Source organism: Labeo rohita, chromosome 7, assembly GCF_022985175.1.
Source record: "Labeo rohita strain BAU-BD-2019 chromosome 7, IGBB_LRoh.1.0, whole genome shotgun sequence".
In the NCBI taxonomy this organism is placed as follows: domain Eukaryota; kingdom Metazoa; phylum Chordata; class Actinopteri; order Cypriniformes; family Cyprinidae; genus Labeo; species Labeo rohita.
Window position 1 is genome coordinate 45404134 of NC_066875.1, and position 72089 is coordinate 45476222.

The 72089-nt window shown below is 34.6% G+C and overlaps 3 protein-coding genes across 3 annotated transcripts; all 3 read left to right on the forward strand.

Annotated features, from left to right (window-relative positions):
* The first annotated feature begins 21833 nt into the window (after positions 1–21833).
* On the forward strand, positions 21834–34911 carry shtn2 (shootin 2). Its single transcript, XM_051115094.1, has 17 exons — positions 21834–21957; positions 22306–22403; positions 22782–22842; positions 23042–23136; positions 24425–24608; positions 24695–24792; positions 24980–25061; positions 25148–25242; positions 29119–29253; positions 29575–29722; positions 31434–31620; positions 31725–31783; positions 31946–32046; positions 32309–32338; positions 32621–32674; positions 33408–33561; positions 34553–34911. Exons 1-17 carry the CDS (start codon positions 21921–21923, stop codon positions 34693–34695), a joined length of 1761 nt encoding a protein of 586 aa, XP_050971051.1. The 5' UTR covers positions 21834–21920; the 3' UTR covers positions 34696–34911.
* A 3403-nt stretch (positions 34912–38314) lies between these two features.
* Positions 38315–42617, forward strand: tex261 (testis expressed 261). The gene is made up of 6 exons (XM_051116243.1): positions 38315–38500; positions 39571–39650; positions 39991–40144; positions 40245–40312; positions 40426–40528; positions 41776–42617. The coding sequence occupies exons 1-6, from the start codon at positions 38431–38433 to the stop codon at positions 41889–41891; spliced, it is 591 nt and encodes a 196-aa protein (XP_050972200.1). The 5' UTR covers positions 38315–38430; the 3' UTR covers positions 41892–42617.
* A 25869-nt stretch (positions 42618–68486) lies between these two features.
* Positions 68487–70091, forward strand: LOC127168534 (aerolysin-like protein). Its single transcript, XM_051115477.1, has 2 exons — positions 68487–68533; positions 68821–70091. Exon 2 carries the CDS (start codon positions 68834–68836, stop codon positions 69779–69781), a length of 948 nt encoding a protein of 315 aa, XP_050971434.1. The 5' UTR covers positions 68487–68533; positions 68821–68833; the 3' UTR covers positions 69782–70091.
* The last annotated feature ends 1998 nt before the right edge of the window (positions 70092–72089 follow it).

Genomic DNA, 72089 nt, shown 5'->3' on the forward strand with positions numbered 1-72089 from the left:
GTAAACAAAAAGAAGTCTTTTAAATCAAACACAGAAACTTATTAATGTGATAATGTACAAAATATAACAGAAGTGTGATATACCAGCACATGAAATGAATATACAACTGTCAAAAATCAAGCTTTTTTTGAAGTATTTTTTGAAGTCTATTTGCTTTGCTATGCATATTTACATGGTTAATTGCATTTTTTCATATTAAAATCCTTTTAAACATAAAAAAAAATGGAATGTATATTGTATAGTTACTCTTAATATTACAACTGTTCAATCAAAAATACAAATTCTGTCATTATTTACTCAGCCTCAAAATATTTAGTTAAGTTACTCACTCTTAAACTTTAACCAAAACTTATTTTCATATGATTAATGCACTCATTTCCAACTCTTCTGAAGCCAGATGATACACCACAAAAATCCTGTTAAATTGACCAAACATGACAAATATTTACCGTAAAATACTGTGCTTTCAGGCACATAGATAGTGCACAGTGTTAATAAAATATATAAATAAATAAATAAATACAAAAATAATAAAATACAAATCATATGTGACCCTGGTCCACAAAACCAGTATTAAGTAGCACGGGTATATTTTTAGCAATAGCCAAAAATACATTGTATGGGTCAAAATTATTGATTTTTCTTTTTTATGCCAAAAATCATTAGGATATTAAGTAAAGATCATGTTTTATGAAGATATTTTGTAAATTTCCCACCATAAATATATCAAAACTGAATTTTTAATTAGTAATATGCATTGCTAAGAACTTCATTTGGACAACTTTAAGGGCAATTTTCTCAATATTTCAATTTTTTTTGCACCCTCAGATTCCAGATAAAATAAAACAGTTTTATCTTGGCCATACATCAAGCTTATTTATTCAGCTTTCAGGTGACGTATAAATCTCAATTTCCAAAAAATTTACCCTTATGACTGGTTTTGTGGTCCAGGGTCACATATGTGATGCGTTACCCTCCTGTAAATGTATATATATTATGTAGTGAAAGATACCAAATGCAAATTGTTACAATAAATTCTTACTTTTCACTTCCAAAATTTATTTTTCAGTACAATTTTTACAGTACACAAGTTAACTTACAACAAACAGTTAATAGTTAGCTTTTATTCACGCACATAAGTAATACATTTTACTGCTTTGTAGCAACATAAACTTCCAAACTGAAATCATTCCTGTTGCTTCATTTCTCAAATCTCATTCTCCATTCAGCATATTCAAACCGGCGAGCCTTGTTAATTCACAACAGCATTTTTCAACAGCAAACAGCTTTGAAATGACATGAAGGCGAGTCAATAATGACAGAACTCTCATTTCTTTGGCTGAACTACCCCTTTAAGATAATGGCATAATACCGCTGGACTTTTAAATCCAGAACGTTTCAAAGAAAAATGAAAGAGAACATAAAAACTTTGTATTTATCCGCACTCAATAGTACAGCTTGGCAACAATTCAAACGCCACCTTGACAAAAAAAGAGCCCCATTAAAGCAACTCTGTCCATCAGCAACTGCAATATTTTCCTTTTCAGTGTAAAAGCCGTTTTGGCCTTCACGCCTTTAACCACGCATCGCTGTACCGCCGCCACCCTCCCTTTTCCTGTGCGATTCTTTTCTCTCGCGCTTCCTCCCTCCCGCTCCCTCTGCCCGTCTACGCTCCCTAGACCCTGTTCAGTGACCCTGCAGGAGGTTTCGTCACTAATTAGGGTCGCTAATTGGGGGGCAACGGGGCCGGGGTCCTCTCCACACCTGCACCAGTCATGTGACCCATGGAGAGGTGCGCGGGGTCAGAGGTCACAGGGAGGGGGGCACGGATCAGCTGTGAAGGTTCTGGATTAGCGAGAGGAGGGAGCGCTATAAGGGTTAATTACAGGAAGACCCCGGGGCCCGGCCGGCTCAGCAGAGCCTCCTAGCATGAGCCGATTTTTTCAGCTCAGGAAAGATGAAGGCTGCTTGTTTTGACAGACTTTGCGCAAGTGGCCCGACCCCGCCATGAAAGAATGATAGCGCATTCCTCAGAAAGAGAGGAGGAGGAAGAAGGCATGCAATGAAGGAGAGAATGATCAGACGATCCCTTCAACAAACCCCTAACCCGAAGTATTAAACTTCAGGACATGTCTTGTCCTGCTTCGTTTGTGCTACACGAATGAAATCTGAAATCGTGGGTTTGGATGAGAAAAGGTTTGCTGTTGCATTTCTAAGCAATAAGACTTTGTTCAGAAAGTGGATAATAAAAAGAGCAATAAGGGGCACTAATCTTATTTAACAACTAGAACTAGTGCCTGAAACACCACAGAAACTGTATAGTGATGTGATAAAAATAACTCTGAAACCTTAACAACTGCATTCCATCATCCTATCAACCATTCCAAACAATTTAGAAACTTCATAGTGATTAGAGGTCAACCAATAGTGGACTAAGACTGCACTGGCCGATAACCAAGCAGAGGATTGTGCTAGTTTCTTTTTATGGCTCATTAAGACACAGGAGATGTGTGTATGTGTTTAGTCTGGATTGAGTTGAAAGGTTTGGTCCACTGTGAGATGAGCACCACTCCAAACCTGGAGCCCTTTCACAGACAGCCAGAATGAGAAGCAAACGTTTGGGTTTGAGAAGAGAGAACAGCTGCTCATTCAACAACACAGATATTTCCTGAGAGCCGGAGAGGGAGAATGACGGCATTAAAACGAAGAGCACCTTGGTGAAAGGAAAGGGAGAGTCATTGTTTGTTCAGTAATACTAGAGAAACTAAAGCAGTTTCTGATATTGATGGCTCAGTGGAGACAAAGAATTCGTTTTTGGTGGCCTTTAACAAAGTAGTCCAGACTATAATGAGTCTTCACCTAGGTACAATAAAAGCTTTGTTGAGCTACGTGAAGCAAACACTGCAATGACACTGAAATATATGGGCCATTCTACAGAATTGGTCCAAAGTCAAAGATGGAAACATCTTGAATAAAATGTCTTTTTCTAAAAAAATGTATGTATGCAAATTGTATCATATCTAAGTTAACATTTCTAGTAACTGTGCCGTTAATTCTCATATTGCATTTTCAGAAAGTTTTGGAATATTTGTCCTCTCCTGAAATTTATCACTACCGAAACACAGTAATAATAATTAAATTAGAAGATTTTTGTATTTAGAATCCAATTTTTCTTTGTAAAAGGCAAAAAGTTGATCATACTGATTTCAAAGTTCATTAGTCTGAATATACATTGAACCAAAAACATCATAATCTTTTTCTCATAATCATAATATTTTAGTTGATAATTCAGTATACTTTATTTCTGACAAAACACCCCATGTTTTGGTAGTGACAATAATGCTTTGGTAGCAACGACATCACATTACAGAATTTTAACTCACATACTCAACACACTACTAAAACATACTAAAATGCAAAAAAAGAAAAAAAAAAAAAGTGTACAAAAATTTTGTTTATTTCCCCAAATACGAGGATTATGTATTCTCTTTTGTCACTACCAAAGAAATGATGACATGTTACGGTAGTGACAATTCTATGGGATAACACCCAAAAAACAAATGTCACTACCGAAACTACACCAAATGCTTTGGTCGTGACTGTTTCGGTAGAGAGAATTTTAGATACTTTTGAACCTAGTTAAAAGATGCTAATCCGCAGATGGTTTTTTTGGAAAATACATTTTTTTACACTTTTTAAGCACAAAAGCTTGTGTAGCACAGGCTCTGGGATGCGCGTTCTGTGACGTTACACACAGTTTTTTTTTTTTTTTTTTTAACACATTTACCTCAAAATGATGAGACCTACCTACTCACACCTTGTAGCTATGAGAGAGGGGGACACAGGAATATTTCCTAATCATAAATGTATGGGTTTAGTTAAAATCAGTCTCAGGCAATAGACTGTGACATGAAAAATGCAGGACACATTTTTTATTTATTTATTTTTTTTTTACATAAAGTTTCATAATTTACAGAGAAAATACAAAATAAACATTTTTGTTTGAACTTCACTTTTTAAAACAATCAAAAGGATACTTTAAAAAAACAACAATGGAAAAAGAAATTATTAAACAATTATTTCAATATCATTTTAATAATTTAAAATTTAGGGGTTAGGGTTCGGGACAGCCGTCTCCCATTTGAAAGTATCCAATAAATGATTTTATATATATTAAGTTTATTATTATTTTAAATATTATTATGGGTTTCAATAAATAATATAAGGATCTTAATAAACATCTAAGAAACACTGAATACTTAAAAGCTTTTTAAATGTGTTTTTTGGTTGTGGGACAGCAGTTTGCACCAATTCTGTAGAATGGCCCATATATGTGACATTTTATTGATTTGTAACTGTTTGGTGAACTTTGTCTCAGATGTTTCTTCTAAAACTCTTTAGGACAAATTCACTTAATAAGATGGGAATACGCCAATTTTTGGTATTTTTTTCATATACTATTTAGCCTGGAAAATATATATTTTAGTCTTTAACCTTTCTTATTTCTTATGCCACGTATTATATACGCCTAGGCTGCTTCTCACATTTAGTCCACAATGCTGCAATGATTTGTTAATTTTTAGAATAAAAAAGATTGTGTTCTTGGCTTTCTGCAAACGTTAACCTCAGTGTGCTGAATAAAACGTTGATTGTCACCTTTTCTTTGAGAACAAGTCAATTCCTCACCTAAATCCACCCATTTTTAAGACCCAATGACCCCAATTTTCACATGAAGTCCTACTATAAAAGCCAAGGACGCATATTCTCCATCTGTGCGATCAAGACTCCTCCACAGAGACCATGAATTTGCTTTGTGTCCTCTAACATTTGTTCAAAATCAATTAAACCTTGCATCCCTGTATTATGTCCAGCTTCTTTTGCACAGTGCAGTGTAATGCACTACTGAACCGCGGCCCTCACACAACATTACTTCAAAAGCTGGGCTGTGATTTCATAGTGCAGTCTTCGCTTTACTGTATAATAATCTGTTTTTAAACAGTTCACTGTCATCAATGGTACTATGAACTGATGAATCATTACAAACAGATCAAACAGTTTTCTGTTAAGAGTTGACCACTGAAAGAACATCCTGAAGGCTTTCTGCAACCCATCCAACATCCATTTTAGTTAAATTTTCTAGAATTTGTGCATTAAAGTTAACGTCTGTTTGATCAAGCAGTTTGTTTCTTAAACTTACAGCCTTTTACAGACTGCACGATTTTAGCAATCCTATAAAATCATTGCGGCATGGATCTAATAAACTTGGGTACGACATGCAAGTAGGCTGTACGACGATGACACCTCTTGACTACAGACAGAATTCAGAACTGCAACTTGAAGATAGAACAGATAGAACGATAGAATGATAAATTGATTGATAGAACGATAGATAGTTAGAACGATAGACATAGAACGATGGATAGATAGATAGAATGGTAGAATGACAGATAGGATGACAGCGACAGAATGGTAGAGAGACAGAACAATAGACAGATAGATAGATAGATAGATAGATAGATAGATAGATAGATAGATAGATAGATAGAATGACAAAATGACAGAAAAACAGATAGATAGACAGACAGACAGATAGATAGATAGAACGATAGATAGAACAATATCAATAGATAGATAGATAGATAGATGATATAGAACAATAGAGCGACAGAACGATAGATAGATAGATAGATAGATAGATAGATAGATAGAGCGACAGAACGATAAAATGATAGATAGAATGATAGAACGGTAGAACGATCGATAGATAGATAGATAGATAGATAGATAGATAGATAGAATGACAAAATGACAAAAACAGATAGATAGACAGACAGACAGATAGATAGATAGAACGATAGATAGAACAATATCAATAGATAGATAGATAGATAGATGATATAGAACAATAGAGCGACAGAACGATAGATAGATAGATAGATAGATAGATAGATAGATAGAGCGACAGAACGATAAAATGATAGATAGAATGATAGAACGGTAGAACGATCGATAGATAGGTAGATAGATAGATAGATAGATAGAATGACAAAATGACAAAAACAGATAGATAGACAGACAGACAGACAGACAGATAGATAGATAGATAGATAGATAGATAGATAGAATGACAAAATGACAGAAAAACAGATAGATAGACAGACAGACAGATAGATAGATAGATAGATAGAACGATAGATAGAACAATATCAATAGATAGATCGATAGATAGATGATATAGAACAATATAGCGACAGAACGATCGATAGATAGATAGAATGACAAAATGACAGAAAAACGGACAGATAGACAGACAGACAGACAGACAAATAGATAGACAGACAGATAGATAGACAGATAGATAGATAGATAGATAGACAAATAGGATGATAGAGCGACAGAACGATAGAACGATAGATAGATAGATAGATAGATAGATAGATAGATAGATAGATAGATGATATAGAACAATAGAGCACCCAGAAAGATACCAAGAACATCAACAAAATAGTCCATAAGACATCAGTGGTTCAACTGTAATTTTACAAAGCTACGAGAAGACTTTTTGTGCACAACATCCCCAAACCCCCCCCCTAGTTACTGCCTGCCACCATTATTGAGTAGCACGCTGCATACGTGTGCGTTCCTCTGCTTGTAAACAAGGTGCAGCGCATGCATGTTCTACATCAGCAGCAGCACCTGTCTACGGAGGGTCAGAAAGCTCTCGAATTTCATCAAAAATATCTTCATTTGTGTTACGAAAATAAACAAAGGTCTTGTGGGTTTGGAACGATGTGAGGGCGAGTAATTAATGACAGACTTTTCATTTTTGGGTGAACTATCTCTTTAATTACACGGCTGCTGTCACAGAAACACCTCATATCTTCTCTCTACCTGACCATTGACCCAGAGCTCATTGCCTGTGGCCTCATTAATAGTGAGAGGTCAAGCAGTTGCCCTGGAAAAACGTTCAGGTCACGGCCACCCATCCACACACCCACAACGACACACAGACTCATGCGCGCCACCACTACACTACCGGCTATAGAGCTGCACGGAGGAATGGCTGAATGAAACCGAGGGAATAGACTATGTGTGTGTAAGCGAGAGAGAGAGAGGGGCAGCGGGAAGAGGGGGAGGTTTGGAAGAGCGCTTCTTTTGAACAAACGTGTGAACAAAAGCCTGCTCAAACTGTCGGCCCAGAGGCCTGGGGTGTTTACGGCTTCTGTATCTATAACCAACAAATCAAGGCTTCCCCCCTCTCCGCCGCCCCCTCAGCCGCCTCTCTTTATTGGGAACGACAAATTAGAGCCCCGTCCATCTGGGTGTTAGCACCAATTACGAGAGGAAGCTGTCAGGCCAGATTAGACCCTGTAGAGAAGGCGGGCATATGAACTGCTTTTATTAGAGGAAAAAAAAGAAGGACAAGTAGGGGAAAGTGTTGTGCAAATTTCAATTTTTTAGTGTTAAAATGACTAAAACCAAAAGAGTTTTTGATTTAGCTTGTCTCGAATTAATTCTACCACTTGTTTTTAGACATAATTCCTCATAACTGAATACCAAATACTGCAGCTATGCATAGAAAAAGAAAGCTCAGTGTCAAACTGAGTAAAAAGAACATTCAGAGTGATGCTGTGAAACCATTTTTGATTTCAGTGAACAGTTCTTAACAGAGCCACCTTTTCTTAGTTTGAAGAACATTCTAAAAACTTATTTCCACTATAAAGAACCTTTTGTGGAATAGAAAGGTTCTAAAGATGTTAAAGGTTCTTCACAGAAATATGAAAGCCAATAAAGACACTTTTTTTTAAATGTATGTTGTTGCTTTTGTGGTCGCTTGCCAGCAATTTCCTTTTTCCATCCATCAGCCGCACTGAAGCGCCCATCATTAACTTTTTGCTCCGTCGGAATGTTTAAAGACCCGAGCAGCCCCCTCTCTCTCGCACTAATTTGTCAGGACCAGGTGTGCAGAGGCCGGGCGGAGGGGGCGTGCAGTGAACTAGAGGAAAGATTGCGAGAGTTTTTGGGCTCGAGGGAGGGAGGACAATGAAAGCCACACAATGGAGTCCGAAAATCATGCCAGGGAGCAGTGATGCGCATCCTTAGGCCGAGTTTGGGGGATGGAATGGGCCAGGGCCAAAATTGTTTCATCGTTATTTGAGTGTGTGAATACAACAAATAAAATTAACTTTAGTACATAACTTGCACAACATAATTTGTGCAATTGTGAGTGCTTGTATTTTTCTAAGTGATCGTGCATAGAATTTTTCTGTATGGATCAAATCAATTTCTTTAAATGTAAAAAAACAAGTATGTGATACTTGCATAATGTTTTTTTCCATTTTGCATAGGCATTTCACTCTTATATCAACAGTTTCTTCTGTTTGCTGCATCAGAGTTATTGAAGTTATTAAACACTTTCTTTTACATTAAACTAAATTTAAAGTGAAGTAAAATAAAATATAAGAATAAAAACAATTAATTTTTATCTAATTTAACGATGTACTAAAATAAATAAAAACAAAAAAGAATAAAAACCATGCAAACAAACTAAAAACAGAACATGACTAATACAAAATGTACTAATTTTAAAATATAAACCAACTAAAATTAAATAAAGGCAAAAACAAACTCAAAAATATGAATATATTATCTCATAGACATGCTGTGTTTTTTTTACAGTTAGGAATAAACTGTGATATTTTCTTGATTGCTGTGCAGTCAAAAAATATTTTTCTTTTTTAAAAAAGATTTTATTAGCCATAATGGAGTACAAAATAAATAAAAAAATATTTATTTATTTGAAGATTGTGTTTTTGTATTATTTATAGTTAAATCAAAAACTCATTTGCTTTTGGGATAATTTTAGAATAAATAATATAAATTTTAGTCTTTCTTTTTTATCTAATGAAAGCAAATATTTATTTATTTATTTAAAACATTTATTTGAGATTTTATTCATTCTAGTGCTGTCAAAAAAAAAAAAAAAAAAAAAACTGTATTCATTTATTTGTTTGTTTGTTTGTTTGTTTATTAATTGTTAAAACAAATATTTTGTTCAGCTATTTTTTGGTATAAAACTGACTTAACTGAAAAGTTTCACAACACAAAAGTTTCACTTTTCCCTACTTGTCCTTCCTTTTTTTCTTTAATAAAAGCAGTTAATTTTAATATTTATTTATTTATTTGAAACTGGGAGATTTTATTAGTTATAATACATCACTTTAAACTATTATAGTTTTTAAAACTATTGTAGTTTTTAATCATATTGTGAATCAGTTTTTATTTTTATATTTTCCTATTTTTTTTAATTTTAAAATAAAAAAAATAAGCCTTGCCAACTGGACTAAAAATTTTAAATAGTTTTAAATAGTTTTTGTTTTAGTTTCAGTTTTATACTGAATACTAAAATAACACTGAACACAATCACCTTGTGTCATGCTTAACTTTGCAATTTGCACAAGAATCAACAATCAATTTCTGAACATATGATTCTGCTTAAAAGACAGCAAGAAGCAACTTTCTATTGCTTTATAAGACATGTCGTTATTGATCAAATTCTAAGTAAGGACTACAAAGGCATTGCAATAAGCTCTTTGAAGTGTGTGGAAGTATGTGCATACACTTAAAGCCTTTGAATACCGAAAAAGTATTAATTAAATAGTCACTCAACATCTGAGTGTATTTCAATGCTTATTAGAGTAACACATTTTCAGCTTAGTGATGTGCTCTTCAGACGTGGTATATGAACGGACGCAGTGAGAGGGGGCTGTATGCATACGGTGAGGCGGGTGAAGCACTAATAGGCCCTAATTGAATTGGATGTGCAGTGCAGACAGAGACTGTGGAAGTAATCTGCAGTGCCACAGCAAATAAAGCGCGGCAGGACTAGAGTGTCCGCCTCATGTGACAGACTGTAACGTAGCCTGCGAGAGGGCAACGGCCCCCTTTGTGCAAACCACAAAAAGAGGCAAGAAGACCTGGCAGGCACTAACAGCCGAGAGCCGCCGCCTGGCCGCCTGGCCGCAGGGGGAAGGTGGGCGTCAGCACTCTAGGAGCAGCATGGGAAGCTTCAGGAAGTTGTGGAAGGCTGAGAGAAGAGAAAATGAAGTACTAATAATACGAGCAGTCAAAAACAAATAAGTAAATGCTTTTATTAGAGGGAAAAGGAAGAATAAGTTGGGAAAAGTGTTATGCAAATTGAAATGATTTATTCTTAAAATTATTTTAAAAACATCAGAACCATTTACCATGATTTAGCTGCAAATAAATCAGTCAACTGGTAAATAAATATTTTTTGACTAATAAAGTCTCAGAGTTTCAAATATAAATAAATATGAAGAGTAACTGCTTTATTAGAGGAAAAACAAAGGATAAGCAAGGAAATTTTTTTGGTTTTGTTTTGTTTTATTACTTTGGCATAATCTTAAAAATATACCAAAATATAGTTAAGAAAAAGTAATCAAATTAGCTTTTGATTTAGCAATAAATAAATAAATGTTTATTTAGTTTTTAAATAAATTAATTAAGAAATAGCTTTCATTTGACAAAAAGGACTAGAAGTGTCATGTAAATTTCTATTATTTCTCTTAAAATTACACCAAAAGCTTAATCAAATGATTTTATTCATTTTTGACTGCATTATAACTAATAAAATCTCACAGTTTCAAATATAAAAAAAAATATTACAATAAACAAGTAGGGAAAAGTGTTTCAAAACTTTCAATTAGTTAGTCTTAAAATTATACCAAAAATATAGTTAAAAAAAAGTAGCCAAAAGAGTTTTTGATTTAGCAATCAATCAATCAATCAATGTTTATTTACTTTTTTGACTAATAACATATCAGTTATAAATAAATAATGTATGTTAATTTATTTTTTGACAGTTTTGTGACTAATAAATAACTGACTAAATAAATAAATAAATAATGTATGTTAATTTATTTTTTGACAGTTTTGTGACTAATAAATAACTGACTAAATAAATAAATAAATAGCTTTCATTGAACAAAAAAGGAGTAAAAGTCTCATGCAAATTTCTATTATTTATCTTAAAATGACACCAAAAGCTTATTTAAATGATTTTATTCATTTCTGGCTGCATTATGACTAATAAAAATCTCACAGTCTCAAATCTAAAAAGAATTAACTGCTTTTATTAGAGGAAAAACAAAGGACAAGTAGAGAAAGGTGATGTGAAACTTTTAATTAGTTACTCTGAAAATTATAGCAAAATATAGTTAAAAAAGTAACCAAATGAGTTTTTGATTTAGCAATAAATAAATAAATGTTTTTTTGACAGTGTTATGACTAATAAAATATCGGTTATAAATAAATGAATAAATGTAGGTTTATTTTTTGACTAATAAAATTAGTTATAAATAAATTAATTTCATTAAACAAAAAAGGACTAAGAGTGTAAAATGGCAAACTTCTTATTTTCTATCTATCCATCTTAAAATTACACCAAAAGCTTAATCAAATTATTTTATTCATTTCATTCAAAGAAAGAAAGAAAGAAAGAAAAAGAAAAAGAAAGAAAGAAAGAAAAAGTTTTGACTGCACAGCGATCAAGAAAATATCACAGTTTCAACTTAGTATAGTATAGCATTCAGAACACAAGCATAGACTTCATCCTCTCTTCTAACTGAGCTCTGATTGGTGGATTACACTAGTCACATGATCAGAATTTGGCAGTGGTGACAAAAATGCAGGTGGCACTTGTGGGAGCCAGCAAAAAAAAAAAAAAAAAAAAAAAAACACACAAAAAAGGGGCTCTGTGTGTGGCGTTTCCATATCCTCTCCAAATTCAAGTAACTTGTTCAGCAAGACAACATGCATCTTGTCAAGCTTTACTAAATTGTTTCCGCTCATTTAAAAGACAAACACACTCATGCAAACTACATTAACACTGCTACTCACCTGCATTTAACACATTCTCTTACTAAACAGTAAATATTTTCATTTATTTAGTAAAAAAAATAAAATAAAATACCAAATATACTGTTTTGTTAAACTTCACTTACAGGAGAAGTCCACTTCCAGAACAACAATTTACAAATAATTTCAAATGAATCAGAGGGTCGGGGTAAATGTGAACGTAGAAAGAGCAACACAAACAGTCTTTTCAACCACATTATAATCATTATTTCTGTGTTACAGACATTTAAATAATAGAAGTACTGGGATAAAAGTTTATGGTTTAGGTATAAACACTTATTGTCTACAGTAGCGATCAAAACTAAAGTATGTTAACACTTGTAGGTATTGTGACGCTTATCCTCTTCCGCCAGGAGGTGGCGACAACTGCCCGTTTAAAAAAAAATATGTCATTGAATCATTCATTCGGATTTCAATAGTCAAACAAGTCTTCAATGAATATAGGTTTTTAAAAGACTTAAGCAATGAACAGTTTGTCAGAACCACTAGTAAATTACGTTATTTTGTTAGGTTTTCTAATCTTTTTTCTCCAGAATCATGAGAGAATCATGGTCTCCAATTTATTAAAAATAACTGGGATTCTCAATTTATCCAGAATCATGAAGCTCTTGTTTAAATGTTGTTTATTACTGCATATAATTCATTAAAATGGAAGTTTAATTTCATAAAGTTCAAATTGCAACTACAATGTTTTGCTATTTGTCTTTCTCAGTTGAATAAAAGACTATTTTTCCTATACATTTCATCATTGAGGATTTCTTAAGAAAAGTTCAAAAATCTCGTCTCGTCTCGTTCTCGTGAACCCAGTCTCGTGTCTCGTCTCGTCTCGTGGGATAAGTGTCTCGTCACACCCCTATCAGTCATTTTTTCGAAAAATAAAAATTTATATACTTTTTAAGCACAGGCTCTGGGATGCGTGTTCACGACACTATGTACTACTGAATCACGTCGAAAGGTCACACGGAACTACAGACCCAGTGTTTTCAAATCGAATGCGCAAAGACTAACAAAGTACAAATAAGTGAAACGCTGTTTACAAACAAAAAGCTACAACGATGTCGGGCGATTCTGAAGTTGTAGGAGAAAATAAGATGGAGTTTTTCGCCATTCTCTACCTTTTTGAGCCAGACTACATAGTCAATGAACTTAGACGTGATTCGTAGTAGTGATGGGAAGTTCGGATCATTTTACTGACTCGGACCTTTGAGTCTCATTCAGCAAAATGAACGAATCTTTTTTTTCTAATCATTTCGTTCATTTTAGCAAAATATAATTAAAATGTTATGTGTTACTTCCCTAACACATCTACTGCTTACACAAACGTTGATCACACTACAAACAAGACAAAACTGTAATGCTATAAGAAACAGAAAAGATTAATTCATTGTTAACCTGGGTTTTTAGTCTATGATTAGCTCACCTCACCTCTTATCTGAGTCGTTCGTTCATCACATGACAGCCCCATAAGATAAACGAACGACTCGAAAAACCCAAAGACTCAAAAACAGGTGAACTAATTTCAGTACAGAACCTAATAGGATGTTGTGCATGCGCGACTGAATGAATCACTCCCCGAGACGACTCGTTCTTCCCGAGTCACATTAAAGAGCCTGTGCTACACAAGCTTTTTCGAAAAAAAAATACTGATCGTTTCGCTAAATAAGGCCCTTCTTCCTCGGCTGGGATCATTTAGAGCCTTTTGAAACTGCATTTAAACTACATTTTGGAAGTTCAAAATCGGGGGCACAATTGAGGTCCATTATATTAAGAAAAATCCTGAAATGTTTTTTTCAAAAACCATAATTTCTTTACGACTGAAGATGGAGGATGACAAGGGGGTGAGTAAACTACAAATATAATGATACCTCAGACAGCATGGGTAGTTGGGAAGAAGCATCTAGCAACCATCCTAGAAAGCCCATAGCAATCACCTAGAACACCCTAGCAACCACATGGCACCAGCCTGACAACTACAATAACACCTCAGCATTTTGGCAATGTCTTTTGCACAGAAACACACCACTACTTGCTATTAAATTTCACAATGATACAAAACAAAACAAAACATGCACAAAAGAGACGGACAGCTGCGCAGGCTGCTTCTGTCCAGTTAGCTGCACGTTTGAGTGCCGGCTGTGAGTTGTTGGGTGTGAGAGCAAGTTGCGGTGCGGCAGAGGAGAGGAAGAGGAACTCAGTGGGCAGCGCTGGACTCTGGCACGCAGATGTGTGATTATGCCGCACTAAAACCCTGCCAAGACCTGCTGCGCGGGGTCCTGACCTTTACGGAATCAGTGGTCCTGCACGTCAGAACTAATGGAGGTTTGAGAGAGTCCCAACAGAGACCAGAGAGAGAGAAAGAGGGAGTCTCTTTATCTCACCAAACTGTGCAGCATTGCTGTACTATTGCTCTTCTGGAGTAAGAGGGGAGTGTTGCATTGTCAGTTTAACCAATTAGAAGTGAGTCACGGGGTGAAATCACTACCATACATGACAAACACATTTTAACATTTTTTGGGGAAAAAAAATGACAGTCTTTTATTTGCAAATGCTAATTTCAAATCTAAAATGTAATGTTTCATAATTATATGCATTATTTAAGAAAACTACACTTGTGTACAAAGAAAATCATCTAAAACAACGCAACTAAAATAAGGTAAAGACAGTTTAACAAAATTACAGCTTTACTAAAATTAAAAATATTCTGTTCAGAGATATTTACCTTAATTTTACTTTCTGTTTGTTTCACACATTACATGTCTCATATTTTATCTTTGAAATAAGACTCTTCTGCTCACCAAGGCTGCATTAATTTGATCAAAAATACAGTAAAAACAGTAAAATATTATTACAATTTTAAATAACTGTTTTCTAAGTAAACATAGGTTAAAATGTAATTTATTTCTCTGATCAAAGCTGATTTTTCAGCATCATTTTTCCAGTCTTCAGTGTCACATGATTCTTCATCATTCTAATATGCAGATTATTTAATTTCTGATTATTATTAATGTTGAAAACAGTTGTGCTGTTTCATATTTTTGTGGAAACTGTAATACATTTTATTTTCAGGATTGTTTGATGAATCGAAAGTTCAAAAGAAAAGTATTTATTTCAAATATAAATCCTTTGTAACATTATAAATGTCTTTGCCTCTCACTTTTGATCAATTCAATGCATCCTTGCTAAATAAAAATGTTAATAAAAAAAACCCCACTTTTTTAACAGTTGTGTACTTTATTCATTGGTGTTAAAAAATAATTTACAAAATTATAATTCATAACTTTATTTATAAAAAGAAAAATATTTTTTTTTAATGTGTACTTTATCTTTATTGAAGTTAGGGTTAGTTGTTCTGCAATATTTTCTTTGTACACACGCAACTAAGCAACAAAAGCCTCACTGATGAGAATGTACAGCTATTTGTTACACAGATAAAGAGAGTGAACTGAAACTGAGCCGAAGTGAGAAGTGTTACGAGAAAAATCTAGAAAAAAGGAAGAAGAACAAGAGGGCGAGCGATAGGGCTGGATTACATAAATTCACTCCTGCTGATATGGGGCTACATCCTCATCCTGCTCAGTAAACGGATGTTGGGACGGAGGAGGAGACAAAGGCCTTAAAGGGGCTTAAACGTGGACTGAAACAGGTGGCTGATACCCTACAGGGACAAATCACACCCACTAAAAAGGCTGGTTGGCTGGGACTTCCTGTTTTTTTTCCCTGTTGAGGATCACATTAAATCAACAGTTAACATGACAACTACTTTTCATCCATCATCCTGCTCACTGTATGTCTATGTTTCTTTCACTCATGAGTCACAGCTGTCTGGCGACTGTACCACTGTGTGCCGGGCCAGACGTTGCTTCCTGTGACGTCGCCATCGGGACACAGGGCTGGTCTGTCTGTGCCACCATGTGCCTGTCTAGATACCTTCCTTCATCCCAGCCAGCATCTTTAAAAGACTGTGACATACTGTCTGTACCACTGCGTGCACGACAATATGAGACCCTGGACCACAAAACCAGTCATAAGGGTCAATTTTTTTTAAATTGAGATGTATACATCATCTGAATGCTGAATAAATAAGCTTTTCGTTGATGTGTGGCTTGTTAAGACAGGACAATATATGGCTGAGTTACAACTATTTGAGGATGCAAAAAATCAAAATATTGAGAAAATCGACTTTAGTTCTTAGCAATGCATATTACCAAACAAAAATTAAGTTTTGATATATTTACAGTAGGAAATTTACAAAATACCCTTTTTTGGCATAAAAGAAAAATAATTATGACCCATACAATGTATGGTTGGCTATTGCTACAAATAGTTTTGTGGTCCAGGGTCACATATCATCCCAATCACATCCTGTCTAAGAAAATTTCTATACAGCACTTGACTGGACGACACTTTCCATAAACAGGCTACAAAATATGGAATAAAACTATTCAAGAAAATCCTAAATTAATAGCTTTTTTAAAATTAATTAATTAATTATTTTTTAATAATAATAATAATAATAATAATAATAATAATAATAATAAATAAGGCATTCAAAATAAGTTTAAATTAAGATTTGTTTAATTTACTTCAATGATATAATTGAATTTAATGAGTTAATTTAATTTGTCATTTAAAATGCTTATGTGAAAGCTAAAAAGGATCAAAATAAAGTAACTTATGGGGTTGTTTTAATAAAACACCTTATCTATCTATCTATCTATCTATCTATCTATGTTTTTTAAATAAGGGGGATTTTAATGCAGTAACAGGATTGCACGTGAAACCTATTTTCTAAATATGTTTTTGGTCATTAAAACATGTTAATTAAAACATCTTTCTACAATGAACTGAATATTAATTCTACATGTTAATGTCAAAATGATATTGCTGTAAAATTTTAATTAACAGATATATTAAAGAAGGTGAGGACCACTGGGGTAAGGCAGGCCAAATTGTTTTAAAAATGTTATGTTAGATAATTGTTTATCAAACATATATATAATAATTACTTCTAAAAGGATTATTTGTGCCTTAGTAGCTTAAAAATAGTAATGGGACACCAAATTTATATCCTATACTTGGAAAATGCTATAAATAAGCATATTTATAGGCGGTTCTAGTAAAATGGAACACTATTAAGTAAGAACTGTATAAATCATGATAATAGATCAAGAAGTAAACAAACATCAACCAGCTCAATTAATAACAAGAACAGCTGCATCCATCTCAATAAAAGCAAAAAAAACTTCATGCTGAAAGTTTCCTGGCTCAAGGTGAAAGAATCACACAAGCAACAGGTTGCAGTTCACAAGACCAGAGCGCCACCTAGAGGCCAAGTGCAATCATGACCACTGAAAAGCCAATACCCTTATCATTGCCTCATTGACAATGTCTACATTACAGCCAAACAATAGCAGCTAGATTTGTATTTCCTAAAGAAAACAGCAGTGCTTGAAAGGCAGGAAAAGAATAATTGAAGAGTTCAGATGCAAAACCAGCTAAATCCATCTGACGTATTTCTTTAAAATGAGCATTTCTTTCTGGCTACTTTGTATAGGTTTCTATGTAAGTACTGGCACTTCTGATTGGGCTGAGGCTGGAATTTTGCGAGTTTGAAGTAAAAGTATTTGATGGACATATACTATGTGTCAGGAACATTCACTCAGTATCATTATCTCATTTTTGACCAAGATGTCTTTTAGCTGGTTTTGCATCTGAACTCTTCAATTAGAGATTTTGTTATGATTCAGAAAATGAGAAGATAGAAAGGAGACCCAGCTGACATCAGCAGCTGAAGCAGATGGAGATATTATTATGATCATAATTGAATTTAACACAAAACATATGCACTATATTTATGAAATACTAAATAAATTATTATTACTTCAAGGTTATAATATTATCATTATTATATTCAACATTATTTCTGACAATTTCACAACTTTTATTCAATAATATAATATAATATAATATAATATAATATAATATAATATAATATAATATAATATAATATAATATAATAGGGGGAAAGCAATAATTTGAAAAAAATATTCAATTAATAATAGTTATTTCTGACAAATTATTCAAGTTATTACAAATTGGTCAACAGGATTCTACTGCCATAAAAAGTGTGTTTATAAATATTAAATATTAGTATAAATAGCCAGTCTCCCCTAAGTAGTTATTAGTAATTATTAATGTTTAATTAGACATTATTTGTCACTGAGTATTTTAAATAAGCTCTTTTATAAGCCTTTATTGTAAATCCTTTAAATAAAATAAATGACCAAAAAAAAAAAAAACAAAAAAAAAAAAAAAAAAAAAAACAACAGGTAATTAATAATAGTTATTTCTGACTAATTATTTTTGACAAATAGTTCATACACAGGCTGCTACTGCCAATCAAAAAGTGCATAAAGTCCTTTATAAATATTAAAAATGAATATAAAAACTATTCAGATTACAAATAATCCAGTCTCCCCTAATGTGTTGTTTTAAGTTATTAATTATGTGTAATTATTCATTGTCACCATTTTATAGAATTTTTTAAAAGACTTAAATAAAATAAATAATTAATAACAGCTTCCGGCAAATTATGCAATTATAATAATAATGTTTGACAAATTATTCATTAATAATAGTTATTTTTGACAAGCGGCTCATAAACAAGCTTCCATTGCAGTACAGAAAGTGCTAGTCTCCTTTATAAAACCTGCCCTTCTGGCATCACCAAGTTTAGGTTTGTTTGCAAAGCGCAGTGAAGTCACCGAGGGGCCACTCGTATCTTCCAGGCTGCCCTGTCACATCGCGTCGCATCTTACAGCCCTGAATCTGACCCATCCTCTTCCTCCCTCTCGCTCTGTTTTCTGTCACGATGTTCGGTTTATGCGGTTCAAAACGAGAGAAAACCCCAGCACTTTATGTTGTAAAGCGCACAGCTGATATCGACTGATTTAATCAATGTTCGCTGTATGTTTGTGTTCGGGTAAACAGTCGATAAATCGGACCCCTTGCGTGGTATGATAATATGACCCAATGACCCAGCCGCGACCTCCTATCAGTCAGCCTCTTTACGTCATGTTTAATCCTAATGTACTCTCATTTCTGTAATGGTGCATTCCGAGTATGTGTGCTTTTGGAAAGCTGGGGGCAAAATTTCAGAACAGATCACCAGAAGAACAGCAAAAGCTGACAAAACCATGTTGTGGGGATGTCCTGACAAGAAGAAAATGTCCACAAAGGCACAAATAGTGTCTTAATTCATAATTTAAAAATACCTAAAGGTGTAGCTTGTTTCAAGAGCAACAGATTTAAATAGGAAGACTAAGAAGGACATATACATATGTGCGTGAATGACATGAAAGAAGTGATGGTTAAGGGAGACGAGGGGCAACTGCAAGACTAAATCTGTTCAGTCTGAAGAGTGATGACACTTATTCAACACATGCTCAGTAATGTTTTCTCTCTGTCTGAGAAAAAAATAATAATTTTACTTTGTGAGAAATAATTTTTGAATGTCAAGCATAATATTTAGATGCATTTCAACTTAAACTGCTCAGTAACATTAAAAGTGAATATTAAATTCAACCCACTCTCCTGTGCTATGTAGTTAATCAATATAAAGTTAAACAATATAAATGATTAAATAATCCATGCTATAAATATCCAGCCAATAAAGCATAAAAAAATATTATTATTCTCAATTATTAATACTATTTGGCATATGCTACTTGTGCACATTAGGCATCCACTATAGTATTTTTGGATGTCAAGCATAAAGTCTGAATCCATTTTAATTAAAACTGCTCAGTAATAAAGTAAATATTAAATTCATCCCAGTCTCCACTAGTTTTTATTGATCCCAGATGTTTCTAATAAAGATCTTTTGCAAATAATCATGAAATAAATGACCAAGGAATCCATTCTATTAATATCAATATCAAAACAGTAATTATTCTCAATTATTCTAGCTCCAAATATTTTACACACTAGTCATGGACACTCTATTTAAAATAATACGAACTGTTTGCCTTAGGAAAAAACAAAACATTTCACTTTGTGAGAAAAAAAAAAAAACATTTAAATATTTAAATACATATTGTTCTGAATGTCAAGCATAAAATTTGGATGCATTTCAAATTAAACTGCTCAGTAATGGTAAAAGTGAATAATATTCATCCCAGTCTCCCCTGCTTTTTAGTTTTTCTTTTTTTTTTTTTTTTAACTATATATTGCTACAAAAAAGCTCTTTAAAAGCTGACCAAAGAACCCATGCTATAAATATCATACAAATAAAGCATAAAAATTAATATTCTCAATTGTGACCCTGGAAATTGAGATTTATACATGATCTGAAAGCTCAACAAATAAGTTTTCAATTGATGTATGGTTTGTAAGGATAGGTCAATATCAGGAATCAGGAGGTGCAAAAAAATGTAATAAAATCGCCTTTAAAGCTGTCCAAATGAAGTTCTTAGCAATGCATAATAAAAATATATATTTACAGTAGGAAATTTACAAAATATCTTAATGGAACATGATCTTTCCTTAATATCCTTATGATTTTCAATATTTTGACCCATACAATGTTTTTTTTTTTTTTTGTCTATTGCTACAAATTGCTACTTAAGACTGGTTTTGTGATAGGGTCGCAATTATTCTAAATCTAAATATTTACAAACTAGTTATGGACACTCTAAAAGACACTATGCAATTGACTATTCAAAAATATTAAATATTATAAACCTGTACAGCTTGTGCTTATTGGAGATCCACTAGAAAAAAAAATTCTCATGAAGTTAAATTAAGTTAACTTTGTGAAAAATGTAACAAAAAAAAATTAATTTGTCGAATGTCAAGCATCTACTATAGCAAATATATTTCAAGTGCCTGAATGCTGCAGACAAGCTCTGGTAGCATTGGATAATAAAACTGGTTTTGTTCACCCAGTTCACCCATTCTAGAAAAACGGTGTATGAAGTTGATTCTTCCATAATCCTGCAGTTCATCTCTCTATAACACAGAGCAAGATATTATATAGAATAGATCGAAACTAAATTAGATCTGTCTTTATACTGTCAATATTCATAAGACACATTGAATCTGTAGGCAGCCTTTCAACTGACTCTGCATAACTCTAAGACCAAACAAACTGAATAAGTTAATTTTTAATGTTACATGCCAGACTGCATCGATTTGTCTTGCTGCCCTTTACATACCTTTGCATTTATACACAATGGACTGGACTTTCAAGGTCACAATGTTTGACCAGAGACAGTTTTCCAATGGAACAGGTGATCAAAAGAATATGGATTTTGCGAGTATATAAAACACACAAGAACTGCTGTATTGTAAAGTATCCAATATGCAGTTTCAATGTATATTTTATATATATATATATTGGAATGTGAAACAGCTCCACCATGAAACCATTAACAGGTTCCAAGATACCAGACAGAAGACATGTTCTTTACTATAAAGTTAAGCTTCGCTAAGGATATTATTGTCATTCTTCGCATTGCAACTGAATTCTTTAATCAGTAGTTTTGCAACTTCATTCAAAACAATCAGTTCTACACTGTAAAAGTCAACCAGTTAGGGAATTTGCAAGTGCATAAGCCAAACAATCATCTTCTAAATGCATAAAAGCATTACGTTAAAAAATTACAATTGTTCTGTCAACACTGTGTCACTAAACCAAGGCTGACCATGTTTTCACAAGGGTCGAGCACATATACAGACAAATGATGATTGTTACTTTATTACATCCTTTCTAAACAGCCATTGTTGACTCAGTTAACCATAAAGGGCACAGCAGAATGGACTTTTGTATCAATTTACGTAACAAAATGGGAAGAATTAAAAGCAGAGCTGTACACTAAAATTAGTTTCAGTTCTTCCTCCCGAGTGCACTGTCAAAAAGAGAGTGACAAACGCAGAAACACACAGAGATCCAGAAGAACAGACGCTAACAAGAATCTTGAGAAATGATGTGGAATCTTGAAGCAGACGATGTAATTTCAGGTTGGATACATTCACTTTTTTCTCATTTTAGAAACTGCCTAAACATTCTAAACCTTCGAAATTGCTTTTTAGTCTAATGGATTAGCTGGGTAGTAAAATATGCTAATAGTAAAAGTCATAACAGCAATGTAGAATAAAAGTCAGCACATCAATGCAGAAAACTAATTATCTGAAACAATGGTCATTTGACTGTAGAATATTGTTAAATGAGCAATCTTACAGATATCTGTGTAATAATGATATCACATTTAATCCATCTGGTGTATATTACACAACTTCAATGAAGAAACATGTGAAGGCTGTGTTTTAGAGTAGAATGGCTGCCTATTACTAATACTGTAAATACAGTTTATGTAACAGATGAACAGTCTGAAAACTTCAGCAGTTGCCTGTTAGATTCTGAGGAGGAGAACACCCTGTCTTCAGATGATGAAAGAGACATTGAGGTAACTTCAGCTTAATTGAATCCGAAAGTGTGTTAACAATGCCATGAGAACACTAGTTAAATAGTATGTAAAACAGGATGCAACATGCAATGATAAATATTTTAAACAATAGTATGGTACATTAATGTCACATGTCACTGCTGCATGCTTAATTCAGTGTAAATAAGAATTCATTATGGGATATGCTATTCTACACTGTGTGCTGTACTGTATGCCACACATTTTGGTCATACAATATTCTTACTACATATTATAGAAATATTAAGAGCAATGTGGAAGGGCCCTTCTTGTCACAAAACTTGAGTGCTTTTCCTAATAGATTTTGTGTGCAATTAAGTTTTAAAACGACTATTTATCATTGTATAATTTGCTATACAGTGCGAGATTCTGGAGAAAGAGCGAGATGAGGCGAATGAAAAGCTCTCAAGGATGGAGGAGGGTGAGATATCTGTGGGAGTCTTTTGGTATTGCAATATCATCATATTTCAACTCATCTACTGGAAGAGTCTCATTATAGATGACATACTGAGATCTTAACTCACTATCACTGGCTAAACCTTGACATAACTCAAGTGCAACAAACTACTGCAAAAGTGTCACAGAAAATGCGCTAATTTGATTTATTTAATTACTTTTAGCCTCTGCACAACTGCTCAAGGAGCTGGATGTGTTAGAGATGCAGTTTCAGATTGAGCGGTCATGCAGGGAAACCGCAGAGGCCTTTGCGCTGAAGGTAGGTACACTTCCCTTTTCTCACAAGTCTAACGGCTTGTATTTGTTTTGTGATTATTTCACATCCCCCATATAAGTTACAAGTTATGATCAGAGCTATGACCAAGCTCAGTTCTCCCAAAGGAGTCATTAATTCAACACTCTTAAAAATGAAGGCTATGATTCCTCTAAGAAACTTCAAAGGAATAGTTCACCCAAAAATGTATATTTGCTGAAAATGTACTCACCCTCAGGCTATTCAAGATGTAGGTGAGTTTGTTTTTTCATGGGAACAGATTTACAAAATTACAAACATCACAATAATCCACAAGTTATCCACACCACTCCAGTCCATCAGCTAACATCTTGTGAAGTGAAAAAACAAAGTTTTTTTTTTTTTTAAAGTTTCTTAAAGTTTGTAAGAAACAAATCCATCATTAAGGATATTTAACTTCTGGCCGAAATGGAGCCCATAACGCATAACGTGTCCTCCAGTGAAAAAGTCCACCCCCTACTGTCCTCTCACATCAAAATCCACGCAATGCTTGTTTAGAACTGCTTTGACTTATAAAAGGTGCTGTACATATTTCTCTCCTGATTCAGACAAGATGACCTTTTCACTGGAGAAAGCAATATTATTGACTCTAAACTTACCCAGAAGCACTGGTTTGAAGTTAAAAACATCTTGATGGATTTGTTTCATACAAACACACAGCTTTTCACTTCACAAGATGTTAACTGATGGACTGGAGTGGTGTGGATTACTTGTGGATTACTGAGATGTTTTTATCAGCTGTCTCGACCCTCATTCTGTCAGCACCCATTCACTGCAGAGGATCCACTGGTGAGCAAGTGATGCTACATTTCTCCAAATCTGTTCCCACGAAGAAACAAATTCATTGTGGATGGCCTGAGGGTGTGTACATTTTTAGCAAACTGTCAGATTTGGGTGAACTATTCCTTTAACATCCATGGAACTTTTCTATTCCACAAAAAGGTTCTTTTTTAGTGTAAAAAGTTTCTTTAGATTATTAAAAATGTCCTTCAAAGTCCTTTTAAGAAAAGGCTTTTTAGGGAACCAAAAAAGGTTCTACTATGGCATTGCTGGAATATTTATTTAAGAGTGAAACGGAGTAAAACCAAAGTCCAATTTAAGGACAGATTATGTTACACACTGTTCACCTTGAAAAACTATATAGTATATTGTTCAAACTGGATTAATTAATAAGGTGGCAAGCGATATTGAGGCTTAACATGGTGAAAGACATCATGCCACCCTTTCTCAATCTTTGGGACTTTTGAACCCACAGGTGAATAAGGATTTCAAGGCATTAAAGAGGCAAAGCCAAGCTATTCTACCGCTGATTCAAGAAATGCCGGAAAACTTCTCCATCCTGAACCTGGACCCCGAGGCTGATTCCAGCTCTGAAATGGCCTCTGAGGAAGAGAGCAGTGGTGAAGATCCACTTCTCTTGAGTCAGAATCAAATTAGAGGTAGCTGAATTTCTACACAATACAAGCATCGAAAGCAGTTAAAAATATGTATTTTGCTCATTTTTTTCTGCAATCTTTTTGTACAGAACTACAGTCCTCTGTAGACCGGTTACTTGGGGAAAAAATTCAACTCACTGCACAGCTGGAGCTTCTTAAGAAAGAGAAGGAAGATTTGAAGGAAAAGGTATAATGGCTTAGTGCCTAAAAATGGGACATGCATACAGTTGTGGTCATAGATTTATGACAAAACTATTTGCCCCAAAATGGCAATAATGTTCACAGCGTTTCTTCGATTTAGGGATCTTTGTGGGTCTCGTCATTAAATGTGAAAATGCTAACACACTGAATTGAACTCTTATTCTGTTCTTAAGTTGGTGTTGGAGGTCGGAGAGAAAGAGGCCCTTCTGAGGAAACTCAGTAAGCAGAGCAGGACTGTGAATAAAATGAAGAGAGGTGAGTCAGTCGAATATATTTCGCTATTAACAAGCACCTACAGAACAACAGACTCACTATAGTTCTTCTGTCTGTTTGTGCATCAGTGTCCCAGCTGGTTACAGAAGAGTTTACAGAGATGACTCACAAGCTTGAAATGGAGCAAGGACTCAGGCAACATGCTGAAGTTTTTGCACACCAGGTACTCTTTTGATTAGGGGATATAGAAATCAGAAGTAATGAACATAATTTATCAAAACTACAAAAACAAAGACGACAGATGTTACTTAAATAATACTGCAAATACTTCTGAATTTGGCAGCAGCCTCACTGCCCAATCATTGAATAGGCACTCTTGGAAATTTGTTGGATCTTTTTTTTATGCTTTTATGTTGCTTACATCCCAAGTTTAGAGGTGGACCTTCATGCTTGACACCATTAACTTAGCTAATAATGATCATAAACAAACTAAATGAGTTTTATTCATAACCAACTAAATGTTTAATGACTACAGTGTGTATTTTTGCATGCTGTAATGCTGATTCCAATGCTGTAAATGGATTCATAGTTTAAAAATGGACACCATAAATTAATTTAGGCTACTTCTTTACAAACGCCCATTAGAAAGCCACCGCCAACCACTCACAGAGATTCATAGGATATCGTAAGAGTCAAAGGACACATCTGCAGTTCAACAGACAGGATATTATGCAAACACTGGATTGTGACATAATCTTGAAGCATTTCTGCTCTAGTCCTAGAATGTTAAGTGTTAACCTGTTTTACACACCATATGTCGCTTATTCACTCAAGGCCAACCTTATTTCTTCCAGTAAGCAGGCGCAGCCATTTCTAAATTTTATGGGTCTGGCTTCCGGTCTCACCCATGTTCAGCTAATTTTAGCTGTACAAAACAGCTCGTTTTGCTGCTTGATATTGCAAATTAGTGTGTCTAACCATATTAGTTTAATGTATTATCTTAATTACGAAAACGGTCTGTGGTGCAAGCCGTTTTACCTTTTATTGCACGTTGTTATTTTTATCCTTATAACGGCTAATAAACCTAGAAGTCTCATCCATAGGATATATCGTTTTACAAAGCTGCAAACAATAATGAAGCGAATACTCACCCGTTGACAGACGTCTCAGTTCCACGTGCAGTAACAGGCAGATAAACAGCACTTTCTAGTCGGCAAATCTGACTTAATTCGGAAGACTTGCGTAGTTTATATATGTACATTGGAGTTGAGGTTCAGTTCCGTGTAGATTCATTTCCATTTGGATGTAAATACGATCTCCTTCCTCATGTACATTAAGTTTCATGACGAGAAAGTTTGTAATTTTCTTACTGGTAACCGCTCTGGTTAATAGCTTTATGTAATTGTGTCCGTTTTTGAGAAAATGTAGCGGAAATCACTTCATTTCCTGGTGGAAGCCGCAATTTTCCAGAGAAATACTTGACGCCAACGTCAACCGACGTTCACGCGCCGCAGAAATTTGTTTAAACTGGACCATTCAAAAAAGCGCGCAACCATAGGTTTTTAACATTGATTGTGAAAAATTATTTTATATTTATTTGCGTGGGGAAAAATCAATGACAGCTCGACATACTACTGGTTACCAGCATTTAAAATAACATTTTAAAGGTGCGCTTAACTTACTTAAATGAGAAGTTCACTTCCAGAACAAAAATGTACAGATAATTTACTCACCCCCTTGTCATCCAAGAGGTTCGTGTCTTTTTTTTTTTTTTCAGTCGTAAAGAAATTATATTTCTCGAGGAAAACATTCCAGTAATTTTCTCCACATGGACTTCTATGGTGCCCATGAGTTTGAACTTCCAAAATGCAGTTTAAAGATTCAGAGGTCTCTAAACGATCCCAGCTGAGGAAAAAGGGTCTTATCTAGTGAAACACTCTGTCATTTTCTAAAAATAATGTACAATTTATATACTTTTAACCTTAAATGCTCGTCTTGGCTAGCTCTGCGATGCACATGCAAACTGTCAATACAGTTAGGGTATGTTGAAAAGCTCACATCTCATTTTCTCCTCCAACTTCAAAATCCTTCTACATCGCTGCAGAAGTATCGACCCAATGTTTACAAAGTGAACATGCAAGGAGTGTCAAACACCCTTTACAAAAAAGGTAAAACAGTGAGAAAATGAGATTGAAGTTTTTCAACAAAGCTCAATATTTGCCTCAGTAGTGTTTTCAGCGCAAGTTGAAAAATTTCAACTGGAGCAGAAAATTCGCATAAGGTGTTGTCGCATAATACAATCAGCAAAGAGCTTATTGACATGGTTGTATCAGAAAATGTTTTATTGTTGTTGTTTTTATGTGTTTGTTTGTGTGAATGACGCAAAAAACATCCTGTGAGTTAACTGAAGCGAGTAACGTGTTGCATATTCAGTTCGTGTTTGTTGTGGACACATCATTACATTTCGCTTAACACTAGCGAAACTCCAGATCACACAACTGACTGGATTTCACTGCTAAATTTCGCTGAGGATCTGTACACTTTATTCACTTTTTTAGAATCAGGGCAAGTATGTTTGTATAGCACATTTCATACTCAGTAGGAGTTCAAAGTGTGCTTTAGATAATAAAAAAAAAGATTATAAAATAATCATAATAACAAGCATAAGAAATAGCATAAAAATAAATAAAATTAACAATCAGTTACAAATGCAAGAAACATATCAGATACTGATTTATAATCTTATGATACTTACAGTTACCTAACAGCTCACTTAAATAATCTGGACATAAAAACAGACTTCTCGCTTAAAGGTCTACATTTCCTGGCAGACAACGTGACAATATCTGAATCAACAGACAGTAAAAGGGAGGAAGTGGGCTGTCTTCCGATTTGGTCAAGTGTGTACAAGGGCCATGGGAGATTTGGGCTGGATCCGGTCAATTCACACTACCGACTGTGAACCTGCATTATTGAAACAAACATGAAACAAAGAAGAGAAAACACTGGATTGGAATAACACAAACTCTTTGACCATGCCAGTCCAGCTGGCTCTGTTAATACCAGTAGGTTTAGCGTTCATTCAGTCTAAATGAGCATCTCCGCATAAAAGTGGCATCTGTCTTTGCATCCCTTGTCTCTTCCTGCGGTAATTAGCACCCATCGAGATGGCAGTTTGAAAATCGGCAGCTCTTTAAACCCCTGTCCTTGTTTGACACTTCCTATCCACCATCTCTTTTGTCGGCTTTGTGTATATTGTTCCCCATTTGCAGACACAGACATAATGGGGGTCCCAACAGGGGGCCTTCACCTGTGAAAGGGACCCCCGACGGTTCGCGCACCACTCAAACTCATTCTGAATGTGCGGCCACACACCACACAGCTTGAATGACATTCTTTATCGCCACCCCTTCCATTTGTCTGTTTTCCCTGTGTTTTGAAAACACATTCATCTTTTTCTTGTTCAGTGTTTTTTTCCAGTCACAGAGAGTCTAATGACGGACTAATTCGAAAGGGAGAAAATACAGGCCGTCATCACACAAAGAGACGCGCCCGTTTACTCGTCAAGCACATGCGCTTTTCCCTGTAATTGCACCTCCGCAGGGGTCGCGCTTGGTGGTTTAGGTCTGTGCTTCTTGCGAGCCGAACGAAAGGGCAGTGAATGGAGGTGAGAAGTGAGAGTCCACACGGTCCGACACATGACAAACTCACACTTCCCTTTCCTGCTCGCCGTTTCTGCTTTTTGACAAGTACGCTTCTTGTTATCTAAAATTTCAGGGAGATAATGGATGGTTTGATTTTTGATTTCCCAAACTGTGTTTTGTTGCTTTACTGAACTGATTCCATTGAGGTTTTGTTCTGCTGAATGAGTCTTTCTGATAATTCGCTGCATGGATAATTAACGTGCCCACTGAGCTTAACAAATAAATTGGAAAAGAAATTGTTGGAAAGGTCATCAGAACGAGCTTCGAATGTTGACTTGCATAAAAACGAGTGTGAAGGTTGTTTAGGCCTTCTGTAGTTTGAAAACTTGCACTGTTTGAAGTTTGGTATGGTAATGGATAGATAGATAGACTGAGTGATTGGTTTTCTTCTACAGATGCTGGTGAAACAGCAAGAAACCCAGAGACAAATTCAGAATGCAGAGACTGAGAAACAACTACAACAGACTCTGGGTCAAGTGACTGAAATCAGCAAAGCTTTGGAAGAGATACGACTCTGGTACCAAAACCAGGTGAGCATGTCAGCTGTATTCAGGTGGTGTTGTGATGCATATGTTGAAGGGAAACATTTTAATCTACTGCATAATGTTTATCCAGTTTCACTTATTTATTTAATTTCTTGATTGTGCAAATAAAAATGGTGAAAAAAAATATGTATTTTTATTTGTGCTATACTCTCAACAACCTTTTATTTACACTTAAATAATTATTATATTAATAAAAAATTTACTTTTTTGTGGTAACTTGTGGATTTTGAATCGCAATTAAAATAATAAAAAGGGATTAATCCAACGTGATATGTAAATACACTTTAATTATATCTATCTATGCAGATGTCTCAGACAGCAGTTGAGGATCTCAACACTCTGTCAGATCTGGCCGCAGTAAGAACAAAGCTGGAGATTAGCGAGAAAGAAAGGAGCGAGATTGAGATTCAACTGAAAGACTCGCAACAATCTGTTAATGCACTTCAGGAGGAAAGTAGGTCTTAATTAAAAAGTTATCTATATTATGATTGTGAAAAAGTGTTATGACCTTACATTTATTGAAAGAGCCCTCAAAGGAAAGACAAAACACACATGAGATCTCAGCTGTTTCTCCAAGAAAATGAGTTGTAATGATTTTTGTCCTGAGAAAAGATCTTGCATCTGTCGCGCTATAGTTTAAGAACTGATCTTGTCAATGTCTCAAACTCAGTTTGGCCAAGATACTAAAGCCTGCAATCAAAGTTTTTATATGAAACACAACATTTCTCATGATGTTCTTCTAGGACCAAATGAACTGAGCTGCTTTTCACAATCATTTTATAAGTTTTAGGAGAAACTGAGACAATTTGAGTACTATAAACATGCTTCAGATCTCCATGTCTCCAGAGCTTTGAAAACGCCACCGCTGAGCAATTAAATTTCCCACCGGGGAATAATAATACTATATTTTGCCATTTTTATTAGAAAATATTACTATTTTGTTATAAAATACAGTCAAAGTCAAAAGTTTACATACACCTTGCAGAATCTGCCAAATGTTAATTATTTTACCAAAATAAGAGGGATCATACAAAATGTGTGTTGCTGTTTTTTTAGTACTGACCTGAATAAGATATTTCACAAAAAAGATCTTTACATATAGTCCACAAGAGAAAATAAAAGCTGTATTTATTAAAAAAATGACCCCGTTCAAAAGTTTACATACACTTGATTCTTAATACTGTGTTGTTACCTGAATGATCCACAGCTGTTTTTTTTTTGTTTAGTGATAGTTGTTCATGAGTCCCTCATTTGTCCTGAACAGTTAAACTGCCTGCTGTTCTTCAAAACAGCCTTCAGGTACCACAAATTCATTGGTTTTACAGCATTTTTGCGTATTTGTTCCCTTTCCAACAATAACTGTACAATGATTTTCAATGACATATGCAACTATTACAGTAGGTTCAAATGCTCACTGATGCTACAGAAGGAAAAATGATGCATTAAGAGCTGAGGGGTGAAAACTGTTGAACAGAATATAAGATATGTACATTTTGCTTTGTTTACGTTTTACCTAAATATCACTTTTTTTTTTAGATAGTACTGCCCTTCAGAAGCTACAGAAGATACTTACATGTTTCCCAGAAGATAAAATAAGTTACATTTACCCTGATCTTCAAATTCCAAAAGTTTTCACCCCCCAGCTCTTAATGCATAGTTTTTCCTTCTGAAGCATCAGTGAGTGTTTGAACCTCCTGTAATAGTTGCAATAAGTTGCAATAAGTCCCTCGGTTGACCTCAGTGTGAAAAGATGGATTTAAAAATGGTACAGTTATAGTTGGAAAGGGTTCAAATACGCAAAACTGCTGAAAAAAACTAAGAATTTGTGGGACCTAAAGGATTTTTCTGAAGAACAGCAGGCAGTTTAACTGTTCAGGACAAACAATCGAGCGTATGTAAATTTTTGAATGAGGTAATTTTTATAAATTTTAACTATTATTTTCTCTTGTGGACTATATGTAAACATATTTTATTTGAAACATCTTATTCAGGTCAGTACTACTAAATAAACAATAACATGCATTTTGTATGATCCCTCTTATTTTGGTAAAATAATTAACATTGTGCAGATTCTGCAAGGTGTATGTAAACTTTTGACTTTAACTGTAAATGATATTTTAATTGCAATGCTTAATTTAATTTTTAATTATCTATTTTGCAACTAGTCAAGCTGCTCAAGGAGCTGAAAGAGATAGAGCAGCTTCCTTCCATCCAATCAAACGAACCGAATGAGGCAAACGAAAATCCAGCTGATCCACCATCACTGGTCCCGCCACCACCTCCTCCTCTTCCTCCTCCTCCTCCTCCACCTCCTCCACCACCACCTCCTCCTACATCTTCAGCTCCCACTGAGTTAGTCTTCAATACTTTTCAATGTTCAGATATTCCGACCACAACAATACACTACATACAGCATCCTTAAAAGTTCATTAAAAGCAAATCCATTGTATTTTTAGCCCATTAAAGGCTTTGAGGAATAGAAAGAAGGGAGGAAACAACGCCACTCAAACTGCGAGTAAGACAATCATACCTTACATCCCACCTGCACTACATGAAAGGCAAAATCAACACAACAGACTGGAAGAAACAATACAGTAATTTAAAAGTTGAAGTTAAATCAAAGCAAGCAAGTGCACCTCTTCCTTCCTCAATGAATACTGTGTTGATTTTCTCACAGAACCCGCAATTACGGAGGATATGAAGGCCAGAGCGGTGGATGAAATGATGGAAAGAATCAAAAAAGGCATTATTCTCAAACCTGTTCTCAAAACGCCACAGGTGGGTCTGTCAGTGGTGAATTATAGCATGTTTTCTGAAGCTAAATTGTACAATGAGGCACCAACACTGTCTGTATGACAATAATTGAACGTGTGATGAAAAAAAAATCCTATAAGCATGTGCACATCACATTCACACAGTAGGACATCAATTTCAGTGATATAACAAAATACATCTTTTTAAGTCTTTTTAATCTGTTATAGACATGCCTTAAATATTGGCTTGTTTAAACTGAAATATTTGACATTTGGTTTCTTTTCAGGCTGTGTCAGAGGATGAAAACGCATGGAAGGTTAGTGATACTACACTATTTCATTTTTTTTTTTTTTTTTTTTACAGTTGCACATAATTGTGGTCTTTCTGGTCTTCCTGCAACTTACAGTTCACCATGATTACTACTGAATTTTAACGTATGAGGAGGAGGTTTTCTATTTTCTCTGTCTGTGAGATAGTTTATGTGTGTATAGTGACATGCCTAAACACTTTATGCATTGCTTTTAAATTATGTGTTCAGAAAATAACTGTTCAGAAATTACAAAATATTATATTAATCAAAAATAATTCACATTTACAGGAACAGAGGTCTGAGAACCGGAAATCAGCCGTGCTGGAGTTACAGGGCATGCTGGTAAAATAAAATGTCTTAAAATCTGGATTACTGGTTACTTTTATTATTCAGACTATAGCAGTTTGCAAGGTTGACATTAAAATATACTTATGTGGTTATACAAAATGCATATACTTTCAAAAAGGAAATAAAATCTGGTTGCAAATGCACACACCTTTGACTCATATAAGTTAAAATTTCTTATGTTTTCTCTCATTGTCTTTTGTAATCATCAGGGCTGCATTTATTTGATCAAAATACAGTCTAAAGTTGTGAAATATTACAGTACAAACAGTAATATTTTAAAATATTATTATAATTTAAAATACCCGTTTTGTATTTGAATACATTTAAAGTGTAATTTATTCCTGTAATGCAACTCTGAATTTTCAGCATCATTACTCCAGTCTTCAGTGTCACATGATTTTTCAGAAATCATTATAATATGCTTTGCTTTATAATATGCTTTATAATATGATTTGCTGCTCAAAAAACATTAATTATTATTATCAGTGTTGAAAACAGTTGTGGAAACCATGATACCTTTGATGAATAGAAAGTTCAAAACAACAGTATTTATTGGAGTTGTCACTTTAATTCAATTTATTGCATCGTTGTTTAATAAAAGTACTCATTTAACCATAATTAAGGGAGTTTTAGGCAAAGCACCCTTTAAGCATTATAAAATCACTGTCATGCATGACCTGTCATGGCTTATTGTATTAATGTTACTTTATTGGCTGGTTCACCTCAGGAATCCATGAGGAGGCCTGGCCCTCGAAGGGTGGAATCTAAAAAACGCTTCAGCCGTAATGTTGGAGAGGCGGAGCTTCAGATGGTGCTTCAGAGAAGGAGGCGGGCCATGGGCGATGACAAAGCGACCCCTCCTTCTCCATCCAAACCCAAAGGTACCATCTCTGTCTTTACTCTTTCAAAAGCCTGAAAAGAATAACTTAAACTGTTAATCAATTTAAATGTACTACAGCTTATACAAAATTGGTCATTCCTAATGCTTATTATTGGAAAAATAAGCACACAGTAAATAAAAACAGTGAATTCTGAATCTGTTTAGAGATCATTTTTATAATCTCATGATTATAAAATCACCTAGATATTTAAACTTATCTGTTATCCCTATTTGTCCTTCATTTTCACTTATATTTGATCAAAATTTATCATTTATTTATTTTATCTTTCATCCCCTCAGCTGTAATGTGTAAAGCTCTGAAAAATTAATTTATTATTTATTTTTTAAAAAGCCTTTGTTATGTGTTTATGTATTATTAAAATATACTGTTCAATGTCTAAATGCTGCAGTTGCCTTCTGGAAATGAAATAATCTTTAAGAATTTTTTTTACAATTATTTGTTTAAAAAACTGACCAACTAATCTACAAACAAGTATACAAAACATTTTTAAAAATGAATTTATGTTGTGCTAATTTCTACATTAAGCGTTTATTAATAGACTAAATATGCCTCCAAACTAAATATAACCTCCAAATGCCAGAGCTGTCTAAGTAAATAAGAAATAAAATATTAGGCCCATATGTAGCAAGGTTTTTGCTTGAAGTAACTGAAAAAATGTATTCCAAAATAAACTTGAAAACACATTTTTCTGTCTAGATAGATTTCAGCATTTTTAATGTGCTTCTCAGTTGAAGTTGTAGATTTTTTTTTACTGTAAAAAGACACATTTTGGGATAAAAAGGATTTTTGATTTTATCAGAATTATATTTATTGGCCAATTTGGTTGCACTTCGAAGAAATATATCTTTCCTAGTGGTGCTTAAAAGCAGCCTCCTCATTTATTGACTGGTTATGAATGTTTGCGAGAGCTGCATTATAACGCAGCCACTTAACTAAAGCTTAAAGTCAATGTTTTCTCACCCACTCGCAGATTCGCCCGCTGCCGTCTCGAGCTCTTCGCCCTGGGCGGGGGAGAGTGGAAGCGCCCCTGTGCTCCGGAGACTTCAGCAGAACCGTGAGAAGAGAATCTCTCGCATAAAGGCTTCAGAGTCCATTATATGGGAGGAAAAGTGAGTTTTGAGGGTCTTTTAGTCTGACCTTCTGCACTTTTGAGAAACGTGATGTTGAACTAAGTGTGACTTCAACACCTATTTCCTTCTGTCAGATGCCTCTTGGAATTTGTTTAAAGTAAATGTCAAAAAGCTGAATAAAGCGTTAACCCTGTTAACTGTGCGATGAAAAAACCAAGGCCCCGTGCATTCAAAAGTGAATTATGAAAGAAATAAAAGACATTCTTTCTGCACATACTCAGTCTGTCTTTTCTTTGGACTCAGTCTGCGTTCGCTGTTGTGTTGGACATTTGTGCTTTTGAGGTGTGAATTCTTCCATTAAACGACTTGACTTTCTTGAATACTTGACTTGCACAAGTATTCGGACCTTTGAACGATTCTCTCGCTTTGCTGAATTACAAATCCAGCATTGACATTTTTAAAGCATGGAAACTCAAAATTATTTTAATGTGACATTGTTTTATATTCATAAAACCAGCATTGCACCCTGCTGAGGTTTTTTTTGTGTGCCATTCTTGGTAAATTGTTTGTTCAGTTTTCTGCTTCAATGTTAAAATAATACCAGAGAATCTCGTTTAGACTGAGATCAAGGCTTCGGCTCAATGCAGTCAAGTCCATCTGGTTGTTTTTGAGGGATTAGGGATTTGAAAAAAGGCAGAATAAGTTTTTGCCATTGTCCAGACATGCTTTTTCATGTTTACCTTGTCCTGAGTAACAACTGAGGAGAATTTGTCCAAAAAGTAAAAACTGACCATCTCTTCCAACACTTATGCAACTTATGCCAAATACTTATGCAGCTGTGTGTAAAGTTGATATATACTTAACCTAAAAGACCTACTTAAGCTACCAAAGTGGAAAAATAGGCAATTTTTAGTCACTTTTAACATAAAACAGTGTCTGGTTATCTCATTTGGATTGAGATACAGGATTCTGATCAAAGTAGTCCAGTCCATTTAGTCATTTTTGACCCATAACTTACCTTGTATTTGGGATAATTGATGTGGAAACTGCTAAAATAAGTTGTCACCCTTCTCCAGATATGCTTTTACACATTTCCATTGTCTTATATCAATTTCCTTCAATAATGAGTTTTTATCCAAATAGTAAAAATGGCTTTCTCTTGCAGTACATGGGGGCAAATTCTTATGCAACTGCATGGCAACATGGATATATTCTTAATCTAAAAGCTGGAAAAAGCTACTAAAGCTGTAAATATGCTATTTTTTGGTCACTTTTTAACATAAAACAATGTCTGCATTAAGATATTATTTTAGAGAACTACTCATTTTTAAAATGAAATCTGTAAAAGCAGTATACCTCAATATAGCATATGTGATTGTGTGTTATTCTTGGTCAGTTTTAGTAAGATTCACTCCAATTATAAAAATAATGCCAGAGAATCTCATTTGGACTGAGATAAAGGCTTCTAATCAAAGCAGTCAAGTCAATCTTTTCATTTTCGACCCATAACTTTGTTAATTTTACCTTGTATTTGGAATTATTGATGAGAGACTGTCAAAATAAGTTGTCCACCATTCTCCAGACATGCTTTCACATGTTTTCCTTGTCTTATATCAATTTCTTTCAATAATAACTTTTTCCAAATAGTAAAAAATGTCCATCTCTTGCAACACATGGGGGCAAATACTTATGCAACTGTATGTAAAGTTGATATATACTTAACCTAAAAGTATTTGAGCTACTAATGCTGGAAAATATACTATTTTTAGTCGTTTCTAACATAAAACAATGTCTGCATTAAGATATTAGTTTAGAGGACTACTCATTTTTAAAATGAAATCTGTAAAAGCAGTAGTATCTCAGTATATCAGATGTGATTTGGCATTACTCTTGGTAAATTTGTTCAGGTTAGTGAGATTTACTCCAATGATAAAAATAATCATTTGGAATGAGATAAAGGCTTTCTAATCAAAGCAGTCAAGTCCATCGTGTCAGTTTTGACGCATAACTTTGGTAATTTGGCCTTGTATTTGGGATGTGGATGACTGATGTGGAGACTGCCAAAATAAGTTGTTGTCATTCTCCAGATATGCTTTGACGTTTCCCTTGTCTTATGTCAATTAATGCAATAATAACTGAGGAGTTTTTATCAAAATAGTAAAAATTGGCCTTCTTTTGCAACACATGGGGGTCAAATACTTATGCAACAGTGTGCAAAGCTAATATATACTTAACTTAAAAGATTTTCAGCTACCGTGGCTGGAAAATATGCTATTTTGTTTTCTTTTAAACATAGCGTCTGTGTAAATAATGTTTTTTTTTATTAATTTTTTTTAATGAAAACTGAAAAAACAGTCATATTAGGTAAGTATCAGACTATATTTCCAAGTCGCAGTATATGCTGTCAGTGTCAAAGCCTTTAGGTGAGTTTATGCATCCATCTGGAAACACCTGGAATGAAAAGGGCAACCTTTTCTCCTAACACCTCCACACTCCTATTCTTTGATAAAAGCATTTTAAATGGAGTACAATTATTTTCCACTCTCGCTCACTTTTGCCTCTCTCCTTTTAAAAAGCATTTCGTTCTGTAAGGATTCTTTTTGCCCAAGAGAGCTTTTCAACTAACAAACACTATAAAGAATTTATGTTTTTCCACAGAAACTGAAAGGTGTCTGATTTAGGTGTGTGTACATCTGTGCGTGTGTTTGCGGGAGGCAGAGGGTGAAGAGATGTGTAGATGTGGATATAATATGCATGACCAAAACAAGTGTAGAGCCAGTGAAGAAAACTGTAAATGTGTGAGGTCCTTGGAAAGCCCATTTTTTCTGATCATCTTTCTGCCTGCCTGTCTATACACACTTGACTGAATTTGTTTCTCATGATTTTAACAACAACACCAAAAAGTTTTTGTTATTTTTATTTAAATAAATTATGTTATTTATTAATAAATTATTTTATTTTATTTCATTTTTTATGCACCTAATTGGTTCACATAATATCTGCAGTGAGCAGAGCTGTATCTATACAGATATTTTTATTAGATTAATATTTTCAGAATCACCACATAGTTCTATTTTATTTTATTTTATTTATGCACCTAATTGGCTCTGGAAATGTCTGCAGTGAACAGAGCCAGAATCTATCTAGACAGATTCTTTTTTTTTAATTAATACTATCTGTATCACTATTTTATTTTATTTTATTTTATTTTATTTTATTTTATTTTATTTTATTTATAAATGCACCTAATTGGTTCAGAAAATGTCTGCAGTGAGCAGAGCTGAAATCTATCCAGACAATCGTTTTTTTTTTTTTTTTTGATTAACATTTTTGGAATCACTACATAATTTCATTTATTTTATTTTATTTTATTTTATTTTATTTTATGCACCTAATTGGTTCAGTAAATGTATACAGTGAGTAGAGCTGGAATATATCTAGACAGATATTTTTATTAGATTAATATTTTTCGAATCACTACATTTTTATTTTATTTTATTTTATTTTATTTTATTTTATTTTATTTTATTTTATTTTATTTTATATATTTTTTTTATTTTATGCACCTAATTCTCCAACTTCCATCTCCACAACTGCAATACCGCCTCCAACCTGAATGGCGCTGTTTGTGATCAGACTCCCACATCAGCTGCGCGCTACGTCTGAGGAAGCCGCAGAAGAAACTTTGACCAGTTCAGTTGTTAGCCTAGCAGCGGAGACACACATCTCCTTTATTGTTTACCAGACCCCTATTTAATCGACTAGCCCTTTTAAAAAGATGTGGTTTATTTATTTACTCAGCTGGTTGTCGCTGGTGGTGCAGATATGTTTCGTTACTCTCGCTATCGGTGAGTTTTATGTCGCAGCTGTTAGCCGCTAACTCCTTTTGCTGACGCGACCAAAGAAATTCCACAGCTCCAGTGCCTTATTCTCTAAAAAACATCCGTTTATCTTTAATTGATAGTAGCCTATGGTAAAAAAAATAACGATGTAAAACAGAATTACACTGGGCCTAGGTCATATCTCTGACTAAAAGTATTTTACATAATAATTAATAAGCTAATTGTGTTTCAAGCTTGCATTTGTTTTATTATTTCACACTGTAGTGTTGCAGAATACAGGATTGTATAGTTTACTAATCGCTCCGCCCATTTTTATGAAATGCAATAGGGAAAAGTTACATCTTTGACAATGTCAATTCATCTACTCGAATGTCTTTTGCAAATGTATGATGGCTAATTTGGCTCTTTTCACTGGCTAGTTTTCCACTCTCTTTTAGTGGTTGCCACTTGCAGATTGTGGGCATTGTCGTAATAACAGTACAAATGTCTCTGTCCACGTAGACAGATTTATTAATGATGGTGACTGAGAATTTGGCAACCTGACAGACCAGCACTTACACCTGTACATGTATTTACACCTGTGTTTACTTTTACTCTACAGATAGATCCATATATACTGTGAAAACATATTTTAATGAATACGATGTTTGTTGTTACAGCTTTTCAGGTTGTTGATCACATCATATGCACTTGTGTCTTGTATTTTACTTAAAGCCTTTAAATATAATACATTACAAAAGTATATTAATGCTTTATTTTTGCATTGCAATGCACCTTATAATGCACTATGATCTCAAGAATAATTGTAACCAGGGTTAAAATACAATGTAATGCCTAGCTAATCATTGCACTTTTAGAAAGTATAATGCATTAAAATGCAAGACGCATAACCAAGGAATCTTCAGATATTATAATACATTTGAATTTCACTTACAATTATTTCTGAAAAGATACCATGCATACAATGTACATTATGAGTGCCTTTATTATGCATTATACGTAAAGTCCTTAAGTACAGTGTTGCCTTATACAGTCTGTTTATTTAGTTTTTCTTAGTTTGCTATTTGTCTTCACAGCTGCAGGCCTGTATTACCTGGCAGAGTTAATAGAGGAGTACACAGTCGCCACTAGCCGCATTATAAAATATATGATTATGGTGAGTATTACCCTTATAGTAAAGTTTAGATTGATGTGCATGTGATTATGTAAAATATGCATTATTAGAAATGCTTGCATAGACTAATGTTGGTGGAACTTGAGTTATATCTTGGGACCAGAGTATCATATTGCACACAAATCTAATTTGAATTAGATTCAGACTGTCTCCAGTGTAATTTACACGTGAGAATTGCATGCATTTGTCATTATCCATCACTTTCCATTGTAAGCATTCAGTGCAAAGTCTCCTAATATAGTTCAGACAGTATGGCACACTATTTGTGATGTTATGTTACATATGCTTCAAGACTCATCTAACTCGTAGTCTCATCTCTCAGTTCTCCACAGCGGTGCTGGTGGGGCTTTATCTGTTTGAGGGTTTCCCTACACTCATGATCGGAGTGGGTCTCTTCACCAACCTGGTTTACTTCGGTCTGCTGCAGACGTTTCCATACATCATGCTGACCTCGCCGAACTTCATCCTGTCATGTGGTGCGTGTTGAAGAGGATCTTAGGAGACATTTATATGTACTTCACAATGTTCTCTGTGCTTGTGTTCTCCTCTCATCTGTGCCTTCGCTCTCTTTTGCAGCACTGGTTGTGTTAAATCACTATATGGCCTTCCAGTATTTTGCGGAGGAGTACTATCCTTTCTCTGAGGTTGGTTCTTTTTTTGTTTTACAGACTGAAACAACATAAATGCTGCTTTAATTATGTCAAAGTCACTGTAGGATGGGGTTCAGAGTCAGAATAATGTGTGTATGTTTTTCCAGGTTCTAGCGTACTTCACTATATGTCTGTGGGTGATTCCATTCTCATTCTTCGTTTCTCTCTCTGCTGGGGAGAATGTTCTTCCATCTACTATGCAGCAGGGAGGTGAGTGACAATCTGACCTTATCAAATGTGTTTCATACAGTCCATATGACAACATCGGTGTGTAAAACTATATCTTAAACTATATACTTATCCTTAAACTGTCCTAATACACTGCACTTACAGGGGTAATTGAAATTCCAGTGCATATATTAAAATGGTAGAAATCTGTGTCAAAAGTAATGGGATTGAGTGAATTATTTCTGGATATGTCCAATGGATATGCTAAAAAGTAGGCAAAGTTTGCTTCAGAATTGAAGCAAAAGCTTCATTATGTTTGGAAATAATAGTTTTGATAACATAGCTTAATACATTATGGATAGTGTAGAATATAACATATTTAATGCCATTATTGAATGCAATTTAGTATAATTGTATAAAAATAAATAAATAAAAATTCTAAATTAATTAAAAATGTGCATTTTAAGTCTGAATAAACATGTCTAACAATTTTGCGTTTTAAAATGCACATTGTTTTCCAATCTGATTACACAATTTTTATGAAAAATAAATGAGCTTTTTTGTAATTCACATACCTATAGAAAATATTCAGATATTTTACTTGCAACATTTAATTAAATTTGTCTGATTACGTAAAAATAAATACATTATTAAATTTTTTTATTAAAAATAAATGAGCTTTTTTGTAATTCACATACCTTCAAAAATATTAAATTTTAATTAATTTGACTTTGAACATTTTCTCAGTCTAATTAAATAAACATACTAAAATAAATTTTTAATCTTAATGTTAATTTCAGCATTTAGTAATGCATTATTAAAATCACAAGTTGTGTTTGTTAACATTAGTTAATGCACTGTGAACTAACATGAACTAACAATGAACAAATGTATTTCATTAACTAACATTAACAAAGACTAATAATATAATAAATGTATTGTTCATTGTTCGTTCATGTTAGTTTTATCTAATAAATATTTTAAATGTGCTTTTATCATTTATGTATCTTTACAAATGTTAAATATGTATTTTACTTTGATCATTGTTTTTTACTGAACATTGTCTAATTAAATAAAAATAATAAAGTTCAATAATAAAGTTCAATTCAGATATACATTTTTCTTAGTTTTTTTAGTCTAATTAAAAATAATAAATAATAGTAATAAAAAAATATTAAAAATAAATGTTCTCTTGTAATTTACATGCCATCAAAAATATACAGGATTCTGAGACGGTCAAGTCTGAGCACTGTATAACTCTTATTTATTTTTTTCTGTGTTTTTCTCAGATGACGTGGTGTCAAATTACTTCACTAAAGGCAAGCGGGGCAAGCGCTCGGGCATCCTGCTCATCTTCTCCTTCCTGAAGGAGGCCGTTTTGCCAAGCCGACAGAAGATGTACTGATGAAGCAGTTCATAAGCGCATCAGACCGAGGGGTTTGGGAGGGTTTGTTCAGGCCACCGGCCCCTTTTCATTGGACAGCATGTTTTTGTGGGAGAAACGATGATCATGAGATTGAAACCGTAGCCGAGGGAGAGGACCAGATCAGAACAAATGCACACAAACCCTCGAATGAACTTACCTGTCTGTTGATTCATGTCCAGAGTCGCCAGCTAATTTCTTCTTAGGCGTCTAAAGCCATGAAAGGACTTGAGGAGTCTTTCTTTCGTAAAGGCTTGATCTTTTTGACGTGTCTGTATGTGGATGATTGTGGAAGGGACTTCGGCTTCTCTAGAGGCTCCTGCTGATTTTCTTCTAATCGTATCACTTCGAAAGCCAATGTTTGTGTTCGCTCATGAATGAATTGATATGTCTGGATTTTTTTGTTTATATTTTAAAGAAATGTTTTACCCTGAATCCAACGCTCAGTTCGCTCACTCTTACACTACAAGTGTTTGTTTAAGGCTAGACTTTAAGCAGGTATTTTTAATGACCTGATGTTGAGTTTTCAGTAAGGATTGTTTGTGTTGATTTATAACTCCGTTTTATATCAGTTGGTGGTGCGAAAAACTAAGAAAAACTAGTTTTGGGGTAAAATGTTGCTTTAAATACTGCAGTCACGAGAGCCATAGTGTTGACCATGCTTAATTTGTGTGCTGTACAGAAATATAATAAAATTCAGTTGTATGAGTTTTTGAAAAGTGAAGATTGTCATGTATGAGTAAGAATCAAAGTGGGTGAATCTCAGAATCAGAAACGTATCAGGTCAAATTTCAGCTCAAAATCACATGACAGAATATCTTGCAATAAGAAAATAAAGGCTTTTTTAGGATTATTAAGATCAAGCTATTTTTTTTTCAGTCTTATAAATTAATAGTAGTATAATTTCAGTCTAATAAATTAATAGTTTTAAATTAGCTTTTGTAACTAAAAAATTGCCTTCAAAAAAGTTTTTGGACAGTAAGATTATTAAAAGATTACTAATGCTTTTTTAAAGAAGTCTCTTCTGCTCACCAAGCTTGCATTTATTTGATCCAAAATACAGCAAAAGCTGTAATATTGCTTTCTGTATGAATACATTTTAAAGTGTAATTTATTCCTGTGATCAAAACTAAATTGTCAGCATCATTTTTCCAGTCTTCAGTGTCACATGATCCTTCAGAAATCATTAGAATATGCTGTTCTTCTATACTTTCTATTCATCAAAGAAACCTGAAAAAAAATCTTCTCAGCTGTTTTCAACATAACAATAACAATACATGTTTTTAGGGAGCAAATCAGAATATTACAATGATTTCTGAAGGATCATAAGAGTGTGGAGTAATGATGCTGAAAATGTATATATTTATACACATAGTGGCACCTGGACATGTTTAGACCTCATGAATATGATTTCTGAGATTCAGCTAAGCAGAACTATAGTATGTTTCATTTTAATTTTCTCAAATCTGGGTTGTGTAATAGCTCTTTGACCAAAATGCAGATTTTGTTGATTTTTCTTAAACGGTAAATGTGAAGAATTTCTGATAAGTTGTCCGAATGACTCAGAGGGGCTGTACTGACACATTTGCGCTCCTCTTTATATGGCAGGTGGGATCTTACACATGGAGTGTGAGGTTGAGGAAAGGTCAGCACACATTCACTTCTGGAAGCTCTCGTCTGGGGAGCGAATCACTTAGGAGGGCAGAAGTTGCCCTTTGCTGGTGTTATCTGACTATTTTGTGGCGTGTTTCATAATGGCTAAGGTTAAAGTCGACATACAGAAAACTGGTTCTGGGTCAGTGTGAAAGGGCAGCTCTTTTCTCGCATGTCAAAAATGAAGCCATGCATCCTCTGGGATCAGATGACGACAGCAGAGCTGTTTTGGGCCGTGACCCGGGTCAGTGTGGTTTCGACCTTCACGCCTCCAGCCTCCAAACCGCATTCACTCAGAGTTCCGCTTTCATTCACACCTACATAGTTCAAATTCAAGGAACTTTTCGGGGATTTTTTCCCACCCTCATGTTTTCGGCTCTCTTTTTCACACTTTGATGATGTGCATGCAGAGGCGTGTTGCAGTTAAAAGCTACTCCACAAATTTTAGCCTTTGCTCAGACTTTTTTGCATTATGGAAAAGTGTTCAACTCTCACAAAACCTGTCAAGAACATGTCTGAGCCATAGACATAAGCTTTGACTGGAGGTCCTTTCCCAAACCTTTTCCCATTGCTTCCTGTCTCATCTACACTGTGCTATCAGACAAAGGCATAATTTTATATTTTACTGTAATGTGACAATAAAAACAATCAATTCTGAAGTATTTATACAATGCCTTTCAAAAGTTTGTTGATTAGAATTTTTAATGTTTTCTGAGTCAGATAACCACTTTCTGTTAAAATATATTTTAAAATGTAATTTATTCTTGCGATGCAAAGCTGAATTTTCAGCATCACACTCCAGTCTTCAGTCTCACATGGTCCTTTAGGAATCATTCTAATATGCTGATTTGCTGCTCAAGAAACCTTCCTGATTATTATAAATATTGATTCTTTGATGTTCAGGATTCTTTGATTTTCTTTGATTTCAGGATTTATTTAAAACAGAAATCTTTGATAACATTATAAATGTCTTTACTGTCACTTCTTACTGTCATTTCTTTTTAAAAAATGACTTAAGATGGCATCATTTTCAGTCCCTAAACTTGAAGCTGAAGAAAACTTACTTTGATGGGTTGCTTTACATGTCAGTCAAACATCTCATGGGTGGTTCTTGGCCAGTGAGAGCTACGATGGAGTCCAGACCTTCTGCTGTTGTTCTTAAGGTTGCAAGACTACTGAAAACATAACTTTGATGTCTATAGATGACACACTCTCTGAAAAACAAGGTGCAAAAGCTGTCACTGGGACAGATCAAAAAGGCTCCTCAGACTGGCGCATGGTCGCCTAAGTCCAGGGCGAGGTGTCTTGTTTTAGGGAGCGACCCAAGCGAGGCAGATTCAGCACACTGCAACACTGGGACAGCCTGAGATCATGCAGCTGTTTGCTTTTCTTGATCTCCTGCTGTTTGTCTTTTCACCACATGGCATTTTTCAGAAACCTGTTGCATGAACACGCTTATGTTCATTTGCATATCTCATGTCATGGCACCAGTTTTTGCCCATATGTAATGTACATCCAAGTCTAAGTGCATTTGATACGGAAACTTACTAAAATTATTACTATAATTATTTTCATAATCTGTCATCAAAATAAAAACAATGCACAATTCATCAGTGCATATAAAAATTATAAAAATCAATCAATCAATCAATAGTTTTCATCTTTCATCAAAATATAGTAACTTGCTCCTAAAATGACTTTGCTTTTTAGCTGATGTTGTCAATCTATTAGTGCATATTATTTAATAAATAAAATAAAAAATAGATATTTTTAATGTAATATGTCATTAAAATATAATAACATGCTCTGCCTTCAAAATGATCTTCCTTTCAGCTGATGTTACCAATCCTGCATGGTGTAATTTTGGAAAATTAATCAGTGCATGTAAGTAAGCAAACAAGCAAGTAAGTAAATAAATAAATAAATAGATTTAATCTTTCATTAAAATATAACAACTCCAGAATGATTTTCTTTTTTGACTTCTTTATTTTCCTGGTATGTGTATACCTATTCATAGAATGTTTTATTCCTATGTAGTTATTTCAGACTCTATTTTGCATAATATTTGTATTACCAATCAATATTTTACAGAAAATGAGGAAGATGAGACAAATAGGAGACCTAGCTGATGTCATCAGCACGATAGCCATCAGCTTCCATCACTGACAGCTGAAACTTTAGCCAGTGTAATCTGTAATGTCTAATAGCGGTTGGAGCTGAATTAATAACAATACATTGTGTGTGAGTGTATAAAGCACGCACATGTTTGAAACATGTCGATTTCCGGCGGAAATGTATGAACCCGCCGAACCAGCGATCCGGAACTATCCGACTGACTGTCACTAAAAAAAAAATAAATAAATAAACAAATGTAACCAATTTATAGTTTTATTAATTATTATGATTTATTAATAGCACATATCACTACAAAATATGACATAAAACGTTATTTGTTTCTAACAATTTCTAAAAACATCAAGCAGAAACTCACCTCACCTCGAGTTTGTTGACGTTTTTGCCGCTGTGTCCATGGTGTCTCTCCTGTCAATCAAACTCAGTTCAGTTTATTCCACATCATTTGGGTCAGGCTAAACATTGACGCTTTTAGGTTAACATTTCTTTATTGTTGGGTTTTTAGGTAAAATTTATCTCTGTGAGCTCTACATCTAGACCTGTAATAATTAAAGAATTAGATAAATGTTTTTTTAGTGAAGAATAGCATGTGAGACTGCTTGAAATGCCACGTCAAGTCCTATCATGTGCAAAAGTGTTAAACTGGACATGTATTACTGTAGGATATGTGCATGTATGGCCAAGGTAAACAGTAACGAGCCCCACGGGGTGAAGTTTATTAAGTGCCCATTTGTTTATCCGTTTGACATCATAATTGTATAGATGCAAAGCTCATATTGTGAGCAGAACGCTTTGTTGAGCAACCTAACAGCTGCTAGAGAAAATATGTAGATAATCTGCCAAAATAATTTTTACTTGCTTTTTGTCCTGTGACTGCCTGCAGAGATTGATCTGTATTATTGATTTTGCTCATGGCATCCAAATGCAACTCTCTGAGTCTGCAGAAGACATAATTTGGGGTGATATGGATCATAGTTGTGTTTTTTGTTTCTCAGTGGGTTCTCGGTGATCAATGCTTTCTGCTGAGAGGCGTCAGACGCTTGATGATGATCAGAAGAAGTGCAGGTGTCTGCAACTCGTCTCATTTAAATATTAATGATAGGCCTACAGTATTAATTATTGTTGCCTTATGAGTCAAATTTCAAAGTACAAACTTATTTATCTCCTTTAGTGCTTACTAAATCAGATCATTATACTACAAACTCATTTTATTAGGGCTGTCAATTTGACATTAGTGCTAGTGTTAAACAATATAAAAATGTGGAAATAAAACAAATATAGACTTCTAAAGTTATATTTTTGTCTGACTTTTTTTATTAGTAAATATTAACTTTGAAGTCAGTAACTTTTTTTTAATTATAAGAAATGTTTATTGACCAGCAATCGTGGGACATTGAAGACTAGAGAATGATGCTGAAAATTCAGCTTTGCATATCTGCCAAAGGGCTTAAATAAAATCAACTTAATTCAAACAGAAAACAATGTGGATGGGCAAATTAACCCTTTAACTGTCACTCCCTATCTTAAACATAGACATGAAAATGCAATCCAAAGTTCAATTTTTATAATTCATGAACAAAAACATTTTGTAATATGATTTTGTTGCACAATTTCCATGGTAATGCAATGTCTGATTTTAAAATTTTTTTAAAATTTTTTTACATTTTAAGTTTTCAGTTGATATATAATTTCTTAAGAGTTTTACTGCATCACAGGAATAAATTGCATTTTTAAATTATTTAAATAGAAAACAGTTATTTTAGATCGTAATAATACTTAACAGTTTCATTTTTCTTGTATTTCTGATCAAATAAATGCAGTCTTGGTGAGCAGAAGAGACTTCTGACCTCAAATATATACATACATAATATAATACATACATGTACATATTGATACATTTATTTTTGTAATTAATTGGCATGTCATGTAATTATTAATATGCTTAAAATCTGGACTTGATTAGCAGGATTATGTTTTATATAACAGCAAAAAGAGACACAGTGAACTTCTGAACTGCATCGTTTCTGGGCCGCTGTGAGCCTAAAGGCAGAGGAAGGGGTCGTTCTGACAAAATGTCAATAGAAACTGATCCTAACTTCATCTTTAATGCCCTCAAACGATGTCACATCTTTCGAAAGAGAGCCGTCTCGCTTTGCTGTCATAAGGTCATGTACCAAGCACATAAGCTCAGGGCGCAGATGTGGGTCACGACCTTTGTGCGCTTCATCTCTGATCTGGGATCAGTTCTGTTGGACGGCTGACGGGAGCAAACAGGCACGGAAGAGAACAAGCCTCTGGTCACAGACCAGCAGAGTGCAGTGAGATTAAATAGCGGATGGAGGAAGAAAAGATTGCAAATGAATGTTGGCTTATGAAGCTTGCTTAAAGCTTCCCTGAAAATGAGATCATGGATTTCGCTTGCCAGCTGTTGTGTATTACTATTGGCCGCTGTCCGGACCAGTAAGGATGCGGCTAGTCTGATGTGGGCGGAGCTATGACACCAGTGCACAAATGACTGAACACCAATGAAAACAAACATGGCAAAGGCCATATGTGCCTGAGGAGAGTCTTTCTCTGACTGAACACTCAATTGAGTCACTAACACTTTCCAATAAAGCTTTATATGTTAACATTAGCTAATGCAACAATACTTAACATGCATTTTAATGCTAATTTACATATATTAATACATTTTTAACATTTCAAGTTGTATAAATAAATACTTATGTTAAGTTAATGTGTACAATCTAAAAACCTAGATAAATAAAAGCTGTGTATAAACTATTGTTCATGATATTACCATGAGTTAGTTAACTAAATTGCAACCATAAAAGCCATTTTTATTAATTGAATAAAATAAATATTAACAAAAATAAAGTTATATAGTTTTCATTTTATAATATATATGCTATAACATATTATTCTATTCTAAATATATAATAAAACACATAACAAATATAACAAAAAAATACTTTCATTTAGTTTTAAAGTAAAATAAAAATGAATAAACACTATATAGACATATATAAAAAAAACATATAAATATGGCAAAACAGACAACAGAATTACTAAAACCAAAATTGCTTTAACCAAAATTAAAATGAAAAGGGAATATATGCATATAAGCCCTCAAAAATATTATTAAAAATTAATCAAATTAAAAACTTTGCCACTTTTTATTTTTATAACATTAGTGTTTTTTCTATTTTAGAAAACCTTGAAAAGAAAGATGACGTCATCCGAAAAGTGATGTATTGTGATATTTTTTGGAGACAACGTTTTTTGGAGCAGCATGCACTAACAAATCAAGTGCTGAAGGACCAGGAAGATGGACTTAGAAAGTAAACAGGATCCATTTCGATTTCAGACTGAATTGAATGTGAAAATAATCTGAAGTGATGGATGGCTGTTCCTTGAACTTTACGGAACACAAGCAGCAAAAAAGATCCACACAAAGCGCATCCATATTTGATGAATCACATTTTGCAGGGCTCAATCTGAGCTGGTTCATGTAAGTGCGCTGATGTTCTATTTCTCTCATAGTCTCCTTGAGTTTCTCATTCTCCTTTTACTTTTATACAGCTCTCTCTCTCTCTCTCTCTGTTCAGCCCTACACTAATGCACACTGGCATATTCTGCAGCTCTGAGTCGCAGTGTAGCCTGGTGAAGCGCAGTGACCGTATGACAACCCCACTCGCCCACCCCACCCGGGAGAGAGAGAGAGAGAGAGAGAGATGAGAGAGTCTGTAGAGAGAAAAGCACAAGTGAATGAAATCAATAAAGCTATATAATGCAGTCAGCTTTATATAAAGCCATGAAATGAATGAAGAGAATCCTTTAGGATCCCAAAATTGCAGTTTTGTGGCTTTTAGTGTATGTCCATTTGCTTTGAGGTCACCCGTAAACAAAACACTCACAAATTACTATTAAAAGAAGGTTAAAACATGTTTTTCTCTTTCAGGATAAATGGGAAAAATTCAAGGTGGTTCTTGTTTGGCAGATTTTTGTCCAGTCAGATGCTCTTTGAATGAAATGTTCCACCCTCTAATACCAAGTACAGCGTTTCTGCAGGTTTTAGGAAGGTAAATTTAAGACTTTCACAATGCTTTAAAGTTTGAAAATACAACTTCAAATAGATCTCCATTACTTTTTTTCATTTTACAACACAGACTGTACCCTTTGATCACACTGCAAAAAATGTGATGTTTTGTTGTCTCGCATTTAAAATAAGAAGTCTTGTTTTCTCACAAATTTATCAAAATTGAGTTTGACTGAAACATATCTGCCAAAGGGCTTAAATAAAATCAACTTAATTCAAACAGAAAACAATGTGGATGGGCAAATTAACCCTTTAACTGTCACTCCCTATCTTAAACATAGACATGAAAATGCAATCCAAAGTTAAATTTTTATAATTCATGAATGAAAACATTTTGTAATATGATTTTGTTGTACAGTTTCCATGGTAATGCAATGTCTGATTTTAAAATGGTTTCCAAAGGATGAATTTTGAGTTTTTAAGTTTTCAGTTGATATATAATTTCTTAAGAGTTTAATTGCGTGATAGGTAAAAAGGGAACAAAGAAAGTCTTTTTGTGACAAAGGTCAGAACTCCTGTTATGATGTAGATTTTTGAGCTGCACTCTTGTCATAAATTAATTTATTACTTTTCCTACATAATTTGTAACACAAAAAGAGTGGTAAAATATATATTTAGGAGTCTTAGACCTTCCCAACAATATGTAGTTTGCCATGATTAGATTAGGATTTATTTGTAAAATGGTGAAGTAAACTTAGGTGTCCCACAGAGGGGACAGTGACAGTTTAAGGGTTAAGACTTTTTAAGACCTGCAGAACCTCTCCAAGTAGCAAATCATGGTTTGTGGCAGGATTATTATACACTAAAACCGCAAAAAAAATTCTGCTACTTTAAACAAAAAAACTATTATTAAAAAAAAAAAAAAAAAAAAAAAAAAATATATATATATATATATATATATATATATATATATTATTTCCTGTCACTGCCAAGGCAACATTTCTAATTTCTGTTTAGTTTAACTTGAAGTACTAACATACCTAATACTTAATAAATTAAAACTAATAAAAAAAAATACAAATGACAAAAACAACAAAATGACCAAAACTTTATCTAAAATTAAAGTAAAAAGCAGAAAAAAAAATAATAATTCAAAATATTAACAAAAGCTTATATAATATAGCAATGATACTAAAATAACCTTGGTATTTTTTTTTTTTTTTTTAAATATAATGTACCGCCTAAACTTTCCTATTAGGAAATAAGTCATATTGCAACTGCCCAGAATCCCAGAGTTTTGCACTCACATTTCATTCTGTAAACATATATATATATATATATATATATTATTATTATTATTATTATTATTATTATTTACATTACAGGATAGTTTGAGTGACCATGAAATTGTGGTGCTATCAGATCAATTATGTTTCTTAGGGCCTCTTGATGTCAGTCAATTAGTATTATGCATCTGACACAGCAAGACTGAATTGTGTTATTGTAAGTAAATTATGCATGTAGTGAAGAAAAGAGAAGAAGATAGTGTCCTCCTCGCTCTCCCGCACGTGCATGGGATGCAGCTTTGATGTGTTTCTTTCAGGCGGCAGGACAAACATCCCATCTGTGGCCCATCTTCCGTAACGTCCCGAAGGACTCTGGCTCTGGCTATAATATGTATGGAGAAGCTGAAAGAAAGAGAGAATACTGTGAACACATCTGGGATTTAAGATCTTGATTGTTTCGTCTTATGCCAAAACCAACTTTTGCTTAATGCATCCTCACAGAAATAGTTCCAGCACAAAAAGGATGATTGTGGCAACCCCTTTTTTTGCTGTTAGGGAAGGAAAGAGAGTGATTTAACAAAAATACAAGCTTAATATTCTTACTTTTAAATCCCCTAGTACCTTTTTTAACTGACAAAATGCTGCACACATTATCAAAAGAGCTTTACCAATATTTAATCCAGAATATGTTTCGTTGCAAATCATTTTTGAAAATTAACATTATAAAAAAACATCCTTATAGAATCAGATGAAGCTTAGAATGACTGAACTAATCAAATCTGCATCATTAATCTATCTAAACTCATCCTGTATATTTTTTATACTAAATACATGAATGAAAAATTATTCAATTATCTTATTCAATTATATATATATGGTACACAAAGACTACATTTGAACAAACCTGTAACCTTTAGCATTTCAACATGTTATGTTATCAAAAACCAGGAGCATCTTCATTTCCATATTTCCGTCTGCTCCTGTTTTGCATTGCGTTTTCGCTGATGTTGCCCCATGGAATTTGACCCTGATGGAAACATCCATTGAATTTTAATTAATCGTACATTTTCGAAGCTCCTATTTAGTGCTGCATTTTTATTTTATATTTATCTCTTTATCCCAGTTAATTACCAAAGCTTTAGGTATGAGCACTGAAGACAGTTTTCATCTGATGTGACAAAACACTCTGACATTGGATGATGTATGGGTTAAAAGTGCATGTCTTTTATTATGAACAAAAATTAACATGTTTTCACCAAATCAAAATTATGTTAGAATATGTGGCATTGAAATATTTGGAGGTTTTGTGATTTGAAGTATTTTCAAATATAAGCACGTGAATGTGTGTGTTTCTAGGTTTATCCAGACTGATCTGAGCATGTGTTGGTACATGGTGTGTGTCACAACATTTTGAAGCAAATGCGTCTGAGAAGAAGAAAGAAGGTGAGTGTGAAGTCGCCCAGGGCTGCTTGTCTCTTGAGATTTATTTTTTGGGCGTGTCAAGTATGTTAGAATGATGTGTGTGTTTCTGGACTTCCTATATATCCAAGTGCACACTTTATACACACTGCCTGGTGTGTGTTTTAGTAAATTTAGTACTTCAGTGATTAAAAGAATGCTAGCATTACATCACCTGCTCACTGGATCCTCTGCACTGAATGGGTGCCGTCAGAATGAGAGTTCAAACAGCTGATTAAAAAAAATCACAATAATCCACAATATTAAGTAATCCACACCACTCCAGTCCATCAGTCTTGTGAAAAGAAAAGGTGTGTTTGTAAGAAACAAATCCATCATGAAAATGTTTTTAACTTTTCGGCAAGTCCATAATCTATAATACCATTTAAACCAGTGAAAAAAGTTGTCTTGTCTGAATCAGGAGAGACATATGCACAGATGAAGTACTGTTTACAAGAGAAAACAGTCAAAAATAGTTATGTATTTTGTGGATTTTGATGTGAGAGAACAACAGGAAATGGACTTTTTCACTGGAGAAAGCATTATTATAGATTATCGACGTATAGTTTGGTCAGTAGCAATGGTTTAAAATTATACAAACACACAGCTTTTCATTTCACAAAACATAAAGTGATTAACTGGAATGGTGTGGTTTACTTGTGGATTATTGTGATGTTATTATCAGCTGTTTGGACTCTCATTCTGACGGCACCCATTCACTGCAGAGTATCCATTGCTAAACAAGTGATGTAATGCTACATTTCTCCACATTTTTATGCCTATTTAAATAAATACTACAGCATGTTGCAAATATTAAACTACACAGCCAATAAAATATAAACCTTTTGTTATCCAAGGCAGTGAACGGTTACGACAGGAAGCAGAGATGAAAATAACACCTGTGAGAAAAAAAAACACTCCTGTCCAGCCGAACTCTCAGCAGCCAGTCCAGATTACTGTCCTGCCCTCACCAGGACCGCTCGTCTTCAGACGTGTGAACACTGTCACCGTCGTCAGAGAACATTAGCGCTGAGGCCGTCGCTCAGGTCAGAGAGCATGAATCGTAAGGTCAGCGTGAGGTCAATCAACAGGAAACGCCGTGGCCACCGTACCGTGAACCAGTCAGTGTGAACGTATAATCAGCTGTGACAGAAACATGCTGATCTATTGACTCTGCATGACGAATTTACAGTGGGGTTTTCAGTTGATTGATAGATAGCTATGATGATGGTTCATTCACAGATAGAACCCGGCATTTAAAAAGTCATTCACAAATGATTTTTTTGAATTGCAAATCATTACAAATAAATTGTGTGACAATGTGCGACATGACAGCTGCATGTAACACAATATATATTTTAAATGATGTGCATATCTAAACAGGGTTGCTTGTAAAGTCTGACTCTCTGAAGGCTATTGGCTGAAAGAAACAAAACCCAAAGGCAAAAAAATCTGAGCCAAAACTAACGGTTTCAGTCTAATCCGGAGAGAACTCAAAGATTCACAGTCACATCTGTCAGGCCAAACACTCATCCAATTATCTCCTGAATTATTTACTGAGCTACATCTGCTTTTGCAACAAGACTGATGCTGATGCTGACAGATGGGCCATGGTATGAAATCAATGGACAATGTGGTACCTGCACACATTAATGGCTGAGAAGTTCAGACATAGTATTTTGCATTCTAAAAAGTGAATTGATAGTCATTACAGTTATGCCAAAACATGGAAACATATTATTATTTATTTAGTATTTTATTTAGTTATTTGTAGCATTTGGAATTTGAAAATGGTTTCCTTGTCTCGATTTGGGGGTACTGGACCTGACAACCGCTAGACATCCATCATCCCCCCGCAGGCTTTGGAGGTTCTTTGGTTTGGTTCTACTGTAAGGAGGGCCAATATGATTGGTAGAGAACAAATGTAGGCGAATATGATTGGATCAGAGGAAATGGGAGAGGAGGGACTTTTGACACTGCTGTTAGATTATAATTGTATGTGGCACTTATAGGCACACTTAGCATTTATGACTAATAATGCATGCATGCGTTCAAACGAGTGCATTTATGCATATATTTTCTCTGTCTCTCTGTCTCTCTCTAGGGTTGTAGATAGTATCAGACACTGTTTGCTGCTTAACCCACATTAGATGGATTACCTTTCACAGATGGAGCAGATATAGATAGACATCCACATGCTCATGAGGCTTGTGCAAAATTCAGGACTGAATTGGGCCTGAATTAAAGCTGCAAACATGATACAGAATTGTATTTTAAATTTAAAGTAGAACTCAAACAGAATATGTACATTGTGTACCCATTCAGGTTATAGAAATGTGAAATATTATTACAATTTAAAATAGCTGGTTTATTTTTTTATATATTTTAAAACGTAATTTATTCCTGTGATGCAAAGCTGAATTTATCAGCATAATTTCTCCAGGCTTCTGTGTCACATGATCCTTCAGAAATCATTCTAATATGTCAATTTGCTGCTTAGGTTACATTTATGATTATCATTAATTGATCAGGATTTTTATACAAATAACATGTAACTTTCTCATCTGTTTTGCTGACTGTTAATTGTGTTGACAGTCTTCTACATGTCAGAATAAATTGTCATAATTAGTCAAAATTAATGACGCAATATAGCAGAACTCCTCTGTTGCGTGACTGTTGTATTTGTATGAATTGCAATTCACTAAATTCCTCTTCCTGTCATTCTAATTTCAATTAGATTCCAATTCTAACAGAAAAAAAAATAATTAAAAAAAATAATATATGTATGTATATATATATTTACATTCTGTATGGAACGCACATTGACCAGATGCATAGACACCCACACGCTCATATACATATGTGTGTCATGTTTAGGTCTCTGTCAGTCAAATAAACAGCATCTTTGCCTCACTCTATCTCTCTGTCCAGGGCTTCTCCGGAGATCGTCAAAGCGCTCCAGTAATGGATCTTCGGGGAGGCGCTAATGTGACGGACAGCAGGAAAGTGTGAAAAACATTCAGAGAGCATTTCACTCAGCCATCGCTTTAAAAGGGGCTCCACAGAATGGATATAAAGAGCTTGGTTTTTCTCTTTTTCTTTCTGTTTCTTTACTATAGATGACCTTGCACTTTAAAAGAGTTGGACAAAAAGGCCACGGGATAAAACGGGAGTTTATGAACAGATCGTTTTTTTTTATAGGTGAAGTGTGTCATTTTTTAAGTTCAAATATTTTTTAGCGTCAATGAATGTGGATCGATTGCTATTAGTCTTTCGAAGGTTGTTTCCTCCAGTAGTTCAAACGCTATATGATGCTTTAAGAACACTGATGAATTGGTTTGAATAGCCTATTGCAGACCCAGTTTTGGGGATAGTAAAGAAATAATGGTATACAAATCTGAATCACCATCCCATGGAAAGAAGGCTTCCGTTCTTGGCTCCAGACAGTATTTTTGGTGTCTAGTAAGCCCACAGGCTGTGATGTCACAAGTCACGATTGCAAAAGTGGCACCTCCGTTTGTCCTAAAGGACAATTGCAAAATGCAATTAAAATGAGCAAACAAATAAATAAATAATGAATACATAATCTAAATAATTAATTGTAAATCGCAATATGCCTGCAGTGATCACAGCAGGATGCACAAAACTCAAATTTTACAATTTTGAAGTGAGTGGTGTTGACCTGTACAAAACTCTACTCTTACGAAAATTAATGGTTTTACTACAACAAAACAAAACAAAACAAACAAACAAAAAACAAACAAAACAACAACAACAACAAAACATGGTAACTACAGATTAACCATAGTTTAACCATGGTATTTGTAGTAAAACCATGGTTGATTTTCATAAGGGTACACTAGAGTGTTTTCCATTGTTGCCAAAGCATTGCTATGTGTTTTGAGTGGGCCTATCAGTATTGCATGTAGCCTATCACTATTAGCCTATCAGTATTGCATTGTAAAATGACATAAAATGTCCCGTTAGAGCTACTACAGGTTTCCACCATATTGGTCTATCTACCTTATTTTTCTCCTAAGAGCAGGCGCCGCCATTTGTAAATTTAATGTGTCTGACTTCCTGTGTCATTCGCTTCCAGTAATTTTTAGCTGTACAAAACAGCACCTGCTATACCTGATATTGCAAACTGATGCGTGTTACCGTGTTATTTGTACTACAAACCAGTGTGTTCGCAGTTAAGATAATACATATTATCTTAATTGTGAACACACTGGTTTGTAGTACAAACAGTTTTATGATTACTGCACTTTGTTATTCTCTTATTTCCCTATAGCGGATAATGAACCGGAAGTCTCACGCATTCACAGAAAAAGTCTTACTTAAGCGTTGAAAAATAAGGTAACTAGCAATTGATCAATTAGCATATTTACAGTCTTTTACCATTAAAATTGCAAACTTTTTTCTACATCGTTTGCATTCTGAGTGATTGGTTACTAGTCAACCCTCAAGTTTCTGGTCTCTAGAGTCTAGACCCGACGTGGTTCCTTTTTTAATTGGAAGTGAGGCGTTGTAGACGCCTTGTTTTCATACGCCTTGTGTTGTATGTTCTACTTTATAGCCTACAAAGGAGTTATGATCTGTAAGCAACGTCTCCTGCTAATACAGATGTGAACTGTGTAAGGTTGAGCTGTCCCGAGCAAGAGGTCCGTGTGAGTTCAGGAGGTAAGATGTGCTCTGCTCAAACGCGCACTGACATCTCACCTTGCGAGAGTCACCAGAGGCTTTTAAGATCCTCCCCAACCTGTCACGCCGCTCTGCCTTCACTTAATGGAGTGCTTTTCTTCAAAGCATCTGCCTTTCTGCCTGTCGCTATCTCTATTTCATTACCAGCCCTCTGATCGCTGAAACGTCACACGCTGTATTTCATTCCAACTTGCTTCTGATCTCGTGATCTCGTGTCTCTGTCTCTAAAAATCATGCCTCGATTTTAATGGGTGAGCATGTAATTTTTCATTCATGCCAGCTTGAACCACCTGCTATTTGTGCGTCAGTATTTTCTCTGTACATTTCATGGTCAGGTCGCGATGAAAAAGACAATTAAATATGTGTGAAGAATGCAATGCTTGCGCATGCATAAAAGCTTTAATGATGTTCTCAGATACGTGGCTTTAAAGTCACTCTATTTATTTTCTTAATACACATTCCTGGCCATGATGGCTTCACAAATGTTTATTCGCATACAGTTGCAGAAAGAGATTCGAGTGCACTTAATAAAAAAAACTAACTCGTTTAACTTTTTAAGACTTGGATTAAACTAAGACTTCTAAGTAGTAATGTTTACTGACACTTTCACATCCACTCCTAACAATTCAAACGTAACATTTAAAATCATTTAAAAACATTTAAAATCATTAGGTTCAGGTCTTTGTGCACCAAAAACAACTTTTAACTTTTTGGCCAAGATTTACTTGGTCTACTGAAACATCTTCACTTTATACAGTATGAAAGGACCAAAAACAGAAAAAAAAAAAAAAAAAAAAAAAAAAAAAAAAAACAGAAACCATAAAATTGAAAAGATATTTTCACCTCAAAATCTATGTGAAAATTAAAGTTTTTAAGTAGCATTTGTATATCTGCAAACAAGTTATCAGTGTGTTTGGTCAATTAAAAGAAAGCGCAAACCTGTTTAAATTCTAAAAGTTTGTTTTAAGAAGTTTTAGAGGCATAAAACTCAATTTTTATATTTTTCAAACTTACACGCCACTGTTCTGAAAACAGACACGCATCTGTTCTATCAAATCGATCGGTTCTGGTTCTATCCGTCCGGATCATCCAGGTCTAATGTCGAGACCCCGGGCCACCTGCTCAGGTAAGCGGTGGAATTTGCTATGCATCCCCGCGCAAAGACGAGCTGACACCGCGGGCTGCATTTGCTGCTTCGCACATAAGCGATCTGAAAACGCAGCGCTATTTTTGTTGATGTTAATTTGCTCCGTGTTAGGGCCGCGGTTCACGGCTCGGTCAGCCTTCCCTGATACTATACTCCCGTTTGTTGCTGTAAAGGTTCCCCTGTCTCATCGCGTTAGCGTCCAGACGGCCGTGAACTGTGAATGCACCGCGCAAGGGGAGATGAAGCTCTGCCGCTCATGGTCCTAGAATCCGCTCAGTTAAGGACAGATTGCAATATCAAAGTGATACATTTATTAAAATATAAAAACAAATGTTAAAAAAAGAGGGAGGGAAAACAGAAAACGCTCGTTTATTTGAGGAATATTTCTTCAAATTCATGACCAAATCAAGTCAAAATAAATAGTTACAACAAATATCCGTCTTAAAATTACATTCAGAACCGCTTTAAAAAAGATAAATATTACATTTTCTTATCCATTGTGTACATTTGAACACTATTTATGTATATAAAAAAACAGACAACATATTATCGCACATCTTTACCTTGTTTTCTTCCAGCCTTCCGCGTGTTCTGTGATTCTTTGAGAAGCAACTGGACGCGTCTGGAAACTCAAATGGGCGTAAAGCCTCTCTGGCCGTCTATAAAATCATCTCTTCTTTTACTGCATTCTGAGATCCCATGAATAATTAATATGGGGACACAGGTATTAGAAGATATTTCAATGCAATCAACTTAGATCTAAATAACAAAAACTGTCCAGAATATCGTCTTGAAGTGGACTGACTACACACTGTTTTTTATTTGCACACTGTAAATTTGACTTTTCATTAATTTTAGTTTAAATATTCACATTATTATATATTATGAAAGGCGATTATTATCAATTAATTTATCTTTTAAACAAATGAAAAAAAACAAAGAGAACCATGTTCCAACACTCGTAAATCGTGATTTTAACGTAATTGCACATCTTTAACTTACATACTCACACTTGTAAGTAAATGTGTAAATTTGGGTTCAAACTTATCATTTAAAGGAAAAAAAAAAAAGATATAACACAACCAAAGTCATTTTTTATGTTTTCTGGTAAGCTAAGTTTTCCGGACTTTACTAATCTTGTGAGTGTTTGGTTTCTGTTTTAAATAAAACAGCCACTGTCTGTTGCCCTGAGATGAACTTCACAATATAGGCCTAATTAGGTCACAGTAAATGTTGTTTTTATGTTTTTTATGTTTGGCGTCTTTGAGATAAACTTTTTTCCCCCCCTGCGTTTGCTGCTCCTGCGTTTGGTTGTCTAATAAGTTTATCTCACTAAATAAATGATACTGAGAATACGCTTCAGCTCGCAACTACTTTGTCTTTTCGGTAACTTAAGAGCTATTATAAATAATAACCATCTCGCATTATTCTGCACGTTAATTCTATTGGTATAACTGACAATAAAATTAACAAATCATTTCCACTGTTTTAGAATGAGAACATTAAGTATGATATTTCAACCGATTTGAGTTAGACACCCTACAAACAATGTGAGAAGTTTAGCAAAGCGGAGGACAGGTGCGATAGTTCACTCGCAGTCAGGACGCGTTAACCCAGAGCAGAAGTCAACGGTCTGCGCGACCTGCTTCTAGTAGCGGGTTTCTATGGCAACAGCAGCAGATGCCGGGGTTCGTGTGATGTGATGTGAACTGTTCACCCTGCGAGAAAATTGCAGTAACGGACAGGTCATCTTTATGTGCGCGTCCTCTGCGCAGGTTTTGTTTTTATTGCTACGAGTCATATGCGTATTTTCATCAGATCAGTCTTGTTCAGACGCGCTGACCGTAATATCAGTTAGTCTGTCAGCAAACAGAAGCGTTGCCTTAATCTATAGCAGAGGATCATGCAGTTGCCATTTTTGTGGTCAACGTGATGTGCATTTATTTGCCTGGATGTACAAGCATGCGCACATGCACATTTAAAATCTTGTCACTTATATCTAAAAGACTGCATGCATAACATGTGACATTGAAAACTGACCACAGTTTAATTCTCAGTCCATACATGCCTGTTTTGTCTCAGTGTAATTAGTCCATTTTCACTGAGAGTATGTGTTGTGAAATCACTCATAAAATCCACCGAGCATCGGGCACCGCCAGGAGACATTTTGTGCCCTTGTCGGGCTGCCCTGCCCAGGCGGGCACACGTGAAAGCGCTGCCACCGATACATCAAAACAAAAGCAATCTGAGCAGACTTCCCGGACATGCACCATCACAGGCCTCCATAGAGCCAATGAGTTTCCAGTGTAACTCCTTCTTCCCCTCCACCTTAGGGACATTGCTCTATACAAGTCTCATGGAATATTTATGTTCTGCCTTCGTTGCTGCGTCATTTTTCTTACTCATTAACTTCGCCTGTGAAATTCAGTTTTCTTAAACAAGCAAAAGAGTAATTTCTTGATCTGAATGATCACATTCCACACTCAACGAATTAGGAGAAAATACAAAAACGTGACCACTCTCAGTTTCTGTTTGAGAGACCCCAAAAACGAGAACCAAGCGTTTAAGAATCAACACTCTTAAAAATCAAGGTTCTTTATTGGCATTGATGGTTCCATGAAGAACTTTAACATCCATGGAATCTTTCCATTCCACAAAGGGTTCTTTATGGTGGAAAAAGGTTCTTTGTGAAACAAAAATAGTTCTTCTGTGCAACTGTTGCGAAAATTCTTCTTTGGAACTATTTTTAAGAGTTTATATTAATTAAGAGTGTATTTAAGACATGAATAACATCTATATGTTGGATTTTGAAGACGTCAAAAGAACATACGAAAAATGTAAGCCAATTAATTGGTTAATTTCAAAATTCCTGCTTTTATATGCTACCTAGCACGGGGTCCTTGGCACACTAAACATTAAAAATAAATAAATAAATAAATACAAGAAGTCAAATAAAGGGTTATTTTTTTAGGTCACTAGAACACATTTGTGACTCTAGACCACAAAACCAGTCATAAGAGTCAATTTTTGTTAAATTGAGATTTATACAGCACATGAAAGCTGAATAAATAAGCTGTCCGTTGATGCATATTAGGATAGGACAATATTTAGCTGAGGTACAACTATTTGAAAATATAGAATCTGAGGGTGCAAAAAAATCAAAATACTAAAAATCGCTTTTTAAGTTGTCCAAATGAAGTTCCTAGCAATGCATATTACTAATCAAAAATTAAGTTTTGATATATTTATAAAAGGACATTTACAAAATATCTTCATGGAACATGATCTTTACCTAATGTCCTAACGATTTTTGCCATAAAAGAAAAATGGATAATTTTGACCAATATATTGTATTTTTCGCTATTGCTACAAATATACCCATGCTACTTAAGACTGGTTTTGTGATCCAGGGTCACATTTATCAATACTTAGGTCACTTTTTCAAAAGTCTTCACACCCCTCTTACCAACTTTTAACTTGGCACAGCAGTCAAATTCACATCCAAAATGCATTAAAACTATCAAAACACTTTATGCATGTCACAAATCATCTTATCCTTCCATAGAAGGTTGTCACCTAACAAACACACGTTACATGTTCCATGTTACGTTACAGTACAAAATTATTCCTAAGTTGTCCCCTTTTGTATAGATGGGAATGAAAGTGAAAGAATAACACCTGTTAAGCTGGATCTAATTGTTTTGATAGCACTGCATTTTTTTTTAGATATGGAATATATTTCAGTATGGTATTGCTGTAGAAATGTATCAGATAGTGTCTTATTTGGCACATGATTATGTTAGGTATTGAGAAACAGGCCCTAGCAATTGTAAAAAACTGTAATATGGCTACAGTGATTTAAATACAGGCCCTCTCAGAGCAGATACAGAGTCAGGCTGTTGCTTTTTGGCTAAGCAATCTAGTAAATGTCTATTGTGTCTTTTTAGGAGTGTGTTTGGTCGCAGCACGAACACACGCATTCAAGCTCTCACCTCCACCGCGCTTGCAGGCGAGACCTCATTATATATACATGATCAATCTTTAATCTGCTCCATAGAAACCGAATTGCTACCATGCACTCTCAACGCCAACATCAAAATTTCATGCAGGTAATTGAGATAAAACCAAAATGGAGGGCGTTTCGTCTCTGTTACCCTTCGCTCGTCAAAAATACATTTCCGTGTGGCAGAAGCGAGGATGGGTGTTAGACAGTGCTAGACTGTGATTTTTAGGAAGAGACGAGTCACACCTGCCATCAAACACAGCGAAAGCTAAATTTGAGGAAATAACCGGCCCTCTCTTAGTAAGAAAAATCGTGTAGTTTGATTATAGTCATTGCATAAACGCCCGCAACAAGTAGTTAAATCTTAATTTTAGGATGCTGAATGTTCTTCAGCAGCAGCAGTTTGCAATATAAACCCTAATTTGTTCAGCACACAGCTCTTTTTGAAAGCTTGTATCTGTATCACTGGACAAAATCCAGTCAGAATGCTCAAGAGTAATGAGATCCAGGACAAATATTAAATAAACAGATGGAGAATATTTGTATTTGTGTGCAATCTCTAAAGCCATAATTACATGTGTCATGACTATTCTTTGCTTATAAATGCGCTGAATTCTTCCACTAGAGGGTGCAGGTGTAGTTGAACTTTTGACTTCTGCCCTAATGCTACAGGCCTCTATGCTAATGCTCATGGTTAAGACTTGAGATGAATAAATCAAAGCCTTGCATTAATAACATTGCAAATAAACCTAATTTGAGTGCAAGTTCACGGAGAAAAACGTCAGACACATCTGTTTTTGTCAAGTGATGACAGAACGCGGTACATGACCTGAACTTTTGCCCCTTGCTACTTTCCCGCGCTGTTTACAGGCCCTGAGGCATGTGTGTCGACTTCCCACAGACACACATTGCCATGTCGAAGTCTCTTAGCGGTCATGTGATTCTAGTTGTTTAGGGCACCTCACCTGAGACCAGTGAGTTTCATGCTTACACACCCTGCTGTGTTTTTTTTTAACTACATATCTGACCTTAACTTTTGACCCTCTGCAGATGATGCCTCACCAACAGACAGCAAAGAAAGATGATCAAAGAAAGTGACAGAGACAAAAATATATGAAGAGAACAGTGCCACCTAGTGCTCACTGAATTACAATTCTACAAAAGAACTCCATGAAAAAGTTAGTGCACCCATATGAAATGTCATAATTTTTTAACTCCAACCCTGAATGTTATTTTTTCTCCTGTGGATTTAAAAAAAAAAATATTCATGGAGCTTTGCAGTAAACAGACATGAAATCATTATGAAATATGTAGCTAAAGGGTTTAACAGCAAACATAAACACTGATGTTTTGATGATTTCAGTGTACTATGATTTGCACTTTTGCCCAAAACCCTATAAAGATGTATCATGCTTGATACACAAATTTCTAAAGCCTCTAAATTATCAACATGATCAAAACTTTGCTGTTGACCACAATCTACATGCCTTCTGTCATCTAATTGATATTTTTTAGCAAATACCCAGGCAAAAGAATAAAAAAAGAAGTGTTGACAAAATACATACATACATATATATATATATATATATATATATATATACACACACATATATAAAGTATATATAGAAGAATAACTTTTGTATTTTCGGAAATCTATCCATCTTTGCAGACATAATTTATTCTGGAAAAGATATACAGTACTGTGCAAAAGTCTTAGGCCACTAGTATTTTCACCAGCTAAAAAATGGTTTAAAGTAAGTTATTTCTATCTTTTGCTGTAGTGTGTCAGTAGGAATCATCAGTTTACATTTCCAAACATTCTGTTTGCCATTAATTGTAATAATTTAGTGAGATTTTTGTTTGCACAAGGAGTCTGACAACAGCCAGTGCTCCACACAGACATCTGATCTCACCATCATCCAGTCTGTCTCTGGAATGACATGAAGAAACAGAATAACTGAAACAGACTAAATCCAGAAGAACTGTTTCAACATCTCCAAGATGTTTTAAATAACCTACCTGCAAAGCTACCTGAAAAACTCTGCACAAGTGCACCTAGGGCAAAAGCTACTTTAAATGCAAAGGATGGTCACATGCTAATTTATTTTAGTTAATAGAAGTTCATTGATAAATAAAATCTATTTATGACATTGTTTTTGACAGCATCCTCATTTTATGTGCCTAACTGCCTAAAATTTTGAACAGTACTGTAGCTTTGTAGGTACAGGTCTCTTAAAGCATCTTGGAGATGTTGCCACAGTTCTTCTGGATTTAGTCTGTCTCCGTTATTCTGTTTCTTAAAACAGATTAGATTGAATGATGGAGAGATCAGATCTCTGTTTGCACAAGGAGTCTGACAACAGCCTGTGCTCCATACAAAAATCTCACTGGATTATTATGATTAATGGCAAAATTAATGTTTGGAAATGTAAACTGATATTTCTTACTGACACACTACAGCAAAAGACTGACTTTAAACCATTTTTTAGCTGATGAAAATACTAGTGGCCTAAGACTTTTGCACAGTACTGTACATTTATGTATTATCTGTATTTTCACATCTCATTGAGACAGATGAAAGAAATATGGTAAATATAGTACCAAAAACATTTTGCATGTGTTGTTTTTAAAGAGATGGGATGCATTTTTGTGCATATATTTTAAATGGAATGTGGGTGTACCACAGTGACTGTTCACGTTCACACTTCATTCACTTCTGAGATCATCCACGTAATGATATTTGCATCACCTGCTTTTTTTTTTTTTTTTTTTGGCAAAAGAGCCTTCAGCGTGAATGGATTTAATAGGGAAGATGCGAAAACGCGAGTAAAATAAACAATGATGAGTTTAAACGAAAGGTTGCTGAACTTGATAAAATGTTCCTAGCAACTTAACAAATATCCAGCGGTCAATGGATATTGATGCAGCCAGGAATTGTGTTTTCTAACGCTTATATGTGTCTGATTTTGACGCTGGGGAAAATAAATAAAGCAAATTTGCCTGTGAACTCATTTTGTAAATACAAAATAGGTTGGTCTAAATCCCGGTGATCACTTATATCAATGTTATATATATCGTCATATTGTCCAGCTGAAAACGTATATAGTTTTTGTCAGTGCTTATTTAAAAACATCCAGTTATGCAGAATTTAGGATTGGAAAATATTCAGTTGATGAGTTGTCAATACCATATACTATAATACAATATATAGGATATGATTTTACTGCACAATTCAACATATTAACATGAAATGATAACTGCAAATCTGTGTTTTGCTGCCTGGTGACCATTTGTTTCTTTGAATTGCAGCGATTAATTTGCTTCTCTTTTCAGTAGCTTTCATCAGTCTGTAAAAATATACCTCAGGTTTCTTGTCAAATCTATTTGTACAGTCAATCGCAAAGCTCGTTCTGGTTTTAGAGGTATTTTGTGTGTTCTGCCACAGCATTCACGTTAAAACCAATGCTTCCACTCAGTCTTTTTGCCACTCAGTGGGCAGAGCCGCAGCCACTCCAGCTAACGGTGACATCACATGCATACCCTCTGTAGATATATATGTAAAACAGTGGTTTTTAATCCTGGTTAACTCCATGCTTTTGCAGTTGCCCTTATGTAACACACCTGATTCAGATCATTAGCTTGTTAGAGAGCTTAGATAAACGAGACATACAAAATGTGCAGAATGGAGGGTCCCCAGGACCAGGATTAAGAACCACTGATGTAAAACAGAGATCAGTGCTTGTAATACAGTGAGGGCCTTAATGCTGTGCCTCATGGAAGTGTAATTTTCCCATGAAAATTATTCAGAATTACTGGAAACTAAAACATTCCTCACATATTTCAGCACTCTGTTTTCTCAACATTAGAGGGCTGATGAATCTGGGTGTGCCTCAAACACCCTTGCAAACAATGCATAGTTTTAGAAAAATATGTTTTACTTTTTCAGATCATGATGAGCTATTCTTTAACTTTTTGACATGTTTAGATCGATAACATAAAAGCCTTTTGGAAACACTTTATTTTATGGTCTCTTAACTAGTTGCTTATTAGCATGCATATTACTAGAATATTAGACATTTATTAGTACTCTATAAGCACATATTGATGCCTTATTCTACATGACCTTATTCTACATCCCTAATCCTACCCAATACCTAAACTTAACAACTAGCAAATAGAGGAATTTATTGTGGGAAAAGTTGTAGTTAATAGTGAATAAGTTTTCCCTATTCTAAAGGTTTATCAGACTTTAAGTTTAAATTACTATTGTTTCTTTAGCTTTACCAAAGATTTTGTTTTTAATGTAAGACATCTTTACAACCATTACTGTAAGACATGGAAGAGAATTTAGGTATTCCTAGGGTATTATAATGAATGCATAATACATTATAAAAAAACCTTATAATATGTTGTATCTCATGAGTATTCATAAGAACAGTTTCAATGTATTATAATATTTACTTATTTGTGGTTATAGCTTTTAAGAGTATGATGATTTCTAACATACAATGAACATGTTGCATCCACTTGCATCTACTATACTTCTCATACACTGTAAAAAATAAAAAATACAATTTGTTGAGTCAGCTTAAAATAATTTGTTATCCTGCTGCCTTAAAACTTTAAGTTCAGTCAACTAAAATAAGTTTAGTCAACTTTAAATGTTAAGTTGTACTAAGTAACAACTTAGATATTTGTGTTTGCTAAACTTAACAGATGGGTAAGTAACCCAGCTGCCTTAAAAATTTAAGTTGATTCAACTCAAATATCTAAGTTGTCACTTAGTATAATTTAACATTTCAAGTTGAATAAACTTTTTTTTGAGTTGACTGAACTGAAAATTTTAAGGCAGCCAGGTTTCAAATTATTTTAAGTTGACTCAACAAATTGTTTTTTACAGTGTAGTTATAACGTATTACAAGTATCATATTTTGCCATGTTATTTTACTCAAATCAGACAAAGACCACTTATAAATAATAATAATATATATATTTTTTTCTCAAACAGCCATATGATCAGGTATCAGATCAGATGAATGTGTAATATGACACATTTGCTTTGAACTATTTTTATTGTAATATCAGTTTAATTATGTTGATGGTAACCTTTAGACAGCTGTTGATAAGTAACTCTGCAGCTACATGTCAGCTAGCAGTAATTATTATTAGTAGTATGCTTGCTAAATTTATGCTAACACTTTATTTTAATGAACTGATCAGACAAACTGATTATAAGTTACTTCGCAAGTATGTAAACCTTTTACCTACCTTAACCTTAACCTAAGTCTCCTAATACTCTAAGGAGTGTTGCTTATAGTCAATAGACTAAGGGGACCATCAAAATAAAACATAACCTTATATAGAGAGAGAGAGACATCAGTTGGTATCAGTTGGTATATATATACACACACACACACACACACACACACACACCTAACCACTCACAAAATGTAGATTTAATATGGTGTTCATTGTGTGTTATAAATAATTATATTCTTAAAAGTTATAACTACAAATTATAATGTATTATAATTGTTGTTATGATTATTTATGAGATTATATAGCATATTATAAGGTTTTTTAAATGTTTATAATGCATTATGCATTCATTATAATGCCTTAAGAATACCATTATAATGTGTTATAAATACAGGCTTCATAGAAAGTGTTACGAAAAATTCTTCTCAAATTTGATGGGAAGTTACGACCACTAAGTCAGTCAGCACTTTTTTAAACTCCCTAATATTATGCAACACACAGAAAACAAACCTATGTTGCAATCTGTATTGCAAGGCATTCATTGATTCAGACATAATATGAATTAAACCAGACTCAAAGTTCAGAAATCCGAGCAGTAATCACAATAATGTAAAGCCTTTACTCACAACTATTTATGTAAAACAGCTCTAAATAGAGCTAAAACATCTATTAATTTTATTAAAATAAAATTGGTTTAATTAAAAACACAGAGTTTAATTAATCAGCCACGAGGGTGTATGAGCATTTTTCCACATCTTATCAATGTTCATACGCAATAAGATTTTTTATGTAAATGACTCTGACTCAGGGTGTGTTTTCCAGGTACTGCCTGCCCTGTTTGGATCTCTATATAAGCAGTTGTCCATTTAAACATATCACACATTTCTGGCTTTCATTAGGCGAGCTGATCTTGAGAAGACGTTCATCAGACTTCAGTCATCTGTGAGTATTTTTCCTAGTGATGGGTACTTAAGATGTAACTCATGTAGGAGGTTATTATTATTATTTTTTTTTTGTAGGAGGTTATTATGGGAAATACAATATAGAATAAATGTGAGGAAATGGGGAGGAAATGCATATACAAATTACTTTAAATAGTTGAAATCATGGAACAAAAAATGTTCTAAAGAGTTCTAAAAACCATTTTAGATCATGAGACACAATAATAAATGCACTTGATTTATATCTCTGATGTTACTTTGAATGCTATTCTGCAATGTCATTTCCAGATCAACTTCAAAGATGCCCAGCCCAACGACTCTGCAACAAGTTGGTGGAACAGCAGGTGCTCCATTTTCATTTACTGGTAAGAAGAACGGTGCCAGTTTAGAGAAGATCGGGGTCTGGGTAGGAAAACAGCAGGTGAAGGCTGTCAAGGTTTGGCTTTCAGATGGCAGAATTGGGAGCTTTGGTACTCAAGACGGGCCGTATCAAGAGTACACGTTCAAGACTGGTGAGGGTTTCACCTCACTATCCCTGTGGGGGAACGAAGCAGGAACACATCTTGGAGCCATTAAATTCAAGACCAGTAAGGGTGGAGAATTTTTTGCAAAGATGACGAGCTCGGGTTTAAAACAAGAATATCCAGTGGATGTCGGCTCTGGATTTTGTCTGGGAGTTGTAGGAAGAGCTGGTGCAGACATCGACTGCATGGGATTCATGTTTCTCAATGCAGTTCAATCAACAGTTCTCACCAATGTTAACTATCCCACTCTCCACCAACTGATACCGCAGGTGATTGTGGAAGAGATCAAATCTGGCTCCTACATGAATGAAACCTCCACTAATCAACAGCAAACAATTGAAACCTCAAAGAAAGTGACCAAAACATCTTCATGGTCGATAAGTACAAGTTTTACGGAAACATTTAGTGTGGAAGTGAAGGCAGGGATTCCAGAGATTATAGAAGTTACAATAGGATACAGTGTCACTGTTGGAGGAGAAAGTACTTACAGTTATGAGCACACCGATGAGAGAACCGAAACCCTGTCTACCACTGTTGATGTTCCACCAAGAAAGAAGGTGGATGTTGACATCACCATCGGCAGAGCCACGTTTGACCTGCCTTACACTGGCACTGTGAAGATCACTTGCAAGAATGGCAGTGTGTTGGAGTATGAAACCAAGGGTCAATACAAAGGCATCACATACACTGATATGAAAGTAAATACTAAAGAATTTGATCTGTGAAGTTAAGGCAGATTGTTCTTGGCTGGATTTTATCTGATTTTACCAGCAACGTATCAGTTGATCTACCTTTGATCATGTTTTGTTTTGACTTCCCTTCAACGGGTCCATTTCAAATGACTCTTTCTTTGCTCAATGATTTTAAACAGGGGAAATATATACTCAGCATTGTCTTTTCCAGATAATCTTTTCTGATTCTGTTACAAAATATTCATATAGCTTCATTCATTTTGTAATCATCACTACTAACAAATTATCTCATTTATTTGATGTTTAATCAACTATTTAATAAAAGCATTGCATTTTAAATGAACCCTGTGTGTAAATGAAAATGTAGCTCAATTTAATGGTGTTTTCCCGAATATAATTTCGTATTCATATTTCGTTTGAAGTCAGTACAGCTTAGCCCTACCATAATACAGAGCCGACTTAGGCACACAGATCTGTGTGCTGACCCCGGGCTGAAATTTGCTCCTGCTTCTGTGAACAGTAAACCCTGCCTACTTTCATTGCATTGGTCTTTAGGGGTGGGGGAAAAGTATGATAGAAGTGCTAATACAAATTTACAACAAAGAATCACAATTGCCACATTAGGACAAATAACTGTCACATAAAAATGATCCCTAATATGGGTTTATGTATGCATATCTCCATATCAATACATAAATCAAATGGCTTGTGGTGAGCAATCTATAATCACATCCAATATGTATGAATTATGTTTGTTTTTCTCAGGTCACAGTAAGCCATTCAATTAAACACCTGAACAATAAACAAACAAACATAAATAAATAAATAAATTCAACTCAATCAGGTTGTTGAAAGTTTACATTTTTATGGAATAATATAGTTATATATATTGTTTAATTTAAATACATTTAAACAATATAATAAAAAGTGCATTTTTTAAATTTAAGTTAGCTACAAAAGTTTTCCACAGCAGTGCATAAAGTGTGTAAGAATCATTACTGTATTAAGATTAGGTGTCATTTTGCAGTTAGTAATTTAATTGTAATTTTTGAAACCTAGTGAATTTTTATATTAGGGTGGAGTAGCATGGTGGGCAGAGATTATTGGCGTTGACACCTGAGCTGGACTGAGCATGTGCATTCCCTTGTGTGCGATTGTATGCAATTTTTTTTTAAGTTGTTGGTGGTTTACATTAACGTAAGACAGAATAGATTAAGTAACTGTTTACGAACAGTGATGGCACTTCCGGCTTCTTCAGGGAAAACTGTTTTACAGTAGCGTTTCAATTATTTGGGTATTGTACACAAATTATGATAATTACATTTTAGTAAAACATCAGACAAACTCGTAAGTCACAAGCAATTGATTTTGCATTTGTAAGTACAACCATGACAAACTATACAAATAACTTATCTTCTTTCTTTTTTTGCTTTTATTTGCATGTATTTATAAAAGAGTTGTAAGTTGTAAGAAAAAATGAATTGACCAAGTTTTGTTTTTGGTTTATAACAGAGCGTAGTTCTTTTATTAAATGTCAGTAAACAAATCTGAAATTCTGAAAAGTAAATCACATAATTCGTTTCCAGAGATTATATTAAAGTGATTAAACAAAGTAGATGCTATAAGAATGTTTCTGTTTTAACATCAGAAAACATTTTTTTCAGAATGACATAAATGTTTAATATATATTTCCCCTAAACACCCAAGGAAATTATAATTAAATGTAGAATAACTGACTGTAAGGTGGAGAGGGAGACGAGAAGTGAGCGGATCCAAATGCAAGCTTTTATTATGACGAGACAGAGACATAGTGAAAAACAGGCAGGGTCGAAACAATGGCAGACAGGTACAGCGTAGACTAAACATGGGGATAGTCTGTAAAGCAGGCGAGGGTCGATGAACAGCGAACGTAATCCAGGGGGAAAAGCAAAGTGGTAATCAGATAAACGAGCGCGAAGTCCACAAGGCAGGCGGAGAGACAGATGAAACGAGAAGACCAGGAAGAGAAACAGTGGGAACTTGGGAACTCAACGCGAAACAAACCAATAAACCACAATACTCGGTCCAATACAAAGGGAAGTCCGAGGCTTATATAGCACGCCTGATTGGGTACAGGTGTTAGCGCAATCAGCGCAATGGGTGATGGGAAACGTAGTCCGGGGTGTGGTGCAACAGTCTGTGTGATGTGAACTGTCAGTGGGATGCACAGGTGACCTCTGGTGGTGAGCAGTCCAGACAGGATTCATAACACTGAAACGTCAGTAATGATTACAAAAAGCATAAGCTATGTGAATGCTTCTGTATTAAAATAATAGCATATAATTTTGAGTATAACATTAAT

Excerpts from the sequence above, each read along its gene's own strand:
- tex261 (XM_051116243.1), top strand. The coding sequence starts at position 38,431 with ATGTGGTTTATTTATTTACTCAGCTGGTTGTCGCTGGTGGTGCAGATA. Across the intron at positions 39,651-39,990 it reads TTATAAAATATATGATTATG|TTCTCCACAGCGGTGCTGGT; the intron begins GTGAGTATTACC and ends CTCATCTCTCAG. Across the intron at positions 40,145-40,244 it reads GAACTTCATCCTGTCATGTG|CACTGGTTGTGTTAAATCAC; the intron begins GTGCGTGTTGAA and ends TCTCTTTTGCAG.
- shtn2 (XM_051115094.1), top strand. The coding sequence starts at position 21,921 with ATGATGTGGAATCTTGAAGCAGACGATGTAATTTCAG. Across the intron at positions 22,843-23,041 it reads GCTCTCAAGGATGGAGGAGG|CCTCTGCACAACTGCTCAAG; the intron begins GTGAGATATCTG and ends AATTACTTTTAG. Across the intron at positions 32,675-33,407 it reads TGGAGTTACAGGGCATGCTG|GAATCCATGAGGAGGCCTGG; the intron begins GTAAAATAAAAT and ends GGTTCACCTCAG.
- LOC127168534 (XM_051115477.1), top strand. The coding sequence starts at position 68,834 with ATGCCCAGCCCAACGACTCTGCAACAAGTTGGTGGAACAGCAGGTGCT.